Below are 60,948 nucleotides of genomic sequence, written 5' to 3' on the forward strand. Positions count from 1 at the left end.
ATTCTGAAGATTGGATTTGCATATAAGATGTGAACCCATTTAATAAAATTTTCACCAAAGTTAAATCTTTTCAGTACTTCAAACATAAAATTCCACTCAATTGAATCAAAGGCTTTCTGAAAGTCTAAAAATAAAAGTATAAGTTCTTGATTATTTTCTTCACAATAATCAAAAATGTCCAAAATTAATCTTGCATTTAGTGCGATATTTCTTCCTTTTATATAAGCTGTTTGATTTATTGATATCAAATCATCTAGCAGTTTTTGTAAACGCCTGGCGAATACAAAAGCTATTATTTTATAGTCTGTGTTGGTAAGGCTAATTGGTCTATAATTTCCTAGGTTTTGTTCGTCTCCTTTCTTATAAATCAAAGTAATCAATGATAATCTCTGCGTAAAAGACATTGTATTTAAATCAAAAATACTTTGTAAAACACAATAGAAATATTGTTTTATTTCTTCCCAAAATGTTTGATAAAATTCACATGGTATTCCATCCAGACCAGGAGATTTATTGCTTTTCATATTTAAGAGTGCCTCTGAGCATTCCTGAAGTGAGGGAAATATTTCTAATTCATTTTTCTCCTTATCTTTCAATGTAAATTCTAAGTCTATAGTATTTAAATATTCGTTGATATCCGTGGTTTGTATATTATTTGTTCTATATAAATTTTCATAAAAATTGCACATATTGTTTAGTATGTCATCATCATCGAGTATGATATCACCAGTTTCTTCTCTTAAAGCTTTAACTACATTATTTATTTGTCTTCTCTTTTCTAAATTTAAAAAGTACGAGGTATTCTTTTCTCCTTGTTCTATCCAATTGGTCCTAGACCTAACCTGTGCACCTTTTGCTTTTTTATCTACAAGCTTTGATAATTCATTTTCTAAATTTCGTTTTTGATTCATGTCAATATTCTCCGCAGGTAATTCCTCAATTTTTTTGATTTCCGATTGTAAATAGGCTAACTTACTTTTATATGATTTATTTATTTTCTTTGAAAAGTCTATACAGAATATTTTTATGTTTCTTTTTAGAGTTTCCCATGATTCATGCGGTTCTACTTCATTGAAAGTGTAATTTGATAGATATTTTTTCATTTCTTCGACGAAGTCCTGGTTTTTTTATCAGCGAGACATTAAATTTCCAATAGCCCGGTCCTCTTAATTTTTCATTTATAATCAGACAGAACTGTAGACTTAAATGATCTGACAATCTAACACCATTTGAATGAGACCCTGGGATTTTTTGTAAACAAAAAGATTCACATTGATAACAAAAAGACTTTGAGATAAAAATGTAATCGATTCTACTCGTAGCTATATTTTCACCATTGCACCAGGTATATCCTTTATTATTTGGTTTAACTTTTTTCCACAGGTCTATGAGCTCCAACTTATTTAGGATACTATTTAAAATATTCACACTTTTGTCTTGTTTATTTTCATCTAAAGAACAATTGAAATCACCCCCTATGAGCATGTTCTCTTGACACTCCGCATGTTTTTTTATCCAAATATTCATACGTTTAAAAAAGCCATACTTTGCATTTATATCATTTGGTGCATATATGTTTATTATTGTTATAATCTTGTCGTCAAATTTAATATTTAGTAGTAACTTTCTTCCATCGTTAGATTTATGGATATTCAATATTTCATATGCCAAATTCTTTCGAAAAAGAATGGAGACCCCTCTACTGTAGGGCGAGTCTGAATAACAATGTATTGCTTTTCCAAACCATCTAGCATTATAAGCAATAGTATTTTTTTCAATATAATGCATTTCCTGTAAAAGAATAATGTCAAAATGACTATCTGACATTTTGACATTAATTAATTACTTAGTTGATAGATTATCATGCCCGCCCATCTGCCCCTCAAAAATCATCTGTGAAATAACATAGATTTATATATCTGGCATTAAATTATGCACTTCTGTTGACAAAACTTGTTTGTCATCAATATATTTCTCAGAAAATAAAAATTAAAAAATAAAATCTTCCCACAGTCTGCCCCATACTTTTTTGGTGACCCAGGATGATAATCTTACTAATTAAGTTGAATTGGCCTAAAGGATGTTATGTTTTGATACAGTTTGTATACATGTGTTTATGCTGTATTGAAGAGCTATTAATAGTGTTAATACTCATAAATTAACAAGATGTCCACAAACCTTATTGGTTACCTGAGTATTAATCAAATTTAAAAAAATTCAAAGTATCACAAAATCCATGTTATACACTATATGACTCTTTTGGACCCACATTCACAACCCTGTGTTTTCGAAATTCGCAATTTTGGTACCCCTTTCTGTTTTTCCTTCATAAGCATTCAGCTTCATTTAAGGTAGTTCCACCCTCCTGTGATGTCATAATATTTTGCGGAGTCAATGATTTAATAAGATTTATGCATAACATGAACATAAATTGTGTTCGAGTCTTTTTCAATAGTTATTGTAAAAAATCTTGTATAACCATAAAATATTTCAAACGTATATGAATATAATCAATGAGCTACATTTTTCACAATGCTATACGAGTTATTTCCCCCTGATTACAGGGAGCGCGCATCACATTACTGTCATTCGATGGTGTCAAGTAAGGAATAAATAGAAAATTTGCAATTTCTGATTGCAATCAATTGCCAGTTAAGGAATTTTTCTAAGAATTAAGTGTAATGGCTTGAAAACAGTATAACTGAACAAAATGTCTTAGTCACTGATTACATGTATGTGGCCCATGTGTGTTTTTCTTGCAAGCAATGTATGGTCATGATGTAACAAAGTATGTAAATATTAACTAGTCCTCAATTTCGTTAGATCAGAATCATGATGTCCTTAGTATATCAGTAATTCTTCATTATTAATTTCTATCAATATTTTCAACAACCAAACACAACAAAATATGCAATAAGATATGCCTAAAACACATGTACAACCAACGCATACATGTACATTATCAATTTATCGTTTCACAATGAACAACACTACTTGTTGCTAAATGTACACCAGATGCCAATAAACAAAGCATGTTAATTATCTTGAATTGGCATCTCTAGTGTAAAATTTTTGTTAAAATTTAATTGTTAAGAATTTTCAGGCATTGTTATGAAGTCAACCCCCCCCCCCCCCCTCCTTATCACATGTATGCTTTCATTGTGCTCTTAATTCTAGGTGTCTGTTGTTTTAAAAACAGACTACTACTGAGATCCTCAGTATTAATTACATAATTTGGACACAAATAAATGTCAAATACACTTATACCCCCCCCCCCCTTCCCCAACTCTACAATTTAACGAAGTGTATATCTGAAAAAGTTTTCTCCATAAAATTGAAGAAATCAAACCCTGGTTCTAAAACAAAATTCTCAATTTTGGTATAGAGCATTTTTAAAAGTACCGTCAATCCAGAGTCCTTAGATTTACAATCTATGTTAATTCCCCTTGTCCCAAAGATGCTTAAAAGAAATTTGAAAAGAATTGGAAGGGTGGTTATCAAGAAAAAATATTAATGTTCAATTAACATCTTATGATGACTGACGCACACAAATAGCAACATGTAGGTCACTTGAGTGATTCTCAACATTGACCTAATTAGAATTAATCATTTTTACAATTGATACTGAGCTCATACACATGTGTACATATATATGTGCGTCATTGACAACAAAACAACTAGTCTTTTTGAGTATGCTAATTAAGTGAAGTAATAAATTTTTTTTAGGAAGTTGTGATGAAAACGTTTCAAGTCATCATGTCGCATAAAAAATGGATGGTCTCCTGTGATTATTCTAGAGAATTCAGTTTCCATGCAGGCTCCATAACCAAGAAACTAAACCCAATGTACCACATTCCCCACATCTATTAATTTGTTTTAGGATTTATAATACTGGGATTCAAATTTGAATTTCAAATTATGTATTCAATGTGTATGTATTAATGCTGAATATTTACCTCCTCAAAGTCAGCAACTTGGTCAACTCCATCTTTAGGTGATTTGCACAGTATGATGCTCATACAGCTGAAACACAGAAAAGCACACATTAATTACATAAAATAGTGGTCATGTACTTTGGCCAAAATATGTGATTATTGGATGAAAAAGTAAGAATTCAAAAGTATTTGAATATTTACAATTTACATTTAATATTTTTTGATTTACTTCAGTTGACAGGACCTACATGTATTAAAATTTGAGGGCCCAGTTACAGGACCCAATTCAAAATCATCAATTTTTCATAATTTAATTTTTCCAAATCAAGTGTCCTAAAGTTCATAATTACAGATATGAGAAAACTTTAAATCATAATAGTATTTGTGTGATTTCTTCTGTAGATTAGAACTATCACATATTAGTGGGGGTTACCACAGGTAAACAAACTTGAAAGTAGCCTGGCTCACCAATATATATGATTTTAACAATCTTTATCTAGAATGCACACAGGCATTCACATGTTTGTTTTTATTGTAAACTTGACAGTCAGAGAGAGAGAGAGAGAGAGGGGGGGGGGGGGGTCATCACTTAGTCTTACATAAATTAAGCCTAGTCCTTTTGAAAATTTCCACATGAAACATGATTTTATAAGTATTCTCCAATTTTTACAGATCCTGAACTCTGTGTAAATGTGATAGGAAACTCCCTGAGTGAATGTTAGGTTGGGGACATACTTAACTAGTATTCTATATTGTACACCCATGCAGTAAATGGCAGGACTACTTACAATGTTCGGTCTACATGTATACCACTATAGCTGACTAGCCTGGCTGGCAGTATAAAATAAATTGGGGTTCTCATATGTTTACTAAAAGCCAAATTTTCTGATACATTTTATTCAGCCTTTACTTTAGAATTTGAATTCTAAATCAAATAGAATACTTACGTCAATACAAGTTCCAACACGGCAACAGGCAGGGCTTTTTCATATTTTCTATGAATATGTCTGTCAGCCTTCTGTTTCCCTGGTCATTTTTTTTTAGTCGGATGTGATGCAATAAAGCGTTAAATTCCACAACATTTACTTTTTCTACGAATACGTAGACGATTGGATGCTAGAGTCCGGTGACTATGGCAAAGATCAAACGGATTTGTATTCCATGAAATAAACCGGAATCCTTTAGCACAATTGAAGATAAAGATCGTGGTAGTGAATTAAGTGAACAAAGAGCATCTGATATTGATAAACATCTGAAGAACAAATTGAATAAAAACTCAATTTCCACCTCCTGCCATACTGAAAACAAATGAAGGCTGTTCATATCTCCAATACAAGAGAGTGTTACAAAGGGCAATAACTCTTTCTGGTGTATTTTGGTTTGTGCACCAGAGGAAACTACTGGTTTATGTGTTTACCTTTGGTTTCTCCACAAATGTGTTTCTGTACTTTTTTAAAGTAAGATTCAATACATTTTACTAGCATGTGAGTTTACACCAAATGACTGGGCAAATATATTTTATCCCTCTCTAAAAATTACATATATCAAACCCTTATACATCATAAAAATAATTATTTCTATTGTTTCCAAGGATTAAATAAATACAAAAAAATTTCTAAAAGCTAGAACCTAGCTCAAAATAATTTTTACAATTGTTGTTTTTATAAACAATAGCGTTTAATTTTTGATTATTCAAAATATAACATACATGTGCATATCTTGTCCAGCTGTTGTGAGAGGATCGGTTTCCATGGCAACCGTTGCTAAGTCAAACCTTTGCATGTCCTTTTTGTTTTATATCTATCATAATATTGTTACACACTAAGTTTCATAAAAATCTGTGACATACCGTGGCCACTGAATTTTGATAGTTACATAGAATCAGTCTTAAATATCAGTGGTGTAATACACTCTCAGACAATGCAAACAATTTGGTAAATTACTATTCAAAACAAGATTCTGTAAAGAAAAATATTTCTCAGTAATTCGGAATCCTCATGTTTTGCAATGTTTCACAAATTTCAGAATCAGTTCTCATTCTTTGGCTATTGAAACTGGACGTTACACACAAACACATGTAAATGAGAGAAAATGTACTGTCTGCAAGTCTAACTATGTAGAAGATGAATTCCATTTTGTATTTGACTGCATAGCATACCGGTACCAACACTTAAGAAAACCATTCATAGAGTCCATGAACATTTTGTGCAAGAATTTTATAAACCTGTGTAATAGACAAAAATTTATCTGGCTTATGAGCCACGAATGTAACAATATTATTGAAAAACTTCTCATTACCAGCTCATTAGAGTTATCGCGCTTTGATGACTCTTGTGCGTCATTGGTAAGAAAATGCACAAGTCTCGCGAAAAAGTGCGAGATTACTGGGACATAAACGAAACGTTCATAGCAAACACCCCCCCCCCCCCCCTTTAAAGTTAAAGTACATTCATGATTGTGTATCTTTAAATAGAATAGCCATTGGTCAAACTGCATTTTTTAAATATTCTAACACTAGTTTATCAAGGATGTTACATGTTGTTGTTTTTTTTAAAACTCTACTACACCTAATTTAAAAATTCCAAACAACGATGTTCTCTGTCCTAAGTCAATCAATATTTTGTAATTTTCAAAATAGCTTAGATGTAGTTTGGAAACGCATTTGTTGTGTTAATTAGTGTTATAAACGTCTTAAAAATGCAGTTTGGCAAATAGATAACTTATTCTAAAATATTGAAAAATGAGAGAGAGAGAGGGGGGGGGGTGTACATGAACGATTACAAAGTCCATGCCCATATGAACCTGTCCAAATTGTATGATAAAATGGAATGTCTTCATAGTCTGACAGAATAATTCTAATAACATATGAATCCCATTAATTACAAAAAAAGTTATTGTGTCGGATGTGCATTTTGGTTTTTCCCTTCACAGTTCTTCTTGTGATTGATGCTTTATGTCGGTTAGATTTGGCAGATCCTTCACATAGTTTAATAAATTCGTCTGTTTTCTTGTAAGAATAATCAATTCCTAAATTTGCCTTTAGAATTTTAATCAGTGTCGTGGTTTGCAGTCGGTTATAATATGTATTCGATACCATAATTTATATTACGTATGCCTAAGTAATGTTTACGTATGTTGTCCCGGTAGCACGACTTTACGCGCCTTTAATTTGAAGAGTTCCACTAATGGAAATGGTAAGTATTCCATATATAGCTGTTCATTACTAAGAAAAGTTGATTGACCATGAACTTGTAAATTTTATTTTTCATCTATCTTTTGAATAATCACTCTTTTATGATTTATGTATATGAACTTTGTATTCTTTGTATGCCCTCTGGGCCCAAAATTGGAAATAAATAAATTACTTACGTACATAGTCTGATCCTAGAGTGTAGATGAAGTCACGGGCCTCATACTTAGTTCTGTATTATGGTTTGAGAAAATTAAGTGAAATTGAAAAGATGTGGGACAGATTTTGCTAAACAAAATCATATAACTGCGTAATTTGTGATATTTTATTTTTAAAACAATTTTTAACATTAAAAGTTTAAAAACATATAGAGTCTATATCGTCGATAATTGATCATTAATATTTCTAGTGAAACATATGCACGTAGTTTTCCATAATTATACATCCTACTGGGTTGAAATACTTTCGAATATGATATTTCATTTTCAGTATAGTTACTTCTTCATACAAATCCCATATATAAATTATAACATTACATTATTTTGGATCCACCTCTGCAATGACAGTGTTCAGTTGTGACCCTTAGCGAAACTCTTCATATCTGTTTTAAACATGTGAACACAACCGGACACAGACTACCAATTATTTTGCTATACATTCCTTTATAACATAAAAATTAATATAAAAAATTCCACCGCCTCAACTTACCTGAAACTTGGTACAGACTTAGAGCAATTCAAGTCCAAAAATATGTGTGAATCTCAGGAAAATCCACCGCACACAAGTCCTGTTATGACACCGCAAGTAACCCCTACCCTGCATATTTCGCTTTCCCTTTGAGAAGCAGGTAAACAATGGCTTATTTACACCCTTCCTACTACACACTTAAGAGCAGAATTTCCCATTATTATAAGTTTTTAATTTTTTTCAAACCCTCTTCTTTCCATCTATGCCCTATAATAACACAAATCCACCCCACATACATCCCCAAGAATTTTTAAGAAAAAACCTCTATTTATAAACAGGCACTACTTGCGTGGTCAATGAAATAGGGGTAAAATTAGTAGTCTGTAACCTAATAAAGACACAAACCTTGTTTGATTTTCATGAAACTTGGCACAGAAACTCCTGCAGTCATACTGAACATCCCTATGAAGTTTCATTGGATTGGTACTCTCAACAGCAGAGTTATGGCCCTTTGAAGTGATGAACTGGATCTCCTAAAACAGAGGATGGAATAAGCATGAGACACACAATACACCATTTTGAAATACTCACATATGACATATTCTGCAATATATTTCTTACCGATAACATCTTTGATCAATAATGTAGATATATATTCTTAAGATATTTTTGAAAAGTTAACCCCAAATATGGTAAAGTTTCTTAAAAAATGTCTAAAATAAATATCTAACGGTGAAAATTTACATAAGAAAAAATATTTAGAAATTCTGCATTATATTGGCTGTAAAAAACAACAGTAAAGGTCAATGAAAATATATTAATCCCTTAGCTGTAAGCAGATAAGCAAACAGGACTACATCAGTCATTATCAGGATGTGGCACTTACTGGTCATGCTGGGTTGTCCCTGGTCACATTAAAACTGTCATAGATATGTGCAAGATGCCATTCTAAGGTTACCAAACATTAAGCACTATAAATATAGGTGAGCTAAGAGAATTCAAGGTATCAATGTCTGAATCTGCCAAAAGAAGTACTACTACTCTTCTCACCAACATATTTAAAGACCCAACTTTAAGTTAACGCCCCCAAATTTTACCTGTGTCGCGATCAATGATAAGCCGCTGGTCAATCAAACTTTTAACAATAGAGCTGAGGTTGATTGACGTTTGCAGAGACCGTGGTCTACAGCTACCTGAGAAAGATGTTTTGATAACAATCATGGCTAATGATGACCGGCAGTCTTCAGATCTCGAGGAAAGCCCCAGTATACCTGAGTTTTGATTGCTCATTGACTCTCACCTAGAATATTTTAATTTCTAACGTCCCCTATACAATGCAATTTATCATCGTATTTTCTCTCTCCATCTTTATACATGTATTATAGATTAAACAATCAGAAATCAAACAATAATAATATAAAAAAAACAACAACCAAACAAACATAAGTTATTGGAATATTTTCTATTCATGATTTATTGTGGCTTTATATTTATAAAAACATGAACAATTCTTTATTGGCGCAGCACATCAACATATATAATGGTTATATTGTCCATGCGTAAAACTGTTACAGTAGTTTAAAAAATGCTTCTGTTTGAGATACCACATGGATTATAAATCACACAATCAGAAATCAAACAACAGTAAAAAAGCATAAATAAGTTATTGAGATATTTCTATTTATAATTTATCACGGCTTTATATTGAGAGAGAGAGAGAGAGAGAGAGAGAGAGAGAGAGAGAGAGAGAGAGAGAGAGAGAAAGAGAGAGAGAGTTACTGAGATATTTCTATTTATAATTTATCACGGCTTTATATTGAGAGAGAGAGAGAGAGAGAGAGAGAGAGAGAGAGTTATTGAGATATTTCTATTTATAATTTATCAGGTTTTATATTTATAAAGAGAGAGAGAGAGAGAGAGAGAGAGAGAGAGAGAGAGAGAGAGTTATTGAGCTATTTATAATTTATCACGGTTTTATGTTTATAAAGAGAGAGAGAGAGGCTCCTTGGAACAAAGGGAAGCAACTCTGCAAGAGGAAGCTCCCAAGGCAAGGCGGATTTCATCAAGGTAATTCTCATGGCCGCAAGACTAAGACTGGAGTACAGAGAAATTCAAGTCGACGATCATTTGTCAAGCCGAATTCAACAGATCATGCCCTGGTCACCAAGCCAAGTCTGGACAGCCAGTCCTACCAAACTCCTAACTGTGATGGTGACAGTGGATCGCCCTGCATTCTGCGCCCACAATGGCATTGGCACACAGCTGACCTTGCAAGATGTATTAGTCCGGTATGTTACCACAGACGGTGACGCCCAAGGTGCCAAACAAGTGGACGAAGCCTTGCGAGCTCTACATCCCCTATGGACAACAGAGCGTCTAGCTGACCCCGTCCACCTTGGGCAGTCACAGTTCCGTGCCAGCAACCGAGCAGTCTATAGCAAAGCAATGTTCCATACCATGACCAAAGAACAGAAGAAAGAGCTACAGAGAGTATTCAGCAATGTTCTTAAGTCAAGATGTGCTTTCATAGTCTGTTTACTAAGTTTGACAGAGACCTGCAGAAGATGAGTGATTTCTTACCTAAAGTCCTTGAGGCCACTGTTCTGTGCTATACTGGAGACTGTTCAATGTGTGCAACATATTCCCTTGTTTGTGATGGAGAACTTGTTTCCAAATGGTGGAACTTCAGTCGTAATCTTGCTGTATATAAGAACAAAGAGGAACTTCAGACTACTGCAAAGACCAATTTGACTTTAACTCAGTTGCCGTCCGTCATCACCCATACCATAAGAGGGGAGGATTGTGGTATCATCTCAGGCCACGTCATTGAAGAGAGTGACCGATTGAGTTGCTACGAACTCTAATTAGCAATTAATAGGATAACTTGGTATAACTTTGTGAGGAGTGACACATGCCTCTCCCATCTTCAGCGGTGTAACATAGTAATAAATGTGATAAACTTACCAAGATTGTTGTTATCCATATGTAGCTCCAGGCGACAGATATGATAGGGAGGTGGGTTGCCCCAGACAGGTGCCCCCGAATTTGCAGGTCTATCACTGGTTATTGATACCGTGAGGCTCCATAGCAATATGCTCTGGCACAGCACACAGTGTGTTGTGGCACAAGTGGGATGCAACAATTGCATCTAAATCATGGTGACGATGATGTAACATGATGTAACATGACACTGAGTCTATGCTATGTACGTGCATCGTCTTCCAGCTGTCCTTGTAGTACACAACACCATACTTGTTGTTGCTGCTTCTAGCCCCCGCCCAGATACGACAATGACCATTCAAACCAGGAGCAGAGACCAAGTGCACCTTCTCCAAATACTTGACAAGAAAAGCTTCCATGTTCACAAAATGAAAGTAAGCCGCTGACGAATATGCACTAGACCAAGGCCAAATCTTACGTCAACTTTTTAGTGCTGAGAAGTGATTGATTTCATTTATCATATTTTTGATCCCAATAAAGGCCATTAATTATTGAAAGTAAATGATAAAACTTGACTCTTTGAAGACACCTCATTGTGTATACACAGCTACCAACACATGACCCCCATATCCTGTTACTGTAGCCTGTTTAACACCCCTTTGTGTATAAACAACTACTGACAGAAGACCCTGTTTATTGAAACCCTATATAAACCTCCATTGACACCTCAGGCATTTGGTATTTTGCTATTTGTATACATAAAATATGTATGATTTGATGAGAAATATAAATTTCTTTGTGCTATATGGAATATAGTCAAATGTATATTAATGAGGGGAAAAAAAAAAGAAGAAAATAATGATACATAAATCAGTCAGTGATTTCGATGCATTGCTCTATAATAAAATGGTTTTATAATAAGCAAGCAATTTACCACTTTGTAACCACCATCATATTTATACAAATCAGGACATTAGCCATAAGAACAATATGAATTTTTGAATCATGTTTCCAGCTCTAGCCACGTAGAGCCATAATTTCTTCTTTTTTTTTTTGAAATGAAAAATTTATAACCAAAGGACCAAAACCATGAAGAGTACAACATACAAAAAAAAATTATATCAAAAATAAATAAATTTTGTGATACTAACATTAACCAATTTCAATTGTTGATAATTTGTTTTTCTATTATATGAAATAAAAGTGAAGCGCAATAACCAAAACCATAAAGAATGTATTGGACAAAAATGTAAATTACACAAAAAAATCTTTGGTATTTCATTAACATAATACAATTTTTCTGATTTATCTATGTTTGTAAAAAAAGAAAGTATTAAAGCCAAAGGACCAAAGCCATAAAAATGCACTAGATAAAAAAATGTAAATACTATATTTGTACAATAACATTATCATAGAACTACAAACTTTTAATGAAACAATTGAATTTCTTCCTAACCTACACAAGATCATTTTTCTAAATATAATGTAGTAATTTTTTAGAACTTAGAGTAGGGTTACTTCCAGGCTTATTCCTCCCCCGCCAGACGGGTGTGTCCAGTGAATACAGCTTGATATTATGTAGGTTAGAACTTAGAGTAGGGTTACTTTCAGGCTTATTACTCACCCATTCCATTTGCATTTTGGTAATTTTAATGTTCATATATTCTGTCCTTTAGCTGCATAACTATTTTTTTTATGCTAATACAATGTTACAAATGTTTTCTTCAATTATGAATCTCATATGGTCTTTTAAAATTCTAAATATTTATTTTTTTTCGTTTTGTTGTAATGGTTTTTGTTGGCATCCTCTTTTTCCCAAACAAGGATATCGTAATGAAATATATAATCTTAATGATTTTTATATGAAACGAATTGTCTTATTTAAATTTTTTTTATAATTATGTAATATTGAAATATTTTTTATGGTATTAAGTGTTTATATTCCTATTTCTTTTCATCTATTGATCTTTTTATGGTCAAGGCCCTAAAATATTTCATTGTTTCATTTAAAAACATTAAAGTTTACCTTTGCATTTTTGGGTGGTTTTTTGGTCCTTTGGTTTCAATATTTTTATTTAACATAAATAAAATATCAATGAAATTCTTATTTGTAAATGTAAAACTTAAAGATGTTTCGTGTATTTTTAATTTTTGTCTCTCGTATTTATAGTGTTGGTCCTTTGGTTTTAATATTTTTATCTAACATAAGCAGAAAATAACATGCCAATGAAATTCTTGTTTGTAAATGTAAAACTAAAGATGTTTTAAATTTTTGTCTCTTATATTCTTTATAGTTTTGGTCCTTTGGTTTCAATATTTTTTGTTTAACATAAGTAAAAAATAAATCATAAATGGATTTCTTGTTTATAAACGTAAATTTAAAGATGCTTTATGTGTTTTAAATTTTTGTATGTTGTGTTCTTCATGATTTTGGTCCTTTGGCTTTAAATTTTTCATGTAAAAAGAAGAAGAAATTATGGCTCTACAGAAAGGAGGCCTCCACGTGGCTAGAGCTGGGAACATATTGAAACTATATGAATGTTTAAATAAACTTCAAATTCGTGTTTTCCTTATGGCTAACTTCCTTATTTATACTAGTGTGTATGTGTGTGTATTTGTATCTCTTTAATTTGATCGGGCGTGGTATACCTTATAATACGTCACAAGAAATGGCACCGGCAAATGGCGCCGGATGTATTGGATTTTTATATGAATTGGCTGTATAACGGTAACGGTACCAATTCAGTGTACCATTTTTTCCAGATAACCATTTTTCAACCCATCTAAGAGGATTCCCTGGGTATGTGATCGCAGTATTAGGTATAGTGTACTTTTTTCTGTATATAGCGGTTTTTTGGGGGTATAGCGGAGATTCCAGTGACACCGAAGAAGACAACAGTTTGAACAGACTGAACAGTGAAGTAGTAAGTAAGAAAACATACCCTGTGTGTATTTAGCGTTAATACTATTACTCAATGGACCGTGTGGGTTTTATAAGGCGTATATTATGCATTTGACTCAGGAATATTTCGTATTGATCAATACACCATACACAATTTGAAACGATCTGTAGGCCTACTCATAGGAGTCGGCAATTTATCAATAAAGTAGAAATATATGAGAAAAGGGCATAAATACTACTACTGAGCTTCGCGAGCGTAGCCTCATAATAGTATTTATGCCCATTTCTCCAGTACCTCGAATTACCGAAATGCCCGTGATTTGCCGAAATGCCCCCAGAAATTACCGAAATGCCCCATAAAACTACCGAAATGCCCCTTCCAACGTATAAATTAGAGCATATTTAGTTTAGATATTTTCAATTTTGATAAGGAAATGCTAAATTGTGGTTGTAAATATAGAAAATTGTGTTATTTCAAAGAACGATAACTCTAGCAAAAATCTTGTAACCTTTGTGCTAATCTGAGGAGCTATCACCGAAGTTTTTCTCCCTTTAATTCTCGTATCCCCCCCCCCCCCCCCCCTCCCTCCCCCATATAATACTTGATTGAATTATTCTTTGTTAATTTTGTTCACTGTTTTATGAGAACTATAATTCTTTGATTAAGAGATGAATAGTTTTGAAAATTTTTATCCGAGTTAATAACCTCAAATACGTAAAATGTCTTGTTTCCTCTATTCATTGTTTCTTCTAACAATGAATGAGAAAGCATAAATATTCTTATAATTTTTATTTCATATAATGTTTTCAATATATAATTAAGGCAAATTTCGGTAAAGCAAACAGTTACTAGCGATTATTGAATGGAATAAATCTGGAGAGAAAAAAAAAACCATTAAGAAAGCAAACAATTATTTCCTTCAGTAACTAGCATAAAGAATGCTAAAAAAAAAAAAAAACAAAAAAAAAAAAAAACTATTGAATGGCATAAAATAATCAACAACAACAACAAAAAATTAGTACAATACATATGCACGTACTTATGAAGCTCATAGTGCAATGAAATTTTCATTGGTAAGATTTCGGGTGTGGTTTTAGTGAGAATGCCCAACAGTAGACACGTGTGTGGCACGTGCGCCCTACAACAACAAGCTACCTTTAAATTGTCAATTCGATTACGCACGAGGGAAGCTATAACCACACATGGCATCATGTTATTCCATCCACGTACTTAACAATATTGTTATCATGGTTTATGTATAAAGACATACAATTATTGATCGTCAGCACACGGACTAAATAGTTACTAATACTTTTATATCTTTTACTATGTTTATTCCGTTTTTAAAAGCAATAATCATTCCGTCACATTTACGAAATAAATGCTATCGTAAAGTCCGCGGATCGAATAACATGATTGTACCGATAATATTGTGATCTGGTTTTGTTTTAACTTAGTGGTGTTCCAGTGCCCGAAGACCCCACTTTAGATCCACGAATGATTTAGATATATGCAATGTGTTTTGCACACGCCAATACGTCAACGGCGGGTAGGATGGGCAGAGTGTAAATGTCTCCGTGAGCGTGAAAATCTTGTTCTACTACTTGAACACCTGTTCCACGTTTTGATGATGAAAATATTGACCAATCTTTCAATCGGACCATGACATAGAACACGTATCCCAGTATATTACCACATTAGATTCCACAAAGAATTATTACAGGAATGTAGCAACAGGAGAACTTGGCCCCACTTTATTTTGACAATGTAGTTTTTCCATAATTTTAACATGTGAAGTTTGATCCCCCCTTATGGTAGTACTGAATGATTGTGGAAATGAAATAAAACCTTGAAATCCATGTCCTGATGAATCAACCGTTTCACAAAACGTAAACATTTACTGTTTGAAAAATATTTCAATCATATGCATGTATACAAAATTAACAAGTCACGAAGGTAATGTTTATTTAATTTATCCATGTATTACACCAAGTGATGTATCATACAGGCTGATAGAATCAGGGGGGGGGGGGGGGGGGGGGCTGTCTTTCTTAACAAAGTATATTTTTGTATTAAAAATATATTTGGTGACTCCCCTGGACCACTTCTTAAAAAGTAACAGTGAATAGTAAGAATGCAATTTCGAAGTAGTAGAAGTTGTGAAATGAATTCATGTATAGAAGGGAGCACCTCTCCACCCCACTCTGGAATAATGAAGTAAGGGAAAATGTAAAGTTTAATCAATATTATATTTAATAAAATAGTTCGTGTTATACTGTACAGAATATCATTCTCTCCAAAGTCACTACTATAGCTATTCAACTATTAAAGCTTCAGGGGTACATGTGTATTTTTCTTTGCCCCCCCCCCTTTTTTTTTTTTACATTATTCAATTGAAGCTTTGTATTTCAAATAACTGAATAATAGTAACTACATGTATTACAGCTTTTTTTTTTTTTTAAATTTATTTATTTTTTTAAATTTTATATGCTATTCAGTAATTCAATAGTCACTAATTGCTGGGTTTTTTTCCCCTGCATTCTTTATGCCATTCAATAGTCGCTAGTTACTGAAGGAAATAAATGAAATGATTGCTTTTTAATTTTTTCTCTCTCTCAATTTTTATGCCATTTAATAATCACTAGTTACTGTAGCAAATGACTGTTTGCCTTACCGAAATTTGCCTTAATATGCTTTTCTTATGTTTTTTTCATAGTTCAGTTCTGTTACATGTATATATTGAAAACATTAAATGAAATAAAAATAATACGAATATTTATGCTTTTTCATTCATTGTTAGAAGAAACAATGAATAGAGGAAACAAGACATTTTACGGGGGGGGGGGGGGGGGGGGGGGGATACGAGAATTATAGGGAGAAAAACTTCGGTGAAGCACAGAGGTTGCAAGATTTTGCTAGAGTTATCGTTCTTTGAAATATCGCTAATGCGAGAATTGAACACAATTTTCTATATTTACAACCACAATTTGGCATTTTCTTATCAAATTTGAACATATATAAACTAAATATGCTCTAATTTATGCGTTGGAAGGGGCATTTCGGTAGTTTTATGGGGCATTTCGGTAATTTCTGGGGGCATTTCGGTAAATCACGTGCATTTCGGTAATTCGGGGTACCCCCATTTCTCATATATTTCTACTTTATTGATAAAATTGCAGACTCCTGTGATCAGATTCAGTGATTTTTAAAGACCCATTTTAGGTCCGAATATCGGCCCTTTCCCCTCCCAAAAATTACCAATTTAACTTGCACTTTCCCCAATAATACAAACTGGCGAAAAACGTATTTGTAAAAAAAAAAAATGGGTTCAATGTGAGTTGTTTATGTATGACATGACAAAGACGCGCATTAATTCTAAATGATTTAGAAAGAATAGTCAAAATAATTTTAAGAGCTTTGAATGACATCAATTTGTGTTTGATTTCTTGTTTGATATGATATATTTAGCATATTTACAATAACGACTAGGTTTTCCCAATTTGATCAAACTGTTGACAATTTTCCTCATCAAAAACCACAGGACCCTTTTCAAAAATGTTGAAATATCACTGAGATTTAACTGCCCTCAGGGATCGACATTAACGGTTGTCCGATTGCCCGAGGCAAGTGAAAACCCAGTTCAGACAAGTGAAACTCAATACACACTTGCCCGATGGGGCAAGTGATATTTTTAGTAGAAAATGTGATTATTATAATAATTATGTTAAGCTTGATGAATATGAATTATTAGAAAGTAAAACTCAACTTGATATAGAGTTGTTTTCTTTAACGAACCGTCAGATTATAGCGAAGGCCCATTCTAGTAGATCGTACTGTATCACCAATTGACAATTGACAGAGAGAGATAATTAAGATAATTAGAATTACTGGTTGACAGGCTTATTAGAGTCTAAAATATTTCGGACAACTAAGTTTTTCATTCGGACAAGTAAAACTTTGAGTTTACTTGCCCAAAGGGCAAGTGAGATGAAAAGTTGATGTCTATCCTTGGCCCTTTCAGCACTGCACTCAGAAACATTTAAACTGTCTCCAATAAGATGCAGGTGTGCTCCTGTAGCCACGAAACATAAAAACAAGACTTCAAAATGATAAATGGGGGAATAGCCCGATTTCTGGCAGTGTCTGATTGAAGTCTCTCACCGATTCCATCAATAATGAAATATATATTTGCTGGCGTGAAACGGTATCTCTGGAAGATCTCATATGTCCGGCCTTTAATATTGGGATGTTACTGGGTGTTTAGCGCAAGGAAAATTTCATAAAAAATGTATATATTGAAATGAATCATAATCTACCGTACTTAACAGAATTATGCATGATTATCACTTGGGATACGCCAATGACCATTTCATGCTTCGCTCAGTCCAACGGTCACACCGTATACATATTACAGTATCTTTTCCTTAGACTTCTCTCCCACTCACCTTTTAGATTGTTGATTTTAATGCGAGATTTATGTGTCTACTAATTGACTTAGTTGTTTAATCGTGTTCTTTGTGGCAATCATATTATTTTTCGTTGTCGGCACTGTTTACCATATCCAAATCAACAATGGTATGGACTACCAAATATTGTTTTAAACTTATAGGGTCGGAAAGTATCGTCATGTGACTTGCGAGAAATAACGTGAAATCGTACTTCCGGGCAGTTGTCAGGATGGCATTATCAATAATGTACTAGACTCGCTACCTTCAAAACCACATAGAGCTTACTACAAAAAGCGAGAGAGAGGTGGATAACAACTGGGTTTAGAAAATTTGTTCTAGATAGAGCTCTGAGTTATTACAGAGGTTGTTCAAGCGTCAATACGAGACATTTTCCAACAAAGTACAGGTATGTTTACATTAAAGAGTCGTCTGCATCATATGCACTGTACAGTCGTTTGCATCATATATACACCCATACATCTATATCTCAGAGTTTAGTTCAAAATATCGAAAGTCCTCGATCAAAATCTCAGCAATATATTTGCGTAGTTCAGATTATACTGATTCTTGATTGATGTCGTGGAAAAAAGATGTGCATGAATCACCATTGTAACTAGCAACCTTAAATAAATGTTCACTTTATCATTTACTTGAATGCATTTAATCTGTTACAAGACTTGACAATGCAGAATAATATGAGTAAGAGTAAGAAGTTGTACATTTATAGTATCTAAGTCCAAAGGTAAGATTAGATAAATTGTGGAATTCACATCAGCAGACAATGCAGAATAAAATGAGTAAGAAGTTGTACATTTATAGTATCTAAGTCCAAAGGTAAGATTTAATTCATATCAGCAGACAATGCAGAATAATATGAGTAAGAAGTTGTACATTTATAGTATCTAAGTCCAAAGGTAAGATTTAATAAATTGTGGAATTCATATCAGCTACTTCCTTCAGTAGAGGATTCGTAGGTGACGTAATGAGGCCTCGACAGGGAGTTTGCTGAAAAAAAGATGAATATTACCCATAATGCTTCTGCAAAAAATGTCGCCGTCACTGCGGTATACTTCATTGACAAACCCGTAATTAAAATAATTAGATTGTTTAGAAAGTACCATAAACATTTTTAAATTCCAGACAAGCTTTCTCATAGCTTCAAAAATTTTGTTTTTGCTTGGTTTGAGAGAAGAAGAAAAAACATTGCAGCTAATGTGACATCACAATTTGTAACTGTTTACACCAAGCACGTTATATTTCCCGCGTTTAATGAAGAGGCGGATAAAAGTCATGTTGCAAGATGTTAATGGGCTTCGCTCGTCTCAACGGTCACACCGTACAACATATTAAGAGTCATGAGAAATTGATCACTGGTATGAACCCTTGTACCGCCCATACTTTGTTAAAATGGGCCCATTCTTTTCATAACAGCTACCAACACATTGATACTTCTGAAGGAAATGATGTATATAACAGCATCTGTAACAAGCATAGACATCAAGTGAATATCATTAAGAGTATTGCAGGGGTGGATCAAGAAAATTTGCAAAGGAGGGGGTGGGGGCAAGTGTAATTTATACTATCCCGTATCCCCCTAAAAGAGTGTGAAAATTAAAATTATCAAAATTGCAACCCAAATCCCCATATTTGTTACATATGAACTACCAAATGGGAGATGGCACCACCACCACCCCCCTCTTGTCCCACCACTGCATTATTAAACAGTAAATAAACATCTTGTATCAAAATTTTCATTTTCAAGAAGAATTCAAACGCCACAATCTAAATTGAATTAATATAAGATCTGAATGTATGGATGAATGTTTACTATTTCTTTGTTGCCACAAGAGGCATAGTGCTTTACAAACACATATATACAGAAATGAAGTACATGTGTATCAAAAACTTTTTTTAGGTCCTGTATTATGTAAATATTGTAAAATTGTAAAAACATATTATTTCAGTGATCCCAATTGTCTTTGAAATTTTTTTGTTTCCAAATTGGTAGCATTTTCCGTGAGGGTCACAATAAAAACATAAGCAATATCATTATTAATTAAAGTATAATGAAAATTAGAAACTGCATTGCCTTGTAAATGTGTCCCGTTGGTGCTTGGTGTAAACCGGGGGCGGTTTTAACCGCCCAACCCTGTATTGTACTGTTCATCATTCCACATAGAACGACTCATATAAATGGCAGAAATGCTAAACTGCGACAGTTTATTTATCTTGGTTAATGAAACATTAAAAACGTTGGCCTTACATTTAAAAATAACACGCCAATCTATTATTGGAAACCGGTGTTTAGATTCAGATTTCTGAGTTGGCCGTTTCGTCAGCAAATGCGCTATATACCTCTTTGTCTGATTTCTATAATTTTGAAAAATACTTCTATTTTCATCCCGACCCGACCATGGTACAAACTCTCTACACCATCGTCTGTAAACACGCTTACAACGAAACCATTTTTCTCGTTAGTACAACAGTGTATCATTCTTGTCGTTTTTTCGTGGTGTGTGATATTTGCTTATGTAATATATGTCTCTTAATAAAGACGCAGGTTGCGTCGAAAATTTGAGTTTTAAATAATCAGCGGTTTTTTCCCTTATATAACTGGTACCGATAAACAGTACCATTCCCAAAGGGCAATGCCAAAAACCGTTGATTTTTCCCAATTTTAAGACTAAAAATTCCCAATTCACTTGCCAAAAATAGACCGCTGACATCGTAAATTTCTTAGTCTGAAACATTGTACGAGTTGAACTAAAATGTTTACTTCTGGTATTAAATCGAAAGTACAGATCATGGTAGTGTGTGTTTTTTGTAGAGCTACGACGATTCTAAAGAGAGCCTACGACGATTCCTTATGTCTTACAATAGCAAATATTACCGTAAAAAAGATTGTAAAGAGATGAATCAGTGATTTTTTTTACATGTTTTACAAGGGTCCTGTGGCTTTCGAATTGGGAAAAATTGTCAACATTTCAATCAAATTGGGAAAAATCAATTTTATGGTAAATAAGTTTTAAAATCGTATCAAACATTATATTATCTTTATTTTACACATCTAATTTTCTTTAACCTTCTAAAATTTTCAACTATTGAATAATTCTATCCAAATCATAATTTCCATAACTCTTTGTTAAGTCGTATGTTTATAATTCACATTGAATGTTTATATTTTTCAAATACATTTTTCTTTCATAACTTTATTATTGGGAAAAATGCAAACTAAATTGGGAAATAATTGACAATTTTTAGGAGGGGAAAGGGCCGAAAATGGGCCTTAAAAAATCACTGTGAATTATACTTCATGTTTTGTTCTTTTCTTTTAGTTGAAATTATTTGCCGATACGTTGGTAGAAAATTCCCAATTTGTTCGATTTTGACGCTATTTTTCCCAATTGAATGGGTACCAGTACCAGTGGGTAGAAAAAAACCTGCCGATAATCAACAGTGTTGTGGCCTTTTCAGTATATATAAATATATATAATGTGAAAAAATGAATGAAGAAATCGGCACAGTTGTTAAATAATTTAAAATCCAAAATGAATCGCATAATAATCAACGATCAGTTCCTCCTATTCTCTTTAGAAAAGTCGAGAGGCATAGCCTTCATCGATGACGGCTATGCCTCTCGACTTCTCTAAAGAGAATAAGTTCCTCCTAGTACTTTCACCTTACGGCTCTTCAGGCAGTTTGTCTTGAATGTTTCAGTTTCATAGTAACGTTGAAAGAAAGGTAAAACCCGTTTTACAAGCCAGAGGATATTCCATTTGTTCAGAAATGCGGCGACCCTAGATGCGGGACCTGTACCTCTATCAAGGAAGGAAACAAAATCCAGATTAAATCGAGAATGGAAATCCGTGCCAATTTCTCAATCGGAAAATTTAATTTACTGTGCCTTTTGCCCTACTTGCAAAGAATTTTACATTGGACAGACCAGTAAATTAAATATGTGGGTTCGTGTCCACAAGCAACAAATCAAAGATCAAAGTGTCTGTAATACGCCATGCTGTGAACATTTTTCCGAATGCAGCAATGGAAAATTCATTTGATTCCCTTTTTATTAACTTCCGAATAACAATGAAAATCTTCGTTTAGCAAAGGAAGATTATTTCATCAAACTTTTTAAACCTAAACTTAATAGCTTTAAATGCATTTATTCTGTGTACATCAATATTATCATATATAATGTTATACTATTGTTTTGGCGCAATTAGTTCACGATTATGATGTTAATAATAATAATAATGATAATAATAATAGCCTTTATTTATCCAGGATAACACAAATTAGCATACAGTTAGTTTCCATTGTGGTCCTGCATTAAAACATATACACAAACATAAAATTAACATCTAAAATTAGTATGAACATGAATACGATATAAAAGGAAAAGGGGAAAAAATATAGCATAAGACACACCTAATTAGTGATAAAATTATTACCTAAATATGAATACATGACATTAAAGGAAAGAAGAAACAAGAGATGTTTGTAAAACACATATGCCCCCCATGGTGCAAAATTGAAAAGGGTTATACACACACACATCATTTAATTGAGAGTAGTATCATCAATTCAAAATATTGAGCAGACAATATCTTCCTATGTCAAGGGTGGATTGACCATGTGACCTAAAAATCAATAGGGGTCATCAACTCCTGAAGATGTACCAGTGTACCAAGTTTGATGTCTGTCAAGCAAAGGGTTCTCAAGATTATATTGAGCGGACAGTATATTCCTATGTACAGTTAACCCTTGACCTTTGACCACGTGACCTCAAAATCAATAGGCGTCATCTTCTCCTGAAGATGTACCAGTGTACCAAGTTTAATGTCTGTCAAGCAAAGGGTTCTCAAGATATGGAGCAGACAGTATATTCCAATGTCCAGTTTGACCCTTGACCTTTGACCATGTGATCTGAAAATCAATAGGGGTCGTCTTCTCCTGAAGACGTACCAGTGTACCACGTTTGATGTCTGTCAAGCAAAGGGTTCTCAAGATATTGAACGAACAGTATATTTCTATGTTCAGTTTGACCCTTGACCTTTAAACATGTGACCTCAAAATAAATAGGGGTAATTTTCTCCTGAAGATGTACCAGTGTACCAAGTTTGATGTCTGTCAAGCGAAGGGTTCTCAAAATATTGAACGGACAGTATATTCCTGTCTAGTGTGACCCTTGACCTTTGACCATGTGACCTCAAAATCAATAGTGGTTGTCTTCTCTTGAAGTCGTATCAGTGTAACAAGTTTGATGTCTGTCAAGAAAAGGATTCTCAAGATACTGAGCAGACAGTATATTCCCATGTCAAGTTTGACCCTTGACCTTTGACCATGTGACCTCAAAATCAATGGGGATCATCTTCTTCTGAAGATGTACTGGCGTACTAAGTTTGATGTCTGTCAAGCAAAGGGTTCTCTAGACATTGAATGGTCAGTATATTCCTATGCCCAGTTTGACCCTTGACCTTTGACCATACGACCTCAAAATCAATAGGGGTCATCTACTCCTTAGGATGTACCAGTGTGCCAAGTTTGATGTCTTTCAAGCAAAGGGTTCTCAAGATATTGAGCGGACATTATATTCCTATGTCCAGAGTAGATTGACCCTTGACCTTTTGACCTGAAAAACAATAGGGATCCTCTTCTACTCATAACTAACCCACATATGAAATATCATTATCATCAAGTGAATGGTTCTCAAGATATTGAACGGACAACACATGGTCTACAGACCGACCGACAGACAGACCGACAGGTGCAAAACAATTTTTCAAAGGGGGGCATAAAAATAGCATAAGACACGCACACCGCTACCCGATGTTATGACGTCATAATGAATGTTTAATTACCTTTCAACGTTACTATGAAACTGAAACATTCAAGACAAACTGCCTGAAGAGCCGTAAGGAACTGATCGTTGATTATTATGTGATCATTATGGATTTTATTCTTTTAAATTTTATATATATAATTATATATATGATCTTGTACGTGTATATGAAATTGTATTATATTGTACATGTATTGCATGCACGATATCATTTGACATACATTGTAGTATTCATACCAAATTACAACATATGATACTAATTAAATCTTGCAAAATGGAGAGATTGGTATCATAACATTTATAGTAGAAATATATGATCATGGCACACAGCATTGCATTTTATTGAAGATTTTTCTGGTGAGTGTAATTAAGCCCCATTTATTGATGGCCTTCATTGAGGTGAGCTATGTGGGCATTGCCCACCTCATGTTTTCTGTCAATGAAACAGTTATGCACCTGTTGAAATGCAATCCGTTTCCTTAAGCCTATGGATGTTGTTGATATTTAATAGTAATTACTTTGAAATTCCAGTTTTTGCAAATCTTGCTGAACACATACTAATCAACCGTTTTGAATGTAACAGAAGGAGGCAGGACATGATATATGCAACATGAATTTCCTGGACGTAGTTGTGTTGTATGTGCTTGGCTTCACCGTTTGTCTGATTCTGTACCTCTTCGCAGACAGCAAATACTTAAAACATGGACCAGTAGGAATATTACGAAAACTTGCTTGGAGGGTAAGATCTCATGGATTTAAATATTTCTAAAGTTTTACAAGTTTTATTACTGCAATTGGTTGTCATCCGTCATCGTGCGTTAACAAATGAACATTTTTAACTTCTTCTAGATTACTACCAGTCCAATTCTTTTTACTCGGGTGACCTATTGCAATTGGTTTGCGTCTGGCGTCATCCATTAACAACTTCTTCCCAGAAACTACTAATCTTGACCAAATTTGGAATGTTGCATCTGTAGGTGAAGGAGATCGAAAATTGAAAATTTCATGACCCCCCACCCTAAGGGGCTTTAATTTTGGTGGAGGAAACTGTAAAATTGATGTATTTTAAAAAAAAATCTTCTTCTTTACTCCTGGGCATCTAGCAGAGAAATTAAGTATATAGTACTGATGAGCAAGGAAGCTTCTACCAAAATTGTAAATTTCATGATCCCTGGGGTAGGGGTTCTGACCTCAGGTTGGGGCCAAACTTAATATATAGTGTTTATGTGTAAAACACTTAAATAATATATTGATACTAAATTGAAAGTAAATGTGTATTTAGAAAGAGCATGCAGGTAGTCCTTTACCAAAATTGTAAATTTGATGATCCCTGGGGTAGGGGTTTTGGTATTAGAGTGGGTCCAAAATGGCCAGTTATTAAATGTGTGAACAATAGAAATGTTTAACTTCTTGATAACTATCATTCCAATTCTTTTCAAAATTGGTATGAAACATCTTTGGACAAGGGTGACATAAACTGTAAATTTCAGGATTCCTGCACCCCAGGGGCCCTAGAGACTGGCAAAAACTGCCCAAAATTTACCAATTTTCAAAAATCTTCCCTACAACTGCACATGTTTAAAGAAAAACTAAATGCATAGTGATGTAGAGCAGGAAGGCTTCTACCAAAATTGTAAATTTTATTATCCCCAGGATAGGGGTTCTGACCTCAGGGCTGGGTGAAACATACTGTATAGTGTTTATGTAAAACACTTAAATAATAACTTTAGTGTTATTGATACTAAATTGAAACTAAATGAATAATTAGAAAGAGCAGATAGTTTTTACCAAAATTGTAAATTTGATGATCTCCAGGGTAGGGTTGTGACCCCAGGGTGGGACCAAACTTGGTCAATAGTATTTATGTGTAAGTTTGCTAGCTGATACTGTATAAAATCTAAATTATGCATACTTAGGAATAGCAGAAAAGGATGTACAAAAAATGGTGAATTTCACAACCCAGGGTTTTGACTCTAAGATGAGTCCAAATTAGTTATAATATCTTTTAATGATTAATGTGAATACACCTATTATATTATGTAAAGCCTTTCATCAGTGTATGCACGCTTTTGAGGGCATTGAAGTTTTATCTTGTTTATACTAGTGCTGAACATTAGAATTTAGCTTAGATATTCAGTTCATAAGGCCTGTGGTCTCTTGTTTTATATTTAACTAGATGAAGTCTTGAAGGTAAATTGAGAGGGTTTATGTTTCAGCTGTTAAGACATGTTGTACCTTGGAAATGGATAGAAGCTGTTTTAACCAAAACACATATCTTGCTTAACTCAAGGTAATAATAATAGGATAAATTGATTTATTATATACATGTACTTTCAATTTCATCTTTTTTTCTTCTTTAAAAGTTTGCGGGCATATATCACACGATGTATGCCTGGAAACATTCTAGCCCGCAAACATTATGTCACAATCAATACACAAGCAAATTACTGCTGTTAATTAATCAAATTTGTAGCAATTGGTTTTTGTCCGTCGTCGTGCGTAGTGCGTTAACAATTGAACATTTTTAACTTCTTCTTAGTAACTACCAGTCCAATTCTTTTCAAATTTGGTATGAAGCATCATTGGGACAAGGGGACATAAATTGTAAATTTCAGGACTCCATCACCCCTGGGGCCCTAGGGGCGGGGCAAAAACTGTCCAAAATTGACCAATTTTCAAAAATCTTCTCAAGAACCACACACATGTAAGAAAAACTAAATGCATAGTGATGTAGAGCAGGAAGGCCTCTACCAAAATGGTAAATTTCATGATCCCCGGGGTAGGGGTTCTGACTCCAGGGCGGAGCCAAGCTTGTTATATAGTGTTTATGTGTTAAACACTTAAATAACATCTTCTTTAGTGTTTTTGAAACTAAATTGAAAGTAAATGGATAGAGCAGGTAGTCTTTTACAAAATTGTAAATTTGATTTTCCCTAGAGTAAGGGTTTTGACCCCAGGGTGGGGCCAAACTTAGTATATAGTATTTATTCGTAAGTTTGCTGATACTGTATAATATCTAAATGCATACTTACGAATAGCAGAAAAGGATTTACAAAAAATGGTGAATTTCACAACCCGGCCAGGATTATGACTTTAGGATGAGTCCAAATTAGTCATATATTTTGATGTTTTAATTTAATACACCTATTATTTAAAGCCTTTCATCAGTGTATGCACTTTTGAGGGCAGTGAAGTTTTAAGAACACATCTTGTTTTATACTGTTGCTGAACATTAGAATTTAGCTTACATATTCAGAACAGGAAATTTTTACTAGATTTCATAGCCCATGGAAGTAGTGATACTTTTTCACTAGTATTCAGGGGACCGATAAGGCCTGTGGGCCTCTTGTTTGTGTTTTTCATCGTTTACCCAGTTAAACCAATAAAGAAATTGTTAAAAATAAAATTATTTTTAGTCTCTAAATGAAATTGAAAGTATATAATAAAAAGGTTATAGACTTTGTATGGGAAAGCATGACAACCTTGTTTTTTGTTCCCATACTATGGTGTCCGGATAGGGCCATTTGCAAAAGCGTGACTGTGCGTTAGTCACAACACGCCGTCACGCCAACAAGCATTACGCCTTCGCGCAGCGTTGCTTGTCTGCGCGAAGGCGCGTTGCTTGTTGTCGTGAGAGTGCGAAGGCGCGTTGCTTGTCTGCGCGAAGGCGCGTTGCTTGTTGTCGTGAGAGCGCAAAGGCGCGTTGCTTGTTGGCGTGAGGGCGCGTTGCTTGTTGTCGTGAGAGCGCGAAGGCGCGTTGCTTGTTGGCGTGAGAGCGCGAAGGCGCGTTGCTTGTTGGCGTGAAAGCGCAAAGGCGCGTTGCTTGTCTGCGCGAAGGCGCGTTGCTTGTTGTCGTGAGAGCGCGAAGACGCGTTGCTTGTTGGCGTGTTGTGACTAACGCACAGTCACGCTTTTGCAAATGGCCCTATCCGGACACCATACCATACAAAGTCTATAACCTATAAATACGATCTAATCAAAGGTAATTTTGATCAAAATTTTTAAAAGAATAAGATGAGTCCAAACGACTCGTACAATTCATGTCCTGTAAATAATGACAATTTTATGCATTAATTTTATCTGCATTGATTTCCAAGTTTACATCCCCAGAATATTTGCTTCCTGGACAAAAAAAATCAATCTGCTAAATAAGTTGACTCCTAGTGTAACTTTTGAGACACATGCAATTATTTCAAAGTTAATAAATATCATTATTTTATTACAAAGGAAAAAGATGATTTGGGGTGAGAAATAAATCACCAAAATGAGCTAGTAGTCTCTTAATGATTTGCTATCAATTTTCAAACAATTATTATCATAGTGTACATGTATATGTAGTTGTTATAAAAATATTTTAACACATTTGACATGATTACATTGTTTTTACATTGTTTTTATGCACAAATCTGAAGCAAAAAAAATTTATTTTAGGAACCAGGTTTTCCGTATGATGTTTGGAACTATGATGGTCCTTGGCCATGTTGAATACATTCTTGACATTGTATCAATGCTGTATAGATACAAACCTGATGAAAACCATGTCATAATTCCAATATGTCTGGTATTCCTGAACCTCTTTTTCTATCATAAATGCTGCATGGAAGATCCAGGCATAATTAATGCTAGGACCCTTGACAGATATAAGAATGTATATCCTTATGATAACAAGATGTTTAAACCAGGGGTAAAGTGCGTAACCTGTCAACTAGAGAAACCTGCCAGATCCAAGCATTGCAGTAAGTAACAGTACATTACAAAGACAAGTTCTGCATCAACATTTTTAGGTCACCTATTGCAATTGGTTGTCATCTGTCGTCGTGCGACGTGCGTTAACAATTGCACATTTTTACCATGCAGTCCAATTCTTTTCAAATTTGATATGAAGCATCTTTGGGACAAGGGGGACATAAAGTGTCAATTTCAGGACTCCAACACCCTTGGGGTCCTAGGGGCAGGGCAAAAAATCTTCTCAAGAACCGCACATGTTTAAGAAAAACTAAATGCATAGTGATGTAGAACAGGAATGCCTTTACCAAAATTGTAAATTTCATTATCCCCGGGGTAGGGGTTCTGACCCAATTAAGGGCAGGGCCAAACTTGGTAGAAATTAAATGTTTATGTGTACAATACTTAAATAACATCTTATTTAGTGCTATTGATACTAAATTGAGACTAAATAGATATTTAGAAAGAGCAGGTAGTCCTTTATCAAAATTGTAAATTTGATGATCCCAGGGGTAGGGGTTTTGGTATCAGGGTGGGGCCAAAATGGTCAGTTATTAAATGTATGAACAATAGACATTTTTAACTTCTTCTTGATAACTATCATTCCAACTCTTCAAATTTAGTATGAAGCATCTTTGGAACAAGGGTGACATAAATTGTAAATTTCAGGATTCCTGCATCCCTTTGGCCTTAGGGGCGGGGCAAAAATTGTCGAATTTTAAACAATCTTGCTTACAACCGCACATGTTTAAGAAAAACTAAGTGCATAGTGATCGATGTAGAGCAGGAAAGCCTCTACCAAAATCGTTATATTTCATGATCCCGGGGTAGGGGTTCTGATCCCAGGGCGTGGTCAAACTTTGTATATAGTGTTTATGTGTAAAACACTTAAATAAATCTTCTTTAGTGCTATTGAAACTAAATAGATATTTAGAAAGAGCAACCAAAATTGTAAATTGATGATCCCCGGGGTAGGGGTTCTGACCCAAGGGTGGGGGCCAAACTTATTATATGTTATTTATGTGTAAGTTTTCTGATACTGTATAATATCTAAATGCATACTTAGGAATAGCAGAAAAGGATGTACAAAAAATGGTGAATTTCACAACCCAGGGTTTTGACTCTAGGATGGGTCCAAATTAGTCATATCTTTTAATGTTTTAATGTTAATACGCCTATTATATTATGTAAAGCCTTTCATTAGTGTATGCACTTTTGAGGGCATTGAAGTTTTAAGAACACATTTTGTTTTATACTGTTGCTGAACATTAGAATTTGGCTTAGATATTCAGAACAGGAATTTTTTTTCTAAATTTCATAGCCCTTGGGAGTAGTGATACTTTTTCACCAGTAATCAGGTGACTGATAAGGCATGCGAGCCTCTTGTTATGTCCCCTTTCCAGAAGGGACATTGTTTTAGTGTGAATTCTTCTTCTGCTTCCACTTCTTCTGCTTCTCATACAAAGTTTGTCAGGGCCATAACGTTTTTGTCTTTCGACATAGGCCTTTGATATTTGGTATATGGGTATACCATGATAAGACAGTGTGTCACATATAATTTTTGATGTTCTTTCACCTTGACCTTTTATGTATATGTCTGAATTAATAGAATTTGGGGGACATTTTTTTGTCTGGACAACAACTTTTTAGGTAACCTATTGCAATTGGTTGTCGTCTGTCGTACGTTAACAATTAGGGCTGAAACGATACACCCCCTTCACGATACAATACATATTGCAAAACTTATGCCACGTACGGTTCAATACTTTCAATACGATACAATTTACAGAAGAAACCAATAATAACAATGAAGAAAAATTTAATTATCAAGATTCACAATCATAATTCTAAAAGCAAAATGTTTTCAAATTGCCAAACGGTAAGATGCTTGTTGCTCTGTAGTTTTAACTTATAAAGTTCATTATTATTTTCATCAGCCTCAATCAAGGCTAACAACAGTCTGAACGTTATTCGACGCTATTTTGTCCCTCATGCAAGTAAAATTAATAAGTACAGGCCGAGCCTGATGTATTTTACTGATCCCATGGGTACCAACATTTTTGACCCTGTGACCTTGACCTTGGAGTTTTTCCTACTTTTTGAAAACTTTAACCTTGCTAATAACTTTTGTAAGTGATAGAGCTTTGATATTTCACATGAGTATTCCGTAGGACAAGATCTTTCCGTGGGTACCAATAGTTTTGACCCAGTGACCTTGACTTTGGAGTTTGATCTACTTTTTGAAAATTTTAACTGTGCTTATAACTTTTGAACAGTAAGGGTAGAGCTTTGGTATTTCACATGAGTATTCCTTGTGACAAGACCTTTCCGTTGGTACTAAACCTTTTGACCTTGACATTTGACCTACTTTTAATTTTTTTTTTTACATTGGTCATAACTTCTAAATGGTAAATATTAGAGCTTTCATATTGTACATGAGCATTTCTTGTGACAAGATCTTTCTACTGGTACCAAGATATTTGTCCTTGTGACCTTGGTCATCTTCGGAATTGGCCATTATGTGGGGCATTTGTGTTTTACAAACACATCTTATTAACTTCTTCTAAAGATAACTACTATTCCAATTGTTTTGAAATTTGGTATGAAGGATCTTTGAAACAAGGAGGACATAAATTGTGAAATTAAAAATGGAATTACTATACATACAATTGTAATAGTGCTTATATTATTTTTTCTTCTTTATGTTTACAATTTGTAAATGTAAAATCTTTATTGAGCATATATAGCAAAATTACTGAACAACATTATATAAATACTGGATACTTTACAACATGAAAGAGATATGACCTTATATATTCTCGGCTTATGTTCTACCAAAGTGTAACATAGATACATGTAATAGTTATACACTGAATTTGAAATTGCATTTTTTTCCAAAATTCATTACAAGTCACTTTAAAGAATTTTTTATCTAATGTTTTTAAAATACATGTTTTGTTTATTTGTACTCACGAAATAATGTTAATGATTTATTGAAAATAAAACAACGATAGATATTAAAAATGTTTATTTTATTTTTTTTTTTTTTCTCCCGACCGACCCTAAATTTTATTTTTAAAATCGGTAAACCAATAAATTAAAAATATGTGGCCTTGGGCATTAAACAACAACACCACAAAGTCAGGGTGACAGTCATTTCAAATAACTGCTGGGTATCAGATTCCAAGTTGCAACTTTTTACTGACAGCGCAAGGGGGGAGGGGGGTACTAGGGGGGTTTGGCATCTATTTCGCAGGTGGGTGGGCCCATTCTAGATGGCCATTTACCTGGATTAGATCCAATATTATTAGGGACATGGCTTTTCTCGAGATGTTCCCAGTGTATGTTGCCCTGCTATTATGGCCCCAGTCATTAGCCAATAAACGCATTTTGTTCCACATAGACAACATGGCGGTCGTGCACATCCTCAACAACCCAACATCAAAATCCAAACGTGTAATGCACCTTGTTCGCAAGATTGTCCTGATCACACTCAATTATAACATCACTGTTAAAGCCCAGTACATTCCCACAAAACTCAACAAATTTGCAGATTGTATTTCTCGTTCACAGTGGACCAAATTTCGTCGCCTGGCCCCCTCAGCAGACCTCAGATCTATGCCTCTACCAAACTACATCTGGAGATCTAGAATCCCAATCAGCCTGGCTTATTAATGCCCCAATATCCACAAATACCAAAAAAGCATACATGTCAGACTTGCATAAATACCATCATTTCATTTCGGCCTACAAGCTTCCTAACTCCTGGCCCATCACAATAAAAACCACACTGTACTTTAATTATTGCATATCTTTCACTTCAAAACCTCTCAACCAACACTATCCAGCTTTATGTGCGAGCCCTGTCATATCTCCACAAAATAAGGCTATTGCCAGACCCAACTAAGTCATTCTTGGTGACCAAACAGAGTTGTTGAAATTTTTAAATCACTGTCAGACATTTGGTCTGACTGAGTTAAAGGTTCTGTCAGACCGGACAATGTTTTTTCAGACCAAAGAAAGAAACAAAAGAACTGCACCAAAATGCCTTTTATTGTTTTAACAGAAATGCATCTTCCATTCATATTTAACCAAATACGGTCAGTTTTCCAGCCAACTTGGAAGTCAGTAACACCACGGAAGACTTCATAATTTTTTAAGTGGTCCAGGTTCAGCATTTTTTTTCTTTTCTTACGAAGTAGTTTGTTTTACATCCCATCAGGAATTTCCCCTCATATTGAGACGTCACCAGCTGTGGGTGAAATACCACAAATTTAGACCTATGCTTTGTACTCCGACTCCAACACCGTAGTAGTGAGGGTTCTTTAACATGTTAAAACCTGCCATAACATTCGAGGTCATATCCGAAAGACCTGTGACTCTCACTGCTAAATACCGAACATTTGGCGAGCATATATTTACATCTTAGATCTGACATGGCCATGACACGAGCAGAACTCGAACTCGCGACCTTCCAGTTATGAAACGAGCACTCTACCACTGAGCTTTTTCTTTCTGGGTAGAGAACTTTTCACAAATTTGATCGGCCATGCAGCCATGTTGTTTGAGTGACTTTCACTTGTGCATCCCGAACCCGAGCTCTAAAATAATCAGACCACAGCTGATATTTTCAAACGGTCATTTGGACCAACATTTTCTAGCAAGTTATCGGTCCAGGGAATTTTATACCGGCCTTGCCGACAGGACCGACAGTTTTCGACAACTCTGCCAAATCAATTCAAGGCCTAAAACGCACAAATGCAAACCTCCCTAAACCTGATGCTCGCTGCCCTATTACCATCAACATTCTGCATCAAGTTGTACGAGTACTCCCACAAGTAACCTCATCACAGTACGAAACAGCCCTGTTCAAGTCGGCTTTTTGTTTAGCATATTTTGGCCTTTTGAGGGTGAGGAAAATTACAGTCACAAGTCAATTGTCTCACAAAAATCAACATACCATCAGATCTCAGGATGTCATAATTGGTCCTATAAAAACTTGCGTAAAAATTCTAATCCCTCATTCAAAAACCGACCAAACAGGGCACCAAACCACCTTAGTTATTAAGAGGGAGCCCAAATTCCAGTCAATATGCCCAGTGCAGGTACTACACATGTTCCAGAACCTGATCGAGACCTCTAACCTTTCCGTCTTGTTCATTCTTTGTGCATAGTGATGCAGTCCCCCTTACTAGATACCAATTTAACGCAATTCTACAAAAAGCTTTGGTAATTGCTGGGGTTCAGGGTCATTTTGCAGCACATGTGTCTCGGGTCATTAAGTTCTTTTAAGCCTTAACTCCCTGCATTGGGGGGGGATTTACTTTTGTGAAATGTGTACTCGGGTCATGACGAGTCCATCATATCGATGGCTGTTGGCGGACCAGGGGAGATAAAAAGGAATATTTGGATCTCATCTGGCCTGTTGTTCCTCCCCCATCTGTCTGTTACGACGGAGGGCTGTCAAGTGTGCGAAGCTGGTCGCCATTCTAAGTCAGTGAATTTGTCTACGGTACAAAGTAAAATATGAATTGGGAGAATCATTAGCCTCAGCATGGCTTGGTTTCTCTCCCCACCTCTTTTAAACGGAGGGGAGACTGTGTCTCAGACAGTCTGGAGTGCCTTGTGTGGTACGAGGAAGTACCGGCACTATTACCCAGCAGCAATCCCCCGGAGGAACAGGGACATCAGGTAGATCCAAAACCATTCCAAGTCCATTATGTCATACACGCATTTGGACTTCCGGCACCTGTGTGTACCATGGGGCCACCGGTTTGCCCGTTCTACATTGTTATGTTGGTATCCGGTTATTTCCCCTGGTTTGGATTTGCAATGCGGCCATACCATCCACTCTCCCAATTAGACACTCAAACTGTTTTGTGTGCTTATTTTGACATTGTGTGAAATGTGACGCATCAGCTGACTAGTTACAACTGAATTATGTAAATATGGGATTTGTTTGCTAATGTTATCTATAGTGAAAACCTCAATAAATTCTGTCCACCATATACATTTTGTGTTTCTTGGGGCAGTTTCGGGAAACTATAGTGGTCATTTGTTCCTATTATACATATGAGGAGCAAGCCAGTTTCTGTTAAATTAATAATACACGCTTCATCATTAAAACTAGAACAGAGAAAACATGAAAATCTTCAAAGTGAACTGAAATCAAACAATTTGGATCACAGTAACATATAAATAGAGACCCATGAAATTTTCAGCATTCGACAACATATCTCAAGACCTCCATTACGCTGTTCTCGGGCACTAAGATCTAGATGCTGTCAGAAAAGTTCATTGAATGAAACTGTAGAACATTTCAAACGTTGTCTGAATTTTTCGTATCTTTGTAGTATTGTATAAAATAGCATGCGTATTAGTTGTACTTTATAGGATATTGTATTTAATAATCATTTAAAAGTTCTTTTTAAAAATTCGATATTTTGTTTCTTACATGATAAGTTCTTTCACTACATCTTAATTTTGAAACACATTGTGAATTCAATGGGATGTTTATAGATATAAAAAAACCGAAATGTTTGTCTTTGAAATTCCACAATATTAATTTATCAACTTTCATTAAACTATAAGAAACGGGAACGGGGTTGTTGTTTATAATGCAAATCCCATACTATGCATCAAATATCCTCCTTCAAAAAAAATATTTAAGATCAATTTTGGATATCTCGAACCCCCGGATATCTCGAAGTTTTTTCGAAGTCCCTCGGACTTCGAGATAGAGATATTTTACTGTAGTTTAGTAATGAATATAAGGACTCATTTGAACACAGAATTATTTACACAAGGGTAGTTGTATGCTGTTTGTGTGAACGATCGCCAGTCTTGAGACTTGATCTGCAGTCTATTATGTACAACATGGTTATCTACGGCAGGTCATTCTAGTCATATGTAGTCTAGTCATTTGTGCATGTAATTTGCCCATGTTGTTGGACCATTTTGTGATTCCTGTTTTGTTTTATTGTATTCACCACATACATGTGTGTGCAACAACACTACCAGAATAAACTGATCTACCTGATCCCAAGTGTTTTTGATTTGACTCTAGAGTGTTAGGTGTATACAGTGGTATAACAGGCTGAGATCGGGCAGTCACACATATTGAGACGTTAAGTTGCATGGATAGTTCAGACCTAACGTTGATAACGGCGACAATTGCTTTGTGCTCGCATCAAATCACAGTAATTGAAGTGAAATTGGCGTGAATCAACACATTTTCATTGTCCACTTTTAAAAATAAAATCAAGAAGTTTGTTCGTGAACTTGACATTACATTCATTTTATTTCAGTGTGGAAAAAAAGCGGAAACTTTTCCAAACTTTCACTTGTGAATTGAATCAAATGACTACAATAGATAATTTTGTGTGTGTGTGCGTTTTAGAGAAAATTTGTTATAAAGAAGTTCGAAAAATCACACCACACGTTATTTTGAGGGTTTTAAAAAAAAAAACCACCATTTTCCCCGTAAGGCCATAACAAAGTTCTCATGCAGCAAGTGTCAGCTGATTGTCAAATGGAGCATGTGGACCTCGTGTGTAAAACAAAAACTCGGGGAAAACTTAAGCAGGGTGTCAAGTCCCTATTTATTCCTATATTTTCCTATAAACTTGAAGGTTCCTATATTTGCCCTATAAGTCATTTAAAAAAAAATCTCTATAAAGCCCTATATATCAACCCCCCCACCCCCCCCCCCCACCCCCACCCCCCAAAAAAATGACAGTCCTATTTTCAAAAATGATAAAAAGAAATATATATGAATGTCTTAATCATTAATAAAGAAGTTATTTCACACCTCTTCACATTAAATTTGCATTGAGATCAGATAAGCTGTTTCTGGCAAAGTACCTTGTAGTTGATACCATCTATCAGGTGTAGCCAGGGCAGCAAAACTTAGGCCATGCTTATTGATACAAATCATACCCATGATACATTCAAATATGTATTTTTGTTATTTTTGACAAAACAATACTAATGATACTAAATTAAAATGAAATGGATATTTAGAAAGACCTGGTAGTCCTTTACCTAAATTGTAAATTTGATGATCCCAGGGGTAGGGGATTTGGTATTAGGGTGGGACCTAAATGGTCAGTTATTAAATGTGTGAACAATAAATTTTTTACACTTCTTCTTGATAACTACCATTCCAATTCTTTTCAAATTTGGTATGAAGCATCTTTGGAACAAGAGGGGCATAAATTGTAAATTTCAGGACTCCTGTACCCCTTTGGCCTTAGGGGCGGGGCAAAAATGTGCCCAAAATTGACCATTTTCAAAAATCTTCTTCTCTAGAACTGTACATGTTTAAGGAAAACTAAATGCATAATAATTAATGTAGAGCAGGAAGGCCTCTACAAAAATTGTAAATTTCATAATCCCCGGAGTAGAGCTTTTGACCCCAGGACGGCCAAAGTTAGTATATAGTGTTTATGTGTAAAACATTTAATTAACATCCTCTTTAGTGCTATTGATACTAAATTGAAACTAAATGGATTTTTAGAAGGAGTAGGTACATGTAGTCTTTTATCAAAATTGTATGATCCTAGGGGTAAGGGTGGTGTTATATTTATATTAATGACTTGAAGGACTTGTTTAAGTTTGCTGATACTGTATAAAATCTAAATGCATACTCAGTCTTACGAAAAGCAGAAAAGGATGTACAAAAAATGGTGAATTACACAACCCAGGGTTTTGACTCTAGGATGGGTCCAGATTAGTCATATCTTTTAATGTTAATACACATATTATATTATGTAAAGTCTTTCATTAGTGTATGCACTTTTGAGGGCATTGAAGTTTTAAGAACACATCTTGTTATATACTGTTGCTGAACATTAGAATTTAGCTTAGATATTCAGAACAGGATTTTTTTTCTAGATTCCATAGCCCTTGGGAGTAGTGATACTTTTTCACTAGTACTCAGGGGACCGATAAGGCCTGTGGGCCTCTTGTTACGTGTCAAGAAAAAAAACCCCAAAAATCCAGGAGCTGATGCTAGATTGATATTTAATTAGATTGTTATGAAAAGAATAACTACCAGTATGATGATTGTATAAGAACTGTCTATTGAATGGAAAACTGTCCACATCTGAAAGGATTTTGTCTTTTGTTTGTTTCAATACGTAGGACCTTGCAGAATTAAGGAATGCAGCTCAATTCTAGACTACGTTTATTAAGATGTTCAAATAAGCATGGCGAACTACAAACGTTAAAAACATAACAATATATAGAATAACGAACCCGATCAAATCATATTGTTACATCCCCTTTTCTTTAGTTGAACTGTTATGGACGTTGAAGACATTTATATTATGTTTGAAATGACTAGGGCCAAAGTAATACTGCTTTATAGACTTATAACATATATGACTAGCACTGACATAAATTAAATGACTAGAAATTCAGTGTCTCTGAGTATTCAATGCAATTTCAAATTAATAAGATCAGCACAATATAAGAAGAACTTTTCTAGCTACAATACCTAACAACTAATTAGTTCTCTACTAACAATAATAGTCTATGATTTCACAAAGTCATTGTATTTTGCTGGGGGCCTGACTTCGCGTCCCGATCGAGTGATAGTGTTTTTAGATTCTTTTATTGGATTTGGCTTGGGGACCGCTTCGATTTCACCTGGGATATCCTCTGGATTGTCACATGACACAGGGATCTTGCTTGATTTTCTTAGGTGTTTCCTGTTCCTAATATAACTACCTCCTGCTTCTGTTTTGACTTCATATGATCTTATATCTGGTTTAGTCCCAGTTATGGTTCCTTTTTCCCATGGTCTATGAGGAGTTTTTACGCGGACTGTCTCGCCGACTGATAATGGTGGCAATGGATGCGCAGCTGTTGTAGTATTCTGCTTGTTTTTGCTTGGCCATGTCTATCTTCTCCTTCTCAAATGAGGCATCCTTTGGTTGTAGTAGCTTTCCTTTGGTAGGGAGGAGTGTTTTTTGTTCTCCTACCCATTAGCCGCATGACTGGGTTGGCGTGTTTCGGTAATCCAACAATGCTAGGTAAGGATCAAATTTTGCATGTTTTGCCTTCCTTAAAATATGTTTGGCCACTTTAACAGCTTGTTCGGCTTTCCCATTGCTTTGTGGGTAATGAGGCGAAGATGTTGTGTGTTCAAATTCCCACATTCGTGCAAAATTTGCAAATTCCTCAGAGGTAAACTGTGGACCGTTGTCTGACATGCATAGGTCTGGTATTCCATGTCTTGCAAACTGAGCTCGAAGCCTTTTGATGACCTCCCGAGATGTCATATGATCCAAGGGATCCATCTCAAAGTATTTAGAGAAATAATCAGTCGCAATCAGATAATTACGTTGGTCAAATGTAAAGATGTCTAAACCAAGTTTTGCCCAGGGACGTGGTGGTACTTCTTGATGTTTTAGAGGTTCTTTTGTTTGATTGTTGTCAAAAGCGCGACATGTTTCACACTTTTGTATGAAGTCTTTGACCTCAGCGTTCATTTGTGGCCAGTATACTGATTCTCTGGCTCGTCGCAGGCATCCCTCAACTCCAAGGTGTGATGAATGAATCCTCCTCAGCATATCCTTGCGGAGTGTTTGTGGAATGACAGCTCTTTCTCCTTTGAAAATGATCCCATTTTGAATAGACAGCTCATCTCTTATATCGAAGTAAGAGCCTATGAGCGCTGGAATGGAGTTTCTGTTGTTTGACCAGCCATTGCTGATAGTTGAGCCTAACTCTTGTAGAGCAGCATCTTTTGCAGTTTGATTCTGAATGTCTTCTAGACGGTCTGGTGCAATGGGTAAGAACTGGAGCATATTGATTGCTTCTACTGTTGATTCGAACTTTGACGGTTGTTCGTTAGGCAGATATGCGCGGCTCAAAGTATCTGCAATCTCCATGTTCTTTCCAGGACGGTACTTCAAGCGCACCTCATACTTCTGCATTCTGAGTAGCATGCTCTGGAGATGCTTTGGAGCTTTGTAAAGAGGCTTGTTTACAATTATCTCTAGAGGTTTGTGGTCTGATTGGACCAATACTAGTCTTCCAAATGTGTAGACATTGAAGCGTTCAAGTCCAAATACCACTGCTAGAAGCTCTTTTTCAATTTGCGCATATCGAGTTTCAGTTGTAGTTAATGCTCGGCTGGAGAAGGCAAGTGGTCTGTCATCCTGTAACAAAGCTGCTCCGAGTCCTTTTTCTGAGGCATCACATTGCAATGTTAGTTCTTTTTCTGGATTAAAGTACTGCAATACCGGATCTGTTGTGACTAAATTTTTCACTTGCCTCACCGCGTTGTCATGCTCTGATGTCCAGTGCCATTCAATGTCTTTCTGGGTGAGCTTACGTAGTGGTTCACAGATGTCACTGAGTTTTGGGAGAAATTTTGCCAAGTAGGTCACAAACCCAATGAACCTACGTACTCCAGCAACATCAGTTGGATTCAGCATATCCAGGACTGCCTTTACCTTTTCAGGGTCTGCTTTCAGTCCTTCGGCTGTTATTGTATGGCCAATGAATTTCACTTGTGATTGGCGAAACTTCATTTTGTCTTTGTTTAACTTTAGCTGCTTTCCTCTGCATCGTTCCATGAGCCGCATGAAGTTTCTGTCATGGTCTTCTTGTGCTTCTGCTACTGTCTTTCCTTCCCCGATCACAAGTATGTCGTTGTGTATACTTTTTACTCCAGGCAGCCCTTCGAGTGCCTGGTGCTGGCGGCGCTGGAATTCCTCCGGTGCTGTGTTGATTCCAAATGGCATGCGGAGCCAACGGAACCTTCCAAATGGACTGTTGAATGTAGTCATGAGGGAGCTCTCATAATCAAGACGAACATGCCAAAATCCGTCTTTGGCATCAAGGACACTGAAACATTTTGCATCGGACAAATCAGGCAAGATGTCATCAATAGTTGGCATTGGGTAATGTGCTCGCTGAAGTCCCTTGTTCAGATCCTGAGGGTCTATGCACACTCTAAGTTTCCCACTTGGTTTTCGTGCTACAACCAAGCTTGAGACCCATGGTGTTGGTTCAGTCACTTTAGCTAAGATTCTAAGTTTCACAAGTCTTTCTAATTCATTTTCTAGGTCTTTCTTGATAGCAAGTGGGACTTTGCGTGGTGCATGAATGACTGGTTTTGCATTTGGATCTAGCTGCAAGTGGTAATCTCCCTCAAGTAGTCCTAATCCTGTGAACACGTCTTGAAATTTGCTACAGACTTTTTCTCTTGTAAGTGCTTCTGTCTTTTTCATGCTGAGTTCAAGAATATTTTCGTTTTCAACTGTGATCAATTTCAAGGCTTGTGATGCTTTAGAACCAAGTATTGGTTGACATGGTCCATCAAGTACTACAAAGTCTGCTTTGTACTTTCCTCCGTTCTTCGGATTTGTGAATTTAAGGTGACATTTGCCCAGTGGCTTGATAGTTGTGTTGTTGTACATAGAGAGTATCTGGTCAGTCTTTGTGATGATATTTTTGTCACTCAGGTACTTGTGTGGGAGGATATTGCACGTGGCACCACTGTCTACTTGAAATTTCACATACTGTCCATTCACAGACAAAGTGGCAAATACTTTGTTTTCGGTGGCTTGGTTAATGGCGTTGATTGATTCGCTGAGGTTTCTGAGGTCGACACTGTAGATAGAATAGTAGTCATCCGAGTCCGATTCAACACTCTCTTGGATTTGGTGTACACTTGATTTGGTAGAGTTGCATACCTTTTCAAAATGATGTAATTTGCCACACTTCCCACACTGATGACCATATGCTTTGCAGTTTCGTTTTCCCTTTACATGGCGACTTCCACAGTACTTGCACTGACTAGAATCCTGTCTGTTTTGTTGTTGCTGCTGATGTCTTTGTGGTTTTTGTGGCTGCTTCTTGAAGTTCTTCTTGTGTGAGTTCATTGTATGCACAGATGCTCCTGCTGCCTGTGGTTCAATTTCTTTGTTTTGCTCTTTAGAAACTTCAGTTGCCCTGCAGACCTGAATACATTTATCCAAATCCAAGTCTGCCACACGCAGAAGCCGTTCTCGCAGTCCAGAATCGCTTACGCCACAAATGATTCTGTCTCTTATCATAGAGTCTTTACGTGTTCCGAAGTTGCATGTGTCAGCCAAGATTCTAATTTCTGCTAAAAATTTGTCAAAAGTGTCACCTACTTGCTGACTTCGACTGTAGAATTTATATCGCTCCACTGTCTCATTTTTCTTAGGGTCACAGTGTTTGTCAAATTCGTCTAGAACCATCTTCACAGTGATGTTTTTCTCCTCAATGTCGACTTTGTTTCCATGCTCATCTGTTGCTTGGAATTGTATTGTGCTATGGATTTCCCTCCCCTTGTGTCCGAGAAGATATAACAAAAGTTTTACCTTTTGTGCTTCTGGCTTTTTATCCATGCTTATGTCAATATATAAACAAACTTCCTCTTTCCATTTTTTCCAAGTCTGGGACAGGCTATTGGCATTGAAATCCATCGTTTCGGGCGGGTGGAGTACGTTTTCCATTGTCGAATTTTGGCACGTTCTCGAACAATATCAAAGGGAGAAAATGTCAGGTTTTTCTGTTTATTGTGGCTGGTACACAATATCCGTACTCACAGTTTACAGTTCAGGACTTCTGACACCATGTTTCAATACATAGGACCTTGCAGAATTAAGGAATGCAGCTCAATTCTAGACTAAGTTTATTAAGATGTTCAAATAAGCATGGCGAACTACAAACGTTAAAAACATAACAATATATAGAATAACGAACCCGATCAAATCATATTGTTACATGTTTATGTTTAATATTATTTCTTCTCCAGTAAGATACTATGCTTGCTTGATTTTTATGCAGAAACAATAAACTTTTATACAAATTCTTTCATAAAAACCCAATTTACTCCTATAAATCTGCTGTAAAAATCCCTATATTTGCCCTATAAACTGCAAAAAAATTCCCATAATCCTATATTTTTTAGACCAAAAGTGGCTTGACACCCTGAGATTTTATCACAGCAATTAAATGTACATCCGTATTTTCAAGCTATAGTAACGAAGTACTTGGGTACTGGGCTGTAGAGACCCTCGGGGACTAACAGTCCACCAGCAGAGGCCTCGACCCAGGGGTCATAATGTAAAACTTATACAGTTCCAATTTTGATGTATGTCTCTATATTTTCTTGTATATATGCCTATTCCTAACCGGCCTTTACATTAATGGGCACTGTAATTAGATAAGATAATATAGTGCTGAATCATCTTTAGTTTAATCGTCTTTGCATGCATGTTTAAATGGTTAAAGTGTACACTTTCTTTAAATTTTACAGGTATTTGTGACAGGTGCATTCACAGATTTGACCACCATTGTATCTGGACTAACAATGATGTGGGTGGACTAAATCATGGGACTTTTGTGCTCTTTCTCTTGACTTTGATTGCCATCATGATTAATGGTGTTTGGGTCGCTAGCAGAAGTCTCTTGCTATATACAGAACACTACAAGCTAATGCACACCTCAGTCATGGTAGCAGATGGTCCTATACGAAACATCACCTTATCCATTCTTTTTCAGGTAAGACAATGATGTACAGAAGCCAACAGGGTCAAACTTCTATCCCTGTAGCAGTATTTGTAACTATACGCAATGAGTCATTTGTTCAATGTAAATGTAGAAATGTTATATAAAAAATAAATCTTTTGACTCAAGCTCAAGCGTATAGGAGTTTCGAAACATTACACACCCTCTGTTGTTATAATGAGGCACTCACTACAGCGTACAAATGGTAAATTTACATGGAACAAATGATGAATTGAAGTGTACAGAACATGTGGCACTTTTTGAGTTGTGTAAACCATGATTACAAACCAGGAGGATTCAATTTCAAAGGTTGATAGAACAAATGATGGATTTACCCAGACTCAAGACAAGTTGTGCATTTATACTTATCAAAGAATAAATTACACACTCTTACAACTGATAAAGTTTCGAATAAGCATTTATATTGAAACATTCAACAGATAATGCATTGCGCAACAACATTATTTTCACAGATATTCCAACCCACTGGATTGAATTGCACTAATAACTAGTTCTAATTGTAACGGGGACCGTTACAGATGTTCCCCAAACCTCCCCCAATTAAAAAGTGATGTACTTGTGAATCTATAGCAAAAAATCATTTTATTTTAGCCTTTAATTACATGTAGTAAGTTCAATATGGTCATTTCAGTACCAAAAAATGAAAGAAAGCGTTGCACGTGCATACACGCGCACGCGTGTATGAATCCGAATTTTTGTTGATGTCGTTCAACAGGCATGTGTATCATATACCCACAGTGTGAATTTCATAACGTTTCCACCAAATATAAGGAAGTTATAGCGATTTTAAAATCCTCCAATCAGAATTCAGCACACGTGCATGCACGTGCTGAGCAGTAATTCTAACCACAGCAATTTGTAAGGAGTACCAAGACACATCTAAACCATTAATATCAATAGAATTTGACGAAAAACAAAAACGTTATCGTCCTTTAAAAATTGAACATTTAAAAAACGTTATCGTCCTTTAAAAATTGAACATTTAAAAAACGTTGCATGCGCATGCGCGTGTGCGTTGGCATTTTTTTGCTACACCAATATATAGATACACATATTGTCTACGTATGCTGTGAATATCATCTCATTCGCTTCATAGATAAGATAGTTACAAACGTTTTAGTATTATCCAATCAAAATGAAGCGCACGTGCATGCGCGTGCAAATTGGTAATTTTGACCATGCAAATCAGTTAAGGGTCTCAATATCTACCTATGATATGAATTTCAAGCCATTTCAATGAACAACAAAAAAGTTAGACTCATTCCAAAGTTAGTGTACAAATTTCGTAATGCGCGTGCACGCGCATGCGTGCGCGTGCTGACAAAATAACTATTATTTTTCATATGTACAAATGATATACTATCATCCTATTTAGATTTTATATCGCTTCCTTCAATATTCTGATTTTCCATTTTTTGTACCAAAATTGCAATGCACGTGCGCACGCGTGCATGCACGTGCAGACAAAATGACTATCACTATGCACATCTACAAACGCTATACTATCATCCTGGAAAGTTTCATATTGATCCCTTTTGTAGTTTCTGAGAACACTACCGGACAAAAAAGTACCGGAGAAAAAGAATAATAACTAGAAACTCATTACTAGTAATGAGTAGGTCTTCCGTTAGACCACTTCCGGTAAAGAGCTTTCTGTTCCTACGAAAACCATTTAAATATATCAGAAAATGTGCCTTAACAATGAATGAAAAATGTATTATCGAATTTTTTACTCATTTCTCGTAACTTCCGGTGATGACCGGAAGTACTTTTATGATGTGTTTTCCTATAAATGACAGCGACTCTTTACTGTCTATATTCCCTGAAAATTTCACGTCTTTATCTGAAAGAGTTCTCAACAAAAAGAAGTAGACTAAAGAAAGAAAAAGTAGTAGGTTATTACCGACCGGAAGTCAATTTTGAAAAACAAAATGATCCAAACTCTAGAAGTTGATACTTTTATTATGACATGTGAAAATCATATGAAAGACTTCAAATATGAGCGAGATTTATGGTGACAAAGAGATGAAAAGTAAAAAGGTATTTTATCAAGAAACCGGAAGTAGTTGTTTTGACTACCAACGGAGTCAATATTCTTTTGACACTTTCAAAGAGACTTAATAAACTAGTATAGGTTTCAATTTACAAGAAAAAGTTTGAAATTTGCGATTCTTTCAATCACTTCCGGTGACGACAGGAAGTGACGGTCGACATGTTCAACCCTCTACTGCACGACTGCAAACGGAGATTTATAATTCCTGAATAATTGATGAACCTATATTTTACCTTTTCCAAGAAAAATGCTGGACAAAATTCCTTTTGAGAAACAGAAAATCGGCCATATTTTCCGACCGGAAGTGAATTTTGTAAAAACAAAATAGTTATAGGAAGGTCCTTTCATAAGACATTATTCCTGAAAATTTCAAGAAAATCTATCCACCATCTCTGAGAAATCACTCGAAGAAATCGGAAAATCAACATTTTTCAAATACTTCTGGTATAGACCGGAAGTGACGGACGAAAAAATTGAATGTATGTGTACAATGGACTAATGTTAGTTGATCAACTCTACAAGTTTCAAGCGTCTATCTATATTCATTATTGAGAAACTGAAAAAACAAGGTTTGAATATTTCCACCCCATATCTCACGACCGGAAGTGAATTTTACAAAAATATTTGAATTTACACTAGACATTTATAATGTCTATAACATATATAAAATTCAAATCATTAACTTGTTTTATGATCGAGATTTATGGCACTGAAAAATGAGAGAATGAATAGTTTTTCTTTCATGTAACCGGAAGTTGGAGATTCAACTTCCGGTGGGGTCAATAGTTTTTGAGAATTAGAACGAGACCTAATAAACCGATGTAGGTTTCAATTTGAAAGAAAAAAGTTTGAAATTTATGATTTATTAATCACTTCCGGTGACGACCGGAAGTGACAGCCGACATTCTTACCCCCCTACTGCACCCCTACAAAGTGAGATCTATTAACTCTGAAATTTTGGTGACTCTATCTTTTACCGTTTCTGAGAAAAACGATTGACAACGAAAACAGCTCATAAGCCGTATTTGCCGACCGGAAGTGAATTTTACAAAAATATTTGACGTTACTCTAGACATTTATAGTGACTATAATATATGTAAAACTCAACTCATTAACTAGTTTCATGACCGAGATTTATGGCACTGAAAAATGAGAGAATGAATAGTCTTTCTTTGATATAACCGGAAGTTGGAGATTCAACTTCCAGTGGGATCAACATCTTTTGAGAATTAGAACGAGATATATTAAACCAAAGTAGGTTTCAATTTGAAAGAAAAAAGTTTGAAATTGATGATTTATTTGATCACTTCCGGTGACGACCGGAAGTGACGGCGACAAAAAATATTACGTGCATGCACCATAGAGAAAATAGATCTATCATCCCTGAAAGTTTCATTCGATTATCTTTAGTGGTTTTCAAGTTTACCCCCGGACAAAGTTTCTTTCAAAAACCGGAAAATCGGACGTATCTGACGAACGGAAGTGAATTTTGAAAAAATGAAAAAAATGCCTCGAGGTACCATCGTTCCCTATAACCTGTGAAAGTTTCAGGAAAATCCATCCAACGGTCTCGGAGACGAAAGGGAAAAAAAAAAAAAAATAATAATAATAATAAACAGTAGAATCACTAGAAGGTCTTCCGTTGGAGACGGAAGACCTTAATAATAATAATAACTAGTTCTAATTGTAACGGGGACCGTTACAGATGTTCCCCAAACCTCCCCCAATTAAAAAGTGATGTCCTTGTGAATCTATAGCAAAAAATCATTTTATTTTAGCCTTTAATTACATGTAGTACGTTCAATATGGTCATTTCAGTACCAAGAAATGAAAGAAAGCGTTGCAGGTGCATACACGCGCACGCGTGTATGATTCCGAATTTTTGTTGATGTCGTTCAACAGGCATGTGTATCATATACCTACAGTATGAATTTCATAACATTTCCACCAAATATAAGGAAGTTATAGCGATTTTAAAATCCTCCAATCAGAATTCAGCACACGTGCATGCACGTGCTGAGCAGTAATTCTAACCACAGCAATTTGTAAGGAGTACAAAGACACATCTAAACCCCTAATATCAATAGAATGTGATGAAAAACAAAAACGTTATTGTCCTTTAAAAATTGAACATTTGAAAAACGATGTACGCGCATGCGCGTATGCGTTGGTATTTTTTGTTACTTCAATGTATAAATACACATATTATCTACGTATGCTGTGAATATCATCTCATTCGCTTCATAAATAAGATAGTTACAAACGTTTTAGTATTATCCAATCAAAATGAAGCGCACGTGCATGCGCGTGCAAATTGGTAATTTTGACCATGAAAATCAGTTAAGGGTCTCAATATCTACCTATGATATAAATATCAAGCCATTTCAATGAACAACAAAAAAGTTAGACTGATTCCAAAGTTAGTGTACAAATTTTGTAGTGCACGTGCATGCGTGCGCGTGCAGACAAAATTACTATCATTTTTCATATCTACTAATGATATACTACCATCCTATTTAGGTTTCATATCGATCCCTTTAATATTCTGATTTTCCATTTTTTGTACCAAAATTGCAGTGCACGTGCGCGCGCGTGCATGCACGTGCAGACAAAATGACTATCCCTATGCACATCTACAAACGCTATACTATCATCCTGGAAAGTTTCATATCGATCCCTTTTGTAGTTTCTGAGAACACTACCGGACAAAAAAGTACCGGAGAAAAAGAATAATAATAATAATAATAACTAGACACGATCTCGTTGCGAGCAACGAGTAGGTCTTCCGTCCGATTTGTTGATGCACTCAGAGTTAAAAAAAAAAAAAGACAAATGAGTCCCAATTTAGTTTCCGACTTTAAGACACTTTAGATTTAATCAATTTTTCATATCATAAGCTTCTGAAGGAAAGTTGCGGTGAAATTCGTTTGAAATTCGACTCTCCAGGCGAGCCATAAGGCCCGCGGGCCTATTTCTTGATGTCATTTGTTAGCCCTCTATAGACTCAACAACTTTAGTTCTATATGTCTTTACAAAATATTTACCTGTAAAAAGTTATTGAGATCGACCGATATCGACAAAAAATCGACTCTACAGGCGAGCCATTAGGACCATAGGCCTATTTCTTGATATCAATCGATAGATCTCGATAAACTGAACAACTTTTGTTCAATATGTCCTTACAAAATATTTACCAATTACAAGTTTTTGAAATCGACTGATATCGACAAAAATCGACTCTACAGGCGAGCCATGAGGCCCACAGACCCATTTTTTGATATTGATCGATAGGTTATGACACATTGAACAACTTTTGTTCAATAATGCTTTTCAAAAAATATGTCGTTTTAAAGATATGAGGCGTCAAATATTTACGATTTTGGCCCTTAAAATCTCTAATTACGTAACATATGACCTACTTTTTGATTTGATAAGATCAAGCTCGTTGAGATGAACATTTCCGCATCTACAACTTATTATAAAATATTAATAGTTTCTGAGATATTCTCAAAAACATTTGGACCCTTCTGAACCCCTAATTTAAAGGGCCAGCCCATTTTGCTTGATATCGTAAGAAAGGCCTTGTCATTTGAAACATTTTTTGCTCAACAAGTATTTAGAAATTCTTTACCGTTCTCGAGTTATCTCTACAAGAAATATTTAGGGGCCAAACTGTAGCTCCCTAACGGGGCCACATAGGGAAAAAACGAAATGTACATATTGTTTAGATTATCATTCTGAACAACTTTTGATCAATAATGCTTTTCAAAATATTTGTCGTTTTCAAAGATATGAGGCGTCAATTATTTATGATTTTGGCCCTTAAAATCCCTTATTACGTAACATATGACCTACTTTTTGATTTGATAAGAACAAGCTCGTTTAGATGAACATTTCCGCTTCAATGACTTATTACAAAATATTAATAGTTTCTGAGATATTCTCATAAACCTTTGGACCCTTCTGGGCCCCTAATTTAAAGGGTCAGCCCCTTTTGCTTGATATCGTAAGAAAGGTCATGACATTTCAAACATTTGTTGTTCAACAAGTATTTAGAAATTCTTTACCGTTCTCGAGTTATTTCTAGAAGTAATTTTTAGGGGCCAAACTGTAGCTCCCTAACGGGGCCACATAGGGTAAAAACGAAATATGCATATTGTTCAGATCACCATTCTGAACAACTTTTGTTCTTTATTGCTTTTCAAAATATTTGTCGTTTTCGAGATACAAGGGGTAAAAAATTTATGGTTTTGGCCCTTAAAATCCCTTATTACGTAACATATGAATTTTTATATGAATACATTTGGATTGTTGAGATGAACATTTTTTGTTCTTTGACTTATACCAAAATATTAACGATTTTTGAGATATTTGACCTAGACTTTGAGCCCTTCTAGATCCCTAATTTAAGGGGCTAGCCCCTCAATCTTGATATTTTCGAAAAGATCTCGTAAATGTGCACAACTTTTGTTCTACATGTCTTAACAAAATATTTGCAAGAAAAAAGATATTGGAGATCAAAGGTCAAAAATCGCCGAAATCGGCGAAAAATTTTGGCATCCATTTTTTCAGGTCCAGGCGAGCATTTAGGCAAATCGCCTCCGGTAAAATCGAATCCCCCACAAATCTTCTAAAATGTTTACTCTATCTTGTGTAGCTTCAAAACTAACGGAGGAGATGTGTGGACAACAAGGCCCTTCAAAAAGTCACTAAAAGAGAGATAACTCCTGACCGGAAGTGACGTCAAGCACGAAATTTTGCAAGCAAAGTCTCGTCACCAAAAGACATCTTTCCTGAAAATTTCGTGAAAATCGATCGAGAAATGGCTGAGAAAAACGCGTGTACTACCAAGGAAAATAATAATAATAATAATGAAGAAGAAGAACGCGAACAATAATAGTAAGGTCTTCCGCAGGAGACGGAAGACCTTAATAATAATAATGAAGAAGAAGAACGCGAACAATAATAGTAAGGTCTTCCGCAGGAGACGGAAGACCTTAATAATAATAATAATAAGAAACAGAGTAAAAACAATATGTTCCCAAACTTTGTTTGGGGAACATAATAATAATAAGAAACAGAGTAAAAACAATATGTTCCCAAACTTTGTTTGGGGAACATAATAAGTACTGCAATTGTGAAGTTACTTTTAACATTTCTACATTTATACATGTATTAATTATCAACTCTACATTTACAATGAACAAATGGTGCATTGCATAGTTCCTAATACACAGTTACAGGGATAGAATTTTGACCTCGTTGGCTTTCCATAATGATGTAGGCCTGGTTTCACATCAAGCAAGCAACTGAGTCATGTTAACACCAAATATTATATACCCCATTCCCGTTTGAGAATCTCCTGATATTATTAAACTAGTGGCACAATAACTAACTGATCTTGAAACTTGGTATTATGTATTGTTAGCAACTTTCACCTTATGGACACGATTGTAACTGAAAATTTTCCCATTTTATTTTCCCATTTTTAGCTCACCTGAGCCTTCTGGCTCAAGTGAGCTTTTCTGATCAAAATTTGTCTCTCGTCATTTTCATCTTCTCCAGAACCACTGGGTGAATTTCAACCAAACTTGGCACAAAACATCCATAGGTGAAGGGCTTTCAAGTTTGTTCAAATGAAGGGCCATGCCCCTTTCAAAGGGGAGATAATCACAAAACTGGAAAATAGGGTGAGGTCATTTAAAAATCTTCTCAAGAGCCACTGGGCCAGACGAGCCGAGATTTACATGAAAGCTTCCTGACATAGTGCAGATTCAAGTTTGTTCAAATCATGGGCCCCGGGAGTAGGTTGGGGCCACAATAGGGTATCAAAGTTTTACATGCAAATATATAGGTAAAATCTTTTAAAAATCTTCTTCTCAAGAACCATTGGGCCAGGAAAGTATAAAGAAAATCTTTAGATATGGGTCATGGTGACTCAGGTGAGCGATGTGGCCCATGGGCCTCTTTTTGATTTTTACAATGCTTAACTAAGGTATTTCTAATGGTCAGCAAAATTTTGAATGTCAGTTGTTTAGTTAAAAGTGAGATACAGCACTCACAATTCTTTGTTATGTAAACAAAGCTCATGCCATTTTGTTTACATATAGATTGGTTAATAGAAAATATTGTATTTAGAACAAAATGAGATGTTACAAACGGCATACTATAAAACCTGGCCTGGCCCCATTGGCCTGGCCTGGCCTCAATATTGGCCTGGGCCCAATTTTGGCCTCTAATTATGCTCCATTCCAAATTTTGGTCTGGTCGCAAAAGTTGGCCTGGCCTCAAATTTGGCCTATAAATATTTTTTTTGGCCTCAACCAAAATAAAAAATTTTAATTCAAAATTTCGATTGAATTCATTGATTTATTATTGGTTTTAGTTTTTCAAAGTCATAGCAGATAAATTATATGTTTCTGTTGTGTTGTAAATGTGCACTTTAAATAATCATGAACTACCACCAATCTGATTGATTTTATTGAATATCTATTGATCAGTTTATTGATTAAATGATTTTTTCTCTTCCTAACATACATACTAGTACACACCAAAAAAAGTGCATGGAACTAATGAAATGATTGGCTTATTGATTTTTTTCTGAATTAGGCCAGTTTTTTAATTTATTGGTTTACGGATTTTAAAAATAAAATTTTGGGTCGGTCGGGAGAAGAAAAAATTTTTTTTTTTTTAATATTTCTCTTTATTTTATTTTCAATAAATCATCAAGATTATTTCGTGAGTACAAATAAAGAAAACATGTATTTTGAAAATATTAGATAAAAAATTCTTTAGAGTGACTAGTACGTTATGAATTTTGAAAACAAAATGCAATTTCAAATACAGTGTATAACCATTACATGAATCTATGTAATTGTTACACTTTGGTAGAACATAAGCCGAGAATGTGTAAGGTCATTTCTCTTGGATGTTGTAAAGTATCCAGTATTTATATAATGTTGTTCAGTAATTTTGCTGTATATGCTCAATAAAAATTTTACATTTACAAATTGTAAACATAAAGAAAGAAAAATTAATAAAAGCAATATTACAATTGTATGTAGTAATTCCATTTTTAATTTTAGAATGTTTATACCCCTATGAAATAATTTTTAACCCCATTTTCCCCACATAGACATGCCCATGGAATTATCTACCACCTTTTTGAAAGAAATGTTTCTTGTTTTTCATTTTTATTTGATACTCAAATTCTTTCCACCACTATACAAGGTATACTAATTTACGAGAAATATGCATACCTTTCTGAGTTTTATATGGTCATTTTTTTTTTTAAATTTTTTTATACAATTTCTCGCACTGTTCTATTCCCTTTTAGGATTTTTGACGGCAGAGATGCACACGTACATGTATTCAAATACATTTAGTATGACATGTACTGCTGTGGTATAAAGTCACTAGTTAGAATAATCTAACTGTGTCTCGGTACAGGCCCTCACCACACTCAAACCGGGTCCGTAGGACATTATCACTTTAACGATATAACATCCTATTTAGTAAAGTCGCTAACAACTGTACCTTCCTCTCATCTTTAAACACCCAAATAGCACTGCATTTCGTGTTATGTTAGCAGCAAGAATACCGCCAATTGTATGAGAAATATTTATTTCTATCAATTCCTTTTTTCCCCGTGATGAAATGCCATCTGGCATCTGTTTCGTCGACAAGAACGATATAGGTATCGTTACTGTCATAGTGCCTGGCCATATCTGTTTACATGGCTTTTAAAAATACGGAATAAAGATATTTCGCAAAAATCAATAGGTTTGCGTTTCACGATTTTCTATTCGTAAAATTGAAAATGCATTTTATTTTTATTTTCGATTTGACATGTTGGGTAGAATCGGCGGAATTAAAAAAAAAGTAGAAATTTGCATTTTATTTTTTCCCCGATTCCCCAGAAATTAGGGTCGGCGGATCCGTAAACCAAGAAATAAAAAGACTGTGGCCTCAATTGTAGTTCCATATATTTAAAGAAATATTTTTTTCCTTGTGCTATTTTTCTCATTTCCTCTTCATCTTTTCTCTTAATTTTTGTACCCCTGATTAGGAAATATTGTGTAATTTGTAGAAATAACCAAGTGTGTATAAAGGAACTATTTGCTGTTGGTAGCTGAGGTGCACTCCGGCTGTTTACACACATGTGAAAAACACGTGGATTGTTTGCGGGCAATTTTTTTTTCTTTCGAAAATGCCGCGTAGGGTGTTGTTTTTCTGGTGTCAGCAGACGAGATAGGTAACATAGAACGTTTCCAACTGTGTTATTCAGCATCAATTCTATAAACTGATTTTTAATGATTTTTTTTCTCTTATAGTAATATATAGTGAAACTAATTACCGGTGTGATACCTATAGGGATGAGAGTACCAAAGCCCCGCATGCGTGACCCGGACGCAGTTTACCCGGATGTATCAATGTCTCGGTGTTGAGTGATTGGCTAATATCAAGAGTGAAATTATTTGGAATTGAAAGAAATATTATAGAGGTTCAAATTCATTGTCAGGATGAAAAATTATCGCACAAAATCGAGAAATGACTGAGGAAATTACCATGGTAGGGGTGTGCTTAAAATGGTGTAATTTACTGCAGATTGCTATGTGTTGTAAAAAAGTACAAATATGGCCTATGTAAGGCACGGGACCCTATAATTTTGGTCGTTTTTTATCAACACTTGGAATGAACTTTGAAATGTTTGCAGTCCTTTGTTTGAAATTAATATAGTTAATTATTGAGAGGGCCAAAGGTTAGTATTGAGGTCTATGGGAAATGAATTGGTACTCTTTTCCCATATGTACGTATATGCATTTGTTAAATACTATGGATAACAACCATTAGCCGGTTAACCGATTACTCGGTTGAAAAAAGTTTTAACCGATTAGAAAATTTGTAACCGATTGGCCGGGTTATTTGTAGTAAAGAAATACTGTCGTACCTGTATTACATGTGTTTTTAAAAAAAAGGGGGGGGGGGTCTTAAACTCCAGCACCCCTGGGGTCCTAGGGGCGGGGCAAAAACTGCCCAAAATTGACCAATTTTCAAAAATCTTCCTCTCAAGAACCACACACATGTAAGAAAAACTAAATGCATAGTGATGTAGAGCAGGAAGGCCTCTACCAAAATTGTAAATTTCTTGATCCCCAGGGTGGGGCCAAACTTGTTATATAGTGTTTATGTGTAAAACACTTAAATTACATCTTTTTTAATGCTATTGATACTAAATTGAAAGTAAATAGATATTTGGAAAGAACAGGTAGTCCTTTACCAAAATTGTAAATTTGATTATTCCAGGGGTAGGGGTTTTGGTATCAGGGTGGGACCAAAATGGTCAGTTATTAAGTGTGTAAACAATAGACATTTTTAACTTCTTGATAACTATCATTCCAATTCTTTTCAAATTTGGTATGAAACATATTTGGAACAAAGGAAACATAAATTGTAAATTTCATGATTCCTGCACCCCTGGGGCCTTAAGGGTGGGGCAAAAACTGTCCAAAATTGACCAATTTTCAAAAATCCTCTTCTCTACAACTGCACATGTTTAAGAAAAACTGAATGCATAGTGATGTAGAGCAGGAAGGCCTCTACCAAAATTGTAAACTTCATGATCCCCGGGGTAGAAGTTCTGACCCCAGGGCAGGGCCAAACTTAGTATTTAGTGTTTATGTGTAAAACTTCTTAAGTGTTATTGATACTAAATTGAAACTGAATGGATATTTAGAAAGAGCAGGTAGTCCTTTACCAAAATTGTAGATTTGATGATAGGGATTCTTACCCCAGGGTGGGACCAAACTGTATGAACAACAAACCATCAAACAAAATTCGATACTGGTACCAATTTTTTAGGTCATAGTTCAAGGTCAAGCAACATTAAATATACATTCTTGTCGAATTACACCCGTGAATTAATGGGAGCGCCGGTAGGGGACATGTATTGCTTATGCAATGCTCTCGGAATGCTTTTTATTAGCTCACCTGAGCTGAAAGCTCAAGTGAGCTTTTCTGATCACCCGTAATCCGGCGTCCGTCCGTCTGTAAACTTTTCACATTTTCAACTTCTTCTCAACAACCACTGGGCCAATTTCAACCAAAGTTGGCACAAAACTTCCTTAGGTAAAGGGAATTCTAAATTGTTAAAAATAAAGGGCCAGGCCACCTTCCAAGGGGAGATAATCAAGAAAAGGTAAAAATAGGGTAGGGTCATTAAAAAATCTTCTTCTCAAGAACCACTGGGCCAGAAAAAATGAAATTTATATGAAAGCTTCCTTATATAATGCAGATTCTAAATTGTTAAAATCATGGCCCCCGGGGGTCAGATGGGGCCACAATAGGGGATCAAAGTTTTACATACAAATATATAGGAAAAATCTTTAAAAATTTTCTTCTCAAGAACCACTGAGCCAGAAAAGCTGAGATTTATATGAAAGCTTCCTTATGTAATGCAGATTCTAAATTGTTAAAATCCTGGCCCCCGGGGGTCGGATGGGGCCACAATAGGGGATCAAAGTTTTACATACAAATATATAGGGAAAATCTTTAAAAATCTTCTTTTCAAGAACCACTGAGCCAGAAAAGCTGAGATTTATATGAAAGCTTCCTTATATAATGCAGATTCTAAATTGTTAAAATCATGGCCCCCGGGGATCGGATGGGGCCACAATAGGGGATCAAAGTTTTACATACAAATATATAGGGAAAATCTTTAAAAATCTTCTTTTCAAGAACCACTGAGCCAGAAAAGCTGAGATTTATATGAAAGCTTCCTTATATAATGCAGATTCTAAATTGTTAAAATCATGGCCCCCGGGGGTCGGATGGGGCCACAATAGGGGATCAAAGTTTTACATACAAATATATAGGGAAAATCTTTAAAAATCTTCTTCTCAAGAACCACTGAGCCAGAAAAGCTGAGATTTATATGAAAGCTTCCTTATATAATGCAGATTCTAAATTGTTAAAATCCTGGCCCCCGGGGGTCAGATGGGGCCACAATAGGGGATCAAAGTTTTACATACAAATATATAGGGAAAATCTTTAAAAAATCTTCTTCTCAAGAACCACTGATCCAGAAAAGCTGAGATTTATATGAAAGCTTCCTTATATAATGCAGATTCTAAATTGTTAAAATCATGGCCCCCGGGGGTCAGATGGGGCCACAATAGGGGGTCAAAGTTTTACATACAAATATATAGGAAAAATCTTTTCCCCATGAACCACTGAGCCAGAAAAGCTGAGATTTATATGAAAGCTTCCTGATATAGTACAGATTCTAAATTGTTAAAATCATGGCTCCCGGGGATCGGATGGGGCCACAATAGGGGGTCAAAGTTTTTTTTTTGTTTTTTTGTTTTTTTTTTCCAGTTTTTTGTTGTTGTTGATATAGTGCAGATTCAAGTTTGTTAAAAATCATGGACCCCGGGGATTGGATGGGGCCTCAAGGGGGGCATCAAAGTTTTACATACAAATTTATAGGAAAAATCTTTTAAAATCTTCTCAAGAACCACTGAGCCAGAAAAGCTGAGGTTTATATGAAAGCTTCCTGATATAGTGCAGATTATAAATTGTTAAGATCATGGCCCCCGGGGGTCGTATGGGGCCACAATAGGGGATCAAAGTTTTACATACAAATTTATAGGAAAAATCTTTAAAAATCTTTTTCCCAAGAACCACTGAGCCAGAAAAGCTGAGATTTATATGAAAGCTTCCTGATATAGTACAGATTCTAAATTGTTAAAATCATGCCCCCCGGGGATCGGATGGGGCCACAATAGGGGGTCAAAGTTTTTTTGTTTTTGTTTTGTTTTTTGTTTGGTTTTTTTGTTGTTGTTTTTTTGATATAGTGCAGATTCAAGTTTGTTAAAATCATGGACCCCGGGGATTGGATGGGGCCTCAAGGGGGGCATCAAAGTTTTACATACAAATTTATAAGAAAAATCTTTTAAAATCTTCTTCTCAAGAACCACTGAGCCAGAAAAGCTGAGGTTTATATGAAAGCTTCCTGATATAGTGCAGATTATAAATTGTTAAGATCATGGCCCCCGGGGGTCGGATGGGGCCACAATAGGGGATCAAAGTTTTACATACAAATATATAGGAAAAATCTTTAAAAATCTTCCCAGAACCACTAAACCAGAAAAGCTGAGATTTATATGAAAGCTTTCTGATATAGTGCAGATTCAGGTTTGTTAATATCATGCCCCCCTGGGGTAGGATGGGGCCACAATAGGGGATCAAAGTTTTACATACAAATATATAGGGAAAATCTTTAAAAATCTTCTTCTCAAGAACCATTGGGCCAAAGAAGTTCACATTTACATGAAAGCTTTCTGACATAGTGTAGATTCAAGTTTGCAAAAACCATGGCCTCCAGGGGAAGGTTTGGGGCCATAATAGGGACTACGGTTTTACATGCAAATAGATATGGAAAATCTTCTGATATGGACCAAGGTGACTCAGGTGAGCGATGTGGCCCATGGGCCTCTTGTTTCTCTATAATATTATATAAGCCCCTATTTTTATTATATAGTATGTGCTACGATAATTTTGATAATATATATTGTGACCTTGTAATCTCCACAATGTGTATCTAGAGATTTGGAATACAAGAAAGTCCATCGACAAGCCTAACCCTATGTCAATACCCTAGCATCTTTTATTTGCACCGGAGCGATTTATTGCAGGAACTATTAATATTTGTACCTTGGATGAAGTATACAATAAATTATTAAGGGTATTGGATTTATTTTTTACAATGTTAATTTTTGTTCAATGTATAATTTCTAATGTGCCATATATTGAATATCCATGAATTAATTTATTTCAGCATTTGTTCATGACTTTCCCCAGGATTGTGTTCATGCTGGTTGCTTTTACATTACTTATTCCAATGGTTGGAACATTCACTTCGTATCACATGTTTCTCATCATTGTTAATCAGACGACGAACGAGAGATACAAGCGTGTGTATAACACGGACTACAATCCAGTGGAAACTATTATACTTCATAAGGCAACACATAGGAACTCTAACAAAAAGACTGTTGGGAAATTGCCGCAATTACAAAAGACCTATAGTAGAGGTTTGCTGAAGAATCTTTATGAAGTATTCTTCATTAAGGCATTTCTTTTGGGCAGAAGGAAACAGAAATAGACTAAATGCAGAAAGAAATCATCTTAATCTTTCTTCTGATTTTAGGCCATTGTTTACATCACAGTGGGTCTTTTTGACGTCACCAGCAAGGGAGATAAGCCGCGATGATCACATATCTCTGAGATTGAATACATTTGATCAGCTGTTACATGTGTGACGTTATCTTGCATTAATAAAAAATTAAAAACGAATTCTTGTTTAATAAACCTTTATTAATGAATTCCCATACATAATTCAATTCTTCAAAATATCGTTTCGTATGACCTTTAACGCCCGTCCGTCAGCTCTATCCAAGCAAAACATCTGGAGGATCAATTAAATTAAACAGTTTGTCTATTGTGCCGGTGTAACCGTTTTTCAAATGACATTTTGTCCGGGCGTTTTCTCATAAACGGTTAAAGATTGAGTCTTCAAACTTTTAGGGATGATAGATGGTGACTTGTAGCTCTGTAATAAGGTTTATCATTGCCATCCGTCACTTCCGTCCGTCACCGGAAGTGAATAAAAGAAACGTCAAATTTCAAAATTATGCTTTTGAAATAAAACTTGCACAGATTAATTCGGTCTCTTTCGGTGTTTCAAAAAATGTTACACTTACCGGAAGTTTAACCAACAACTTCCAGTTTTTAGAGAAAAACTTGGAAAAATTGATATTTCTTTGTCTTCGCATATCTCGCTTATCTATCAACTTTTTACTACGATATTTACAGATATTTTTGACATTATCCAACTCTGGAGTACCCTTTAATCCTTTTTCAAAATTCACTTCCGGTCGCAAGTTACGGCCGAATTTCCGTTTTTCAAATGACATTTTGTCCGGGCGTTTTCTCATAAACGGTTAAAGATTGAGTCTTCAAACTTTTAGGGATGATAGATGGTGACTTGTAGCTCTGTAATAAGGTTTATCATTGCCATCCGTCACTTCCGTCCGTCACCGGAAGTGAATAAAAGAAACGTCAAATTTCAAAATTATGCTTTTGAAATAAAACTTGCACAGATTAATTCGGTCTCTTTCGGTGTTTCAAAAAATGTTACACTTACCGGAAGTTTAACCAACAACTTCCGGTTTTTAGAGAAAAACTTCGGGAAAATGGTTTTTCTTTGCTATCATATCTCTCGCTTATAAAGCAAGTGTTTTTGTGATTTTCAAATATATAATTGACATTATCCATCTTCAGAGTATAGTGAATTATTGTTGTTGTTTTTAAATTCACTTCCGTTCGTTAAATATGTACGATTTCCGGGTTTTTTTCTCCAAGTGTTTTCTCATAAATACTCAAAGACTTGAAGCTTTCAGGAAAGTTAGATAGTGACTTGTAGATGTGACATACGTGTTTCAACTTTCTTGCTGTCACTTCCGTCATCCGCCGGAAGCACCATAAAAATATGTAATATTTCATTTTTTAAATTCTAATCCTCATAAAATTATTTAATAGAGTGTAATAAGTCATATCATTTACACCGGAAGTTGGTTGTTCGAAACCGGAAGTTGGTTGTTCGAAACCGGAAGTTGTCGAAAAACTCAGTATTTTTAATGGAAATTTTTAGTGTGGGTTCCTACGTGGTTCAATTGGAATTTTTAGTCGTTTTATGGACTACCGAGATACTTGAAAGTGAATGAAACAAAACCGAAATTCTTTACAATTGATAAATCACATCTTACATGTATGTGTTTATTTCTTTCATGTATAGTCGTTCTTCACTAATTCACTAATTGAATTCTTCCAGTCAAGGTCCTATCTCGTCAGAAATTGGACGGAAGACCTATTCGTTGCTCGCAACGAGATCATTTCTAGTTATTATGTCTCCGAACACAAAGTGTCGGAGACATATTGTTTTTGCTCCGTTTCTTATTATTCTTATTCTTTTCTTCTTATTTTTCCTCTTCTTTAGTGAGAAATTTGTCCGACCGATTTTGTGAAAGTGCTTCAACAGATCCACTTCAACTTCGTGAGCTGATAGGGGGTCACAAGGAGGGGTGCATTCAACTTTTCAAATTTTCAAAATGGCCGCCGTTTCAAGATGGCGGCCAAAAAACGTCAAAAACTCAAGAATGTCAGATTTCAACCAAATTCGATTTCTAGGGTAATATGGTCACCCCGAGTCCATTTCCACCATCAAAATTTTTTTTTGAGCCGCCATTTTCAAAATGGCCGCCATATACCGAAATATTTCAAAGTGTTAAAATCTCTACAATATTTGGGTTCTGGAGTAAATGGAGAGTCCACAATTCATTTCTAGCATCAGTATTTCCTTCCAATCAATTTTCAAATGTTTCAAAATGGCCGCCATTGAAGAAAATGGCGGTCAAACACAAAGTGTCGGAGACATATTGTTTTTGCTCCGTTTCTTATTATGTCTCCGAACACAAAGTGTCGGAGACATATTGTTTTTGCTCCGTTTCTTATTATTCTTATTATTTTCTTCTTATTCTTATTATTCCTCTTCTTTAGTGAGAAATTTGTCCGACCGATTTTGTGAAA

General features: G+C 35.3%; 1 protein-coding gene and 1 long non-coding RNA gene across 2 annotated transcripts in view; one reads left to right on the forward strand and one right to left on the reverse strand.

The window, feature by feature from the left end:
* The window catches only part of LOC125671059 (uncharacterized), an 8,575-nt gene extending 2,830 nt beyond the window's left edge, over positions 1-5,745 (reverse strand). The window contains exons 1-2 of the long non-coding RNA XR_007368483.2: positions 4,883-5,745; positions 3,957-4,023 (exon numbers count right to left, since the gene is read on the reverse strand). This is a non-coding gene — a long non-coding RNA (uncharacterized LOC125671059). The remainder of the gene's footprint in view (positions 1-3,956; positions 4,024-4,882) is intronic.
* Positions 5,746-9,888: 4,143 nt separating this feature from the next.
* LOC125669020 (palmitoyltransferase ZDHHC4-like) lies at positions 9,889-58,656 on the forward strand. The gene is made up of 7 exons (XM_056161387.1): positions 9,889-10,330; positions 13,516-13,676; positions 24,529-24,684; positions 26,162-26,235; positions 28,377-28,681; positions 42,976-43,220; positions 58,139-58,656. The coding sequence occupies exons 1-7, from the start codon at positions 9,889-9,891 to the stop codon at positions 58,463-58,465; spliced, it is 1,710 nt and encodes a 569-aa protein (XP_056017362.1). The 3' UTR covers positions 58,466-58,656.
* Positions 58,657-60,948: the final 2,292 nt, after the last annotated feature.

Source organism: Ostrea edulis, chromosome 4 (assembly GCF_947568905.1).
Source record: "Ostrea edulis chromosome 4, xbOstEdul1.1, whole genome shotgun sequence".
Classification (NCBI taxonomy): domain Eukaryota; kingdom Metazoa; phylum Mollusca; class Bivalvia; order Ostreida; family Ostreidae; genus Ostrea; species Ostrea edulis.

Coding starts and splice junctions, on each gene's coding strand:
- LOC125669020 (XM_056161387.1), top strand. CDS start 9,889: ATGGCCGCAAGACTAAGACTGGAGTACAGAGAAATTCAAGTCGACGAT. Junction 24,685..26,161: donor TACGAAAACTTGCTTGGAGG/GTAAGATCTCAT, acceptor TTTATGTTTCAG/CTGTTAAGACATGTTGTACC. Junction 26,236..28,376: donor CATATCTTGCTTAACTCAAG/GTAATAATAATA, acceptor AATTTATTTTAG/GAACCAGGTTTTCCGTATGA.